This window comes from Hydra vulgaris, chromosome 13, assembly GCF_038396675.1.
Source record: "Hydra vulgaris chromosome 13, alternate assembly HydraT2T_AEP".
Taxonomy (NCBI): domain Eukaryota; kingdom Metazoa; phylum Cnidaria; class Hydrozoa; order Anthoathecata; family Hydridae; genus Hydra; species Hydra vulgaris.
The window spans coordinates 20,322,711-20,394,799 of record NC_088932.1 but is presented as its reverse complement, the minus strand read 5'-3'; the positions used below and the strand labels follow the sequence as shown (position 1 = coordinate 20,394,799).

General features: G+C 29.1%; 1 protein-coding gene and 1 long non-coding RNA gene across 2 annotated transcripts; both read left to right on the top strand.

Moving 5' to 3' along the window:
- The first annotated feature begins 23,246 nt into the window (after positions 1 to 23,246).
- On the top strand, positions 23,247 to 33,187 carry LOC136089425 (uncharacterized). Its single transcript, XR_010643044.1, has 3 exons — positions 23,247 to 23,414; positions 23,494 to 23,536; positions 33,102 to 33,187. It is a non-coding gene; the product is annotated as an uncharacterized LOC136089425 (long non-coding RNA).
- Positions 33,188 to 43,544: 10,357 nt separating this feature from the next.
- LOC101235722 (E3 ubiquitin-protein ligase MARCHF2) lies at positions 43,545 to 50,574 on the top strand. Its single transcript, XM_065816202.1, has 3 exons — positions 43,545 to 43,690; positions 49,317 to 49,577; positions 49,961 to 50,574. Exons 1-3 carry the CDS (start codon positions 43,685 to 43,687, stop codon positions 50,393 to 50,395), a joined length of 702 nt encoding a protein of 233 aa, XP_065672274.1. The 5' UTR covers positions 43,545 to 43,684; the 3' UTR covers positions 50,396 to 50,574.
- The last annotated feature ends 21,515 nt before the right edge of the window (positions 50,575 to 72,089 follow it).

Sequence of the window (72,089 nt, the reverse complement as noted above, 5' to 3'; positions counted from 1 at the left end):
AGAAACTCTTTTTAATAAAAACTTCAGTTGTTTTTCAACGGATTTGAATATTTAATCCGTTGAATTAACGAAATTTCGAAGAACCCGTTAATAGTTTATTTTACTCCGTTAATTTTGTGATTTTTGGTTACGAATTACTTCGTTAATTTAACGGAAAAAAGCAATCCGTTGCTTTTTCTAAGGATTGTTTTTAGAATGTACGTAGGGCAAGTATTATCTTTAGAATAAAAGTGCGATTTGCTTATTATACATATATTTCAGGATGCTCAATACAAATTACAATAATCCAAATATACAAGAGCCGATGGCAAAGAAAGAGCGTTAAAGTAAAAAGAGAAGAGAATTCAGCGCATGCCGCATTAGCTTAAATACTATAAATTCGCGGGCATGCGCAAGAAGCTAATCTGGGTGTAGCGTTACCAAACTAACGCAACACTGCGCCCGGCACAGTTAAACCATTTATCAATGCAATATTTCTCTCGTCTATAAATGTAATGTCAATTAATTGTTTTGAATGTTTATGATTTTCGTTTCTCGAATCTTGCTTTATCGTCATTTTCGAGTAATATGTCATTTGAATCAACGGACTCAAGGTGAACTTTTCTTCCGTATAATAAATGCTATGGAGTGAGCGGTTCGTCTCCTGGCACTTCGTAAGTGAACGTGATTGAACGATTATTAGTTATTAATTCTCTTTTCGCAAGTATTGTTAGCATTTCTTTGTATGTAAGTCTTAATGTGCCTAGGGTCTTCTTGAGAGTTCTTCTTTAGTAATTCGAATCAATTTTTCGAATATCAATCGCCACCAAAGAGCTGCAGGAATATTGAAACTCCAAAGAATTCGTTGCATACTTGCAAACTTTTAAGTTTCTTCCGCAGTAAAATTTGAACCATTGTCCTAATGACTTGATAAGGTGCGTCATAGCGACCAATAAATCTATGAAGGACACGAATGCAAGCTTCCACTGTACAATCGGAAACCAAACCTAAATAAAGTAAACGTGTACTACAACATGTAGCGACAAATATCCGTGCTTTATAAATTCCACAATTTTCATATATATTCTTTAACATAATTGGACCACTAAGATCTACTCCCACGTACTTAAAGGCATAATTATAATTATGCCTTTAAATACGTAGGAGTAGATCTATTAAATTAATTAATTTAATTAAATTAATTAAGAATTAAATTAATTAAGGTCAAAGTATTGGTAGTCAAAAGTTCGTAATCGAATTAAAAACATAATTAGGAACTGTTACATATGCAGAAAATACGATAGCGAACCTTTTACTTATCCTAATGCTCCGACTCTAGACTTGACAATATATCGTCAAGTCTAGAGTCGGAGCATTAGGATAAGTAAAAGGTTCGCTATCGTATTTTCTGCATATGTAACAGTTCCTAATTATGTTTTTAATTCGATTACGAACTTTAGACTACCAATACTTTGACCTTAATTAATTAAAAGTTTTCTTAACACAGCTACCCAGTAAAAAAAGCGCACATGGGATATGCGTGGATTTTTTCCATATGTAACCCATGTGGGGATTATCATTTTGTCCCATGTGGGTTTCATATGGTAAATCCCACATGGGTTTTATGTGGTAAATCCTACATGGGATATAGGTGGAAAATACTACATGTTATAGATCTTAAATGCCACATATTTTAATCCAAATGGTATAAAAGTAGTCAAATAAATACTAGACAAATAAAAGTCCGAATGCTTCTATGATAATTTTTAAAATTCTTTTAATTTAAAAATTACTTAAATAATAATTTTAAATTAATCATCGAAGCTTTCAGAGAGGTTTAACTCTATCTGGTGTTTGCTACTTTATCCCATTTGGTATTCAAAATGTGTAGCATTTTTGATCTTTTACATGTGATGTTTTCCACCAAAAACCTATGTGGGATTTACCTTAAACTATTATGACGAAATTTTATAAAAATAAAAAACGTGTTGCAAAAAAAATTTATTTTAAAATAAATGCTATTAATCAATACATCCAAAATGAATATTAAAAATATTATTTTTTCTTTTGCGATTTACACGCCGTTTTTTGTCGATTGAATTAATTATATCGCTTCGGCTTGCATAATACCAAGGTTTTTAGAACCTTCTAACTTTCTTCAATCATTTAAAAAATATATATATATATATAAATACAAATATATATAAATATAAATATAAATATATATATATATATATATAGAGAGAGAGAGAGAGAGAGAGAGAGAGAGAGAGAGAGAGAGAGAAGAGAGAGAGAGACAGAGAGAGAGAGAGGGAGAGAGAGAGAGAGAGAGAGGGAGAGAGAGAGAGCAATTTTAATAAGGAACCTTATTAGTCGAGCAATTTTAATTATTAGCCAGGTTGAAGTCATTAATGACTACAATATTTCACAAGTAATTATTTCCTAATTTATTACTTACAATGACTAACGTATTATGGGTAATTGAACACATATTATGCCTAATGAGCTTGAACCAATGAGGAGAACCCTGAAAAAAAGTGATCAATTAGGATAAGTAGTTAAACAAAAAAACAAAAACAAAAATGTAAAAACCTACTTTTTCAATGATGTAGACGTTGGGTGCAATAGCCGCTGGATGCAAAAGTATCTTTACTTTTTCGTCACACACACGGCCTTCTATTATAACAGGCCTTGACATCGCGCAAAATGCCGTAAAAACTGAAGGCCGATTAAACTTTCACTTTTACTTATATTGATATATTTTTATATTAGGTAGGGTGTAATGGCAGTCTATGTTTTCTAATAATAATCTCTAGTAAAGACGGAAATATAAAAAGAAAACCAAAAAATTGTTAAAAGATAATCATATTTTTCGTATTTCAAATTTCATTAAAAATATTTATGTAATATTAAATAGTATCAATAACAAGCAGAACCATAACAAAGCATATATCTATATATTAGAAAGATAACTGTATTTTTAATTTTTTTTGCTAAAAATATCTCAACAGGGTAAATATTTACAAATCCAAACATATTGAGAGACATATAGGCTAATGAGAAAATAAAAAACATAACAAGTAAATAGCATAATAAATTACAAAACTAATTTTCACATAAATTATGATAGCTTTAGTATTTTGGGAGTGGTAATTAGTGAGTAATTCTTTAGCAGAATATTAAAATATACTCTGCATTGTTTTTATGTGATTTTAAATTTATATTTAGCAGCAACTGAAACTAAGTAACACAAAATGTTCTGCATAAAGGGTCAGTAGCACCTTGAAAAAAAAGCAAAATATTGACCATTAGACAAGAGTATCAGAAGGAATTTCAGGTCCGCCTCAGTTTAGGCTATACAGATAACTTCCATATTTATAATAATACTTGGTAGAATCATCATAAATTTTTATTTCGCTTTTTTGCACATAGCCAGCTATGTAAACTATATCCACTAATGTAGATTTATTAACTGAGCTTTCAAGATCATGTATATTATCCAGAAGTTCTTTTTCATCAGTAGAAATATCTCTAAAACATATGTCACAAGTATGACCATCAATACCATCAACAGGAATGTCAAACTGTAATATCAATTTAGTATGTTGAATATTAATTTTTTCAATTACAGATTTAGCGTTTATAAAGTAAGTACCTCCAGATCCCTGTCGAAGCTTAGAAAAAGCTTTTTCAAGTGGATCTGTTGAAAACCAACCTAATAAGACATACTTTGCTCCATTTCTCAACAAAGTTTCTACGAGATCAATAAAGCAATAACATGAATGCGCTATTACATTGCTGGTATCTAGCGTAAGCTGTTTTACACGCTTACCTGTAGGTTTCATAAAACTTGACAGTTCAGCAATATCTCGTAGCAGTTGTAACTGTTGATCACCAACTCCGCATAATTCATTTCTAAACCGAATGCCAGCACCAGGTGCTTTGACATTAACAACATTCAAAAAAAAAAAATATTTTTTCAATAAATACAGCAGTACCTTCAAATGCTTTATTTTCAATCTCTGGATGCGTTCTTAATGCAGCTACTGTTTCTTCCCAAAAAACAGACAAACAAAACTTTACAAAATGTCTCTCTATTGGTTTTGGATAAACCGATTTAGCTGTAAGTTTAGAGAGTTTAAAAAGACTATTGCACTCAGTTTTATATAAAGTTTCTAAATCACTCCACTTAGCCAAAGCCAGTTCTTTATTGTTCAAAAATTGAAATTCGTCAGTCTTTTCTGTCAACCAATTGTTTCGTATAGATTTTAAGAGATGCACATAATCATACAATAAATATATACCTGATGTTGTTAACCATGGTTTACTATCAACTGTTTTAAATATTCCAAAAAATCTTTGATTTACAGGGTTACCATCAGTAATTATTACCAGTGTCTTACTATTTTCAATACTATTTATCGTATCAGCAATTTGTTGACATTGAGCAAACTGAAATTCAGAGGAAAGATTGGCAACAGGTTGAGCTCTACATATAAATTCTGGACCTCCAAAAAGACATTAAATCATAAATGATAAAATTGTTTTGGCTAACTTTTCAGGGTAATTTACTGCTTGATCAAACAAAGCACCTCTTTGGTAAAGTAATAAAGCTTTGACATAGACCTCATCAATTAGTAGTATGGAAGTTTTTTTCAATGGATTTAAGTTCATAAAAATACTATTTATGAAACTTAGGTCCTCCATTGAGCTTATTTTTGAAGTCAATCGTGTTAAAGTCCTTATACTTGGCAACTTGTAGTCAGTACACAAACAATCATATAAACTTTGTCGCATAGCAAAATACTCATATGCTCTACATATAATATCTGAAGTATATAAAACTTCACCAACATTACCTTTTCTCATAGCATTAAGGTGTTCAAATAGAATATTTGACAGAAGCGAACTTTCTTTATTTTTTAAAAATCTAACTGCTTCAAATAAAGCTGATTTTGTTTTTATTAACTTTAATTTGTTTACAGCTAAAGATGAAATATTACAAGTTGTGCCATTATGATTAGCTACAAATACATAATCATTGAAAATTACTAAAATAAATAATGGAACACCAAGTTTGTACATTTTTCATTGTATGTGTACACTTTTTTTATTAAGCTGTAAAACAATGACATCATTATTATCACTTAACAAAGATAGAATATTGTCAAATATAAGTTCATCCTCTTATAGAAAATCATTTAACTCATCTGGTAAAATGCTTCGAAAACCGCTTGAAGTTACAGTTTTACTAACTTTACTTGCTGGTGTGGCTAAACAACTAGGCGGAATATTTTTAAAAACAGATGTTGGGTTTAAAGGTCGATGCTTCCCATATTTGCTTTTAAAAGGTGCTTCATTTGGCCAATGAAGTTGACATACTGCTGTATAGTCTGTAACAATAAAACCAGTTCTTGGGATAGCTTCACTACATCTTTTTCTCTCCTCTAGATTCTTCGGGAATTTATAAATTGATATTTTTGTTGTAGTTGAGTATTGATATTTTTGTTGTAGTTGTAATTGATACTGTAGTTGTATAAATTGATATTTTTGTTGTAGTTGAGATAGTTCGACTTGCAATTTAAAGGCATTTTACTTATTAAAAAAACTTATCGTTAGTTTGTTGTAACACCTTGAACCTTACAATAGTAACCAGACTAGTCTATGGATAGATTTACAACACAGACATAGACAATTCTGTATGTTGTAATGGACACAACAAATGTTTAATTTTTTGTCCTTGTTGTGTCTATCAAATTTTTGATGGTGTCCTAAGATTGCTCAGTTAAAAAACAATTTTCACTTCATAAGTCTTCCAAGCATAATTTTTTGTCTATTTGGTGTCTATGATTTTGTCTAAATTTACTTGATTTCATAAAACCAGAAATATTGATTTTTGCCAATAAAATCTAAATTACCCAAAAAATCCCTTAGAAACAAAAAAGAAAATATACGATACATTATAATTGAATTTTATTTCATGGTAAAAATGACTTTTATGGTGACAAATTTAAAAATAAAAAAAACGGAATATGACAATAATGTTTACACAAATAGTTGATTTTCCAAAATTTAGATCCAATCATAGTCAGATTCATCAATAAAATGAAAGTAAAAAACATTTTTCTTTTTCACTATTGTTTTATTCACAAACCTAAATAAATTTTAACACCTATTGGAATCTTCTACTTACTAATCCACATTTTATAAAGGACAACTCCTTGATCACATATTTTTAAAATAATTTTATTGAAGGTGATAAAGATTTTAGTGACTAAGGAAAATTTTTTAAATGATAAACTTACCTTCAACTTTTTTGAAGTAATCCCAAACTGGAGAGGGCATTTTAAAAATAAATTTTCACGCACATTCACTGAGAATTGAAAAACAACTGAACTGAGTAATTAATGAACTTCAATTGAGCACAAAATAGTCCATTTTGAGGTTTTTAAATAGACATTAACTTTTTAATCAACAGCACACGCTGGACAAAAAATTAAAAAATGAACTTCTGTTAGAAAAATTGTATTTTTAATTTTGTGCTCGTTTTCAGTTTTTGAAACGATGCTGCAGTGAAAATTTAATTACTCGTTATAAGTCCAAATTATATATTAAATAGATCTTCTATACCTCATTAAAAAATCGAGATTGTTCATTTAGTGTCCGTTTTTAAAATGATTGTCTAGAAAGACAAACATTTTTTATAGACAATTCATTTTTGATAGTTGTAATTAAAATTGTTGCAATTAGTGCTTTGTCGAAGTCTATTTTTGTCCTTTTATAATAAGGCCATTAGAGATTGTCTGGTTGCTACCTTACAACGCTATCGTCTTGAAGTTGCGTTATCTAATTCATAAACCAATCAAATTTTGAAAATTTATTAAAAAAGCGTGAACACAAACTTTCGTCTAATGTTAAAAAATGAAAATGTAAACACAGTATTAGGAATTGGCCTTCAGTTTAACAACTTTGTTGCGCGATGTCAAGGCCTGTTATTATAGAAGGCCGTGGTCACACATAATATAATATTCTGAAACTAATAAACAAACATCTAAATTTCTATAAATAAATTTATTCTTTGATCATTGCCTTCATATCCTATCTTATTTTCATATCATAATCTATTATGGTATTATTTATATAACATATAACAACAATATTATTAAATTTGTGGTGTTCAAATATCATATGAACATTCTCTAATATGTTCATATGATATTTGAAAATAGCTCTTGAATATATTATCTGCAAACAATTGACTGATGCAAGTTCAAATGTTGTCAAAAACCAAGCATGCATGCATGGGACACTGCAGTGTCCCACAAAAAAATGCTGGTTTGAGTCAAATTTTTATTGAAAAAAAGTATTAAAATAGGGGGGAGATAAGGAGGTTTCTGTAACTTTTTTTAGGTTCAAAAACTTTTAACTTTATATATAATAAGGTTCATAAAACTTAATAAACTTACGAAGTACATTGAGGAACAAAAACAGGATATTTACAGAAACTTTTAAATTTTGAATCTGGAGTACCACAGTGTAATTGGGAATAAAGTCTCTGGGTCCAGTATTCAAAGTAATATGATCTAAAGTAACATATAAATTAAATAAAATGCTTTAAAATGCATGCAGTTATACATATAACTCCTGATAGTTAATATATGTATAACTAGTTATATATAAAATTTATTATATAAACTTATTTTTTAAGGTTATGCTTGAACAAATTAGTACCAATTAATTCAAATTCAAGATTTAGTTCAAGTTCAAGTTCTTATTTGTTCATTGTTTTTTCACTATTTTATATTTATTTGATCAAGTTTGTTAACTAGTACTAATTCTTACTACAGTAAGAATGTTTATCATTGTTAAACGTGATTTTATTAGTAACTTAATTTTATTTTCAACATATTTTGACAACACCCTTTATATTTTAAATGATGACAGCTTTACTTTTCTATTGATGTTAAATTTATTACGTTTCAATAACTCAGATTGAATCTTAACTGAATTATTGTAAGCTTTATAAGGGTTTGTTGTATATCAAATGGTGTTGTAAATAAATATTTAAATATATATATATATATATATATATATATATATATATATATATATATATATATATATATATATATATATATTTAAATATTTATTTACAACACCATTTGATATACAACAAACCCTTATAAAGCTTACAATAATTCAGTTAAGATTCAATCTGAGTTATTGAAACGTAATAAATTTAACATCAATAGAAAAGTAAAGCTGTCATCATTTAAAATATAAAGGGTGTTGTCAAAATATGTTGAAAATAAAATTAAGTTACTAATAAAATCACGTTTAACAATGATAAACATTCTTACTGTAGTAAGAATTAGTACTAGTTAACAAACTTGATCAAATAAATATAAAATAGTGAAAAAACAATGAACAAATAAGAACTTGAACTTGAACTAAATCTTGAATTTGAATTAATTGGTACTAATTTGTTCAAGCATAACCTTAAAAAATAAGTTTATATAATAAATTTTATATATAACTAGTTATACATATATTAACTATCAGGAGTTATATGTATAACTGCATGCATTTTAAAGCATTTTATTTAATTTATATGTTACTTTAGATCATATTACTTTGAATACTGGACCCAGAGACTTTATTCCCAATTACACTGTGGTACTCCAGATTCAAAATTTAAAAGTTTCTGTAAATATCCTGTTTTTGTTCCTCAATGTACTTCGTAAGTTTATTAAGTTTTATGAACCTTATTATATATAAAGTTAAAAGTTTTTGAACCTAAAAAAAGTTACAGAAACCTCCTTATCTCCCCCCTATTTTAATACTTTTTTTCAATAAAAATTTGACTCAAACCAGCATTTTTTTGTGGGACACTGCAGTGTCCCATGCATGCATGCTTGGTTTTTGACAACATTTGAACTTGCATCAGTCAATTGTTTGCAGATAATATATTCAAGAGCTATTTTCAAATATCATATGAACATATTAGAGAATGTTCATATGATATTTGAACACCACAAATTTAATAATATTGTTGTTATATGTTATATAAATAATACCATAATAGATTATGATATGAAAATAAGATAGGATATGAAGGCAATGATCAAAGAATAAATTTATTTATAGAAATTTAGATGTTTGTTTATTAGTTTCAGAATATTATATTATGTGTGACCACGGCCTTCTATAATAACAGGCCTTGACATCGCGCAACAAAGTTGTTAAACTGAAGGCCAATTCCTAATACTGTGTTTACATTTTCATTTTTTAACATTAGACGAAAGTTTGTGTTCACGCTTTTTTAATAAATTTTCAAAATTTGATTGGTTTATGAATTAGATAACGCAACTTCAAGACGATAGCGTTGTAAGGTAGCAACCAGACAATCTCTAATGGCCTTATTATAAAAGGACAAAAATAGACTTCGACAAAGCACTAATTGCAACAATTTTAATTACAACTATCAAAAATGAATTGTCTATAAAAAATGTTTGTCTTTCTAGACAATCATTTTAAAAACGGACACTAAATGAACAATCTCGATTTTTTAATGAGGTATAGAAGATCTATTTAATATATAATTTGGACTTATAACGAGTAATTAAATTTTCACTGCAGCATCGTTTCAAAAACTGAAAACGAGCACAAAATTAAAAATACAATTTTTCTAACAGAAGTTCATTTTTTAATTTTTTGTCCAGCGTGTGCTGTTGATTAAAAAGTTAATGTCTATTTAAAAACCTCAAAATGGACTATTTTGTGCTCAATTGAAGTTCATTAATTACTCAGTTCAGTTGTTTTTCAATTCTCAGTGAATGTGCGTGAAAATTTATTTTTAAAATGCCCTCTCCAGTTTGGGATTACTTCAAAAAAGTTGAAGGTAAGTTTATCATTTAAAAAATTTTCCTTAGTCACTAAAATCTTTATCACCTTCAATAAAATTATTTTAAAAATATGTGATCAAGGAGTTGTCCTTTATAAAATGTGGATTAGTAAGTAGAAGATTCCAATAGGTGTTAAAATTTATTTAGGTTTGTGAATAAAACAATAGTGAAAAAGAAAAATGTTTTTTACTTTCATTTTATTGATGAATCTGACTATGATTGGATCTAAATTTTGGAAAATCAACTATTTGTGTAAACATTATTGTCATATTCCGTTTTTTTTATTTTTAAATTTGTCACCATAAAAGTCATTTTTACCATGAAATAAAATTCAATTATAATGTATCGTATATTTTCTTTTTTGTTTCTAAGGGATTTTTTGGGTAATTTAGATTTTATTGGCAAAAATCAATATTTCTGGTTTTATGAAATCAAGTAAATTTAGACAAAATCATAGACACCAAATAGACAAAAAATTATGCTTGGAAGACTTATGAAGTGAAAATTGTTTTTTAACTGAGCAATCTTAGGACACCATCAAAAATTTGATAGACACAACAAGGACAAAAAATTAAACATTTGTTGTGTCCATTACAACATACAGAATTGTCTATGTCTGTGTTGTAAATCTATCCATAGACTAGTCTGGTTACTATTGTAAGGTTCAAGGTGTTACAACAAACTAACGATAAGTTTTTTTAATAAGTAAAATGCCTTTAAATTGCAAGTCGAACTATCTCAACTACAACAAAAATATCAATTTATACAACTACAGTATCAATTACAACTACAACAAAAATATCAATACTCAACTACAACAAAAATATCAATTTATAAATTCCCGAAGAATCTAGAGGAGAGAAAAAGATGTAGTGAAGCTATCCCAAGAACTGGTTTTATTGTTACAGACTATACAGCAGTATGTCAACTTCATTGGCCAAATGAAGCACCTTTTAAAAGCAAATATGGGAAGCATCGACCTTTAAACCCAACATCTGTTTTTAAAAATATTCCGCCTAGTTGTTTAGCCACACCAGCAAGTAAAGTTAGTAAAACTGTAACTTCAAGCGGTTTTCGAAGCATTTTACCAGATGAGTTAAATGATTTTCTATAAGAGGATGAACTTATATTTGACAATATTCTATCTTTGTTAAGTGATAATAATGATGTCATTGTTTTACAGCTTAATAAAAAAAGTGTACACATACAATGAAAAATGTACAAACTTGGTGTTCCATTATTTATTTTAGTAATTTTCAATGATTATGTATTTGTAGCTAATCATAATGGCACAACTTGTAATATTTCATCTTTAGCTGTAAACAAATTAAAGTTAATAAAAACAAAATCAGCTTTATTTGAAGCAGTTAGATTTTTAAAAAATAAAGAAAGTTCGCTTCTGTCAAATATTCTATTTGAACACCTTAATGCTATGAGAAAAGGTAATGTTGGTGAAGTTTTATATACTTCAGATATTATATGTAGAGCATATGAGTATTTTGCTATGCGACAAAGTTTATATGATTGTTTGTGTACTGACTACAAGTTGCCAAGTATAAGGACTTTAACACGATTGACTTCAAAAATAAGCTCAATGGAGGACCTAAGTTTCATAAATAGTATTTTTATGAACTTAAATCCATTGAAAAAAACTTCCATACTACTAATTGATGAGGTCTATGTCAAAGCTTTATTACTTTACCAAAGAGGTGCTTTGTTTGATCAAGCAGTAAATTACCCTGAAAAGTTAGCCAAAACAATTTTATCATTTATGATTTAATGTCTTTTTGGAGGTCCAGAATTTATATGTAGAGCTCAACCTGTTGCCAATCTTTCCTCTGAATTTCAGTTTGCTCAATGTCAACAAATTGCTGATACGATAAATAGTATTGAAAATAGTAAGACACTGGTAATAATTACTGATGGTAACCCTGTAAATCAAAGATTTTTTGGAATATTTAAAACAGTTGATAGTAAACCATGGTTAACAACATCAGGTATATATTTATTGTATGATTATGTGCATCTCTTAAAATCTATACGAAACAATTGGTTGACAGAAAAGACTGACGAATTTCAATTTTTGAACAATAAAGAACTGGCTTTGGCTAAGTGGAGTGATTTAGAAACTTTATATAAAACTGAGTGCAATAGTCTTTTTAAACTCTCTAAACTTACAGCTAAATCGGTTTATCCAAAACCAATAGAGAGACATTTTGTAAAGTTTTGTTTGTCTGTTTTTTGGGAAGAAACAGTAGCTGCATTAAGAACGCATCCAGAGATTGAAAATAAAGCATTTGAAGGTACTGCTGTATTTATTGAAAAAATATTTTTTTTTTTTGAATGTTGTTAATGTCAAAGCACCTGGTGCTGGCATTCGGTTTAGAAATGAATTATGCGGAGTTGGTGATCAACAGTTACAACTGCTACGAGATATTGCTGAACTGTCAAGTTTTATGAAACCTACAGGTAAGCGTGTAAAACAGCTTACGCTAGATACCAGCAATGTAATAGCGCATTCATGTTATTGCTTTATTGATCTCGTAGAAACTTTGTTGAGAAATGGAGCAAAGTATGTCTTATTAGGTTGGTTTTCAACAGATCCACTTGAAAAAGCTTTTTCTAAGCTTCGACAGGGATCTGGAGGTACTTACTTTATAAACGCTAAATCTGTAATTGAAAAAATTAATATTCAACATACTAAATTGATATTACAGTTTGACATTCCTGTTGATGGTATTGATGGTCATACTTGTGACATATGTTTTAGAGATATTTCTACTGATGAAAAAGAACTTCTGGATAATATACATGATCTTGAAAGCTCAGTTAATAAATCTACATTAGTGGATATAGTTTACATAGCTGGCTATGTGCAAAAAAGCGAAATAAAAATTTATGATGATTCTACCAAGTATTATTATAAATATGGAAGTTATCTGTATAGCCTAAACTGAGGCGGACCTGAAATTCCTTCTGATACTCTTGTCTAATGGTCAATATTTTGCTTTTTTTTCAAGGTGCTACTGACCCTTTATGCAGAACATTTTGTGTTACTTAGTTTCAGTTGCTGCTAAATATAAATTTAAAATCACATAAAAACAATGCAGAGTATATTTTAATATTCTGCTAAAGAATTACTCACTAATTACCACTCCCAAAATACTAAAGCTATCATAATTTATGTGAAAATTAGTTTTGTAATTTATTATGCTATTTACTTGTTATGTTTTTTATTTTCTCATTAGCCTATATGTCTCTCAATATGTTTGGATTTGTAAATATTTACCCTGTTGAGATATTTTTAGCAAAAAAAATTAAAAATACAGTTATCTTTCTAATATATAGATATATGCTTTGTTATGGTTCTGCTTGTTATTGATACTATTTAATATTACATAAATATTTTTAATGAAATTTGAAATACGAAAAATATGATTATCTTTTAACAATTTTTTGGTTTTCTTTTTATATTTCCGTCTTTACTAGAGATTATTATTAGAAAACATAGACTGCCATTACACCCTACCTAATATAAAAATATATCAATATAAGTAAAAGTGAAAGTTTAATCGGCCTTCAGTTTTTACGGCATTTTGCGCGATGTCAAGGCCTGTTATAATAGAAGGCCGTGTGTGTGACGAAAAAGTAAAGATACTTTTGCATCCAGCGGCTATTGCACCCAACGTCTACATCATTGAAAAAGTAGGTTTTTACATTTTTGTTTTTGTTTTTTTGTTTAACTACTTATCCTAATTGATCACTTTTTTTCAGGGTTCTCCTCATTGGTTCAAGCTCATTAGGCATAATATGTGTTCAATTACCCATAATACGTTAGTCATTGTAAGTAATAAATTAGGAAATAATTACTTGTGAAATATTGTAGTCATTAATGACTTCAACCTGGCTAATAATTAAAATTGCTCGACTAATAAGGTTCCTTATTAAAATTGCTCTCTCTCTCTCTCTCTCTCTCTCTCTCTCTCTCTCTCTCTCTCTCTCTCTCTCTCTCTCTCTCTCTCTCTCTCTCTCTCTCTCTCTCTCTCTCTCTCTCTCTCTCTCTCTATATATATATATATATATTTATATTTATATTTATATATATTTGTATTTATATATATATATATATTTTTTAAATGATTGAAGAAAGTTAGAAGGTTCTAAAAACCTTGGTATTATGCAAGCCGAAGCGATATAATTAATTCAATCGACAAAAAACGGCGTGTAAATCGCAAAAGAAAAAATAATATTTTTAATATTCATTTTGGATGTATTGATTAATAGCATTTATTTTAAAATAAATTTTTTTTGCAACACGTTTTTTATTTTTATAAAATTTCGTCATAATAGTTTAAGGTAAATCCCACATAGGTTTTTGGTGGAAAACATCACATGTAAAAGATCAAAAATGCTACACATTTTGAATACCAAATGGGATAAAGTAGTAAACACCAGATAGAGTTAAACCTCTCTGAAAGCTTCGATGATTAATTTAAAATTATTATTTAAGTAATTTTTAAATTAAAAGAATTTTAAAAATTATCATAGAAGCATTCGGACTTTTATTTGTCTAGTATTTATTTGACTACTTTTATACCATTTGGATTAAAATATGTGGCATTTAAGATCTATAACATGTAGTATTTTCCACCTATATCCCATGTAGGATTTACCACATAAAACCCATGTGGGATTTACCATATGAAACCCACATGGGACAAAATGATAATCCCCATATGGGTTACATATTGTAAAAACCCACGCGTATCCCATATGGGATTTACCATATGGAATCCATGTGGGATTTACCATATGAAACCCACATGGGACAAAATAATAATCCCCACATGAATTACATATGGAAAAAATCCACGCGTATCCCATGTGCGCTTTTTCACTGGGAAAGCGTAAAATAAAGGCTGTGACTGTTAGGAAAATTTAAATTTAAGCTAGAGTGATCTGAATTTAATAATATTCAGAAAAGCAATATCCTTGACTATTTAAATTAAAGGAAGGCCATAACTCTAACTAATTATACAAGAAACTCGGGCCTTTAAATCAAAGATCATTATTTTGAAAGGCATTAAGCTTACAACTACGAGATATTATATCTGCGGGATATTCTTCCACTTTTAATAGAGTTCCAAAATTTAACATCATATAAAGAACAAATTTTTTCGAAACGTTTTTAAATAAAGGTTACATATTTTTTATTTACATTGTTTACCCAATTTAGACAAATACTAGAATCAGAAAAAAAGTTTAACACAATAATTGTCTAAAACACATGACACTCCTTATATACAACTGAAAAAACATTTGCTAACAATAGCATTGCTCTTAGTTCTAGCCTAGGAATTGTATTTTTAACTAATGGTGAAACTCTTGATTTGGAAGAAATAAGACCTGAATTCGCAAACTCTTCAATGCTACTTCTTAAATAAACGCGTACGCTTTTAAACTTGCATTGCAAAAGCTATGTAATTCCAATTTAGTAAATTGAGTGTTGTCTTTGGATTTACTGTACCCTCTAGGTATACTATTATAGGAAGCCGAACTCAAGTCATTAATTATTTCTTCCCATTCATTTAAAATATCATTTTCTATAGGTGAACACTATCCTAATTTTTATTTGCAAACTGACTGGAATAAAATTTTACATCCTACAATAACAGGAGTCATTAATTCAAAGGGATCATAAAAGCTAGCAATAAATTTAAGAATGTTACGTTTCGTAGGTTTGTCTATTAAATATAATATTTCCAATAATAAAAAGGTAAAAGTATCTTCAATTTTATTCCACTTGATACCAAGAGCTTTAGCAATGTCGTTTGAAATAGATTTGCTTTCTTTAATTAAGCTGCATAGTTCCTGAGAATTGGATTCAAATTTTCGAAGCCTAAAGTTTCCTTCTTTTAAACATAATTTTGCTTTATTATAAAACTCTTTATTGCTTTATTATAAAAGTCTTTCAGACACTAAGTCAAAACTTACATTTAAATCATCAACATGAAGTATTTGAAGTAATTTCTTGCTAAAATTAAAATTATTATAAGCTTAACGTTCAGCGTGTTTAATTAATGTTGCTGATGACAAAAAAGGAGAAGAGGTTAGACAAAACAAAACCCTGCACAGCCGATAAACGCATAATTCAGCATTAATTAAATTATTATTATTTAAACTAAATAAATCTTTACAATACCATATAAATCTTACAAAATCACGATGTTTTTTAGAAATATTTCTGAAAAACATCGTGATTTTGCATTTATAATTATATATATATAAATAAATTGCATTTATAGCCTATATTAAAAAGGCATATGCCTTTTTAATATAGGCTATAAATGCAATTTGCTTTGCACAAAAACGTATAAGTATACTAAATAATGAAGTTGTAAGAGAAGGTTCATAAAATAAACATTCATAAAACGTAGGACTGAATGCGCATGAACATCAAAAACAATGCGTATTTTAGAAGTTAATTTATCTTCTCGAATTACCGGACGGTGAGGTAAATAACGAACGTCACCAATATTACTTTCAAAATTTGAAACATTTTCAATTATACCCTTAGATAACTGATCCTTAATTACACTGTAGTAAGGTGAAAATAAATCCCCATCATTTGCAAATTTTTTCTCTATAGCTAAAAATCTAGATTTACATAAATTATAGTTATCACATATTACTGGGTGATCTAACTTAAATGGTAACTCACTTCATACATAGTACCGTTAAGTTTAATATTTTTTCTAAAGTTGTCGTGAACTATTACGTCACTCTCAGTAATTTTAGAACCATCTCATAGCAAATTAAATTAATTTTTAATCATAGTTTTATCATGACTTAATTCTTAGGGTACTTTTAAAACATGAGATGATAAAACAGTTGAGTCATCTAATTGATTTCTATTTACTATTATAGATCCGCTTATTAAATAACCAACTTTTGATTTAATCGCATTAGGTCCGTTAACACCCCTAATAATTGAATTTACCATAAATTTCCAATAAAAATTAGCGCCAATTAAAATATCAACAGATAAATTTTCTTTAAAGAGGTATACCACCCATTGTTTTTAGCTTTCGCCCCAATTTCCACCCCTCATGTGTGCAACTTCTGTTAATGATTTACTGTTTAGAAGCCCCTTATAAATAATAAAAACACACACGAGGGGTGAGAGTAGATATTTCAATTTTGCTAAGTGTTATTTAAAATGGCTTTTAGCCGTTTTTTTTAAAAATTCTAACTTGGAATTGATAAAAGGCTAATCTATGAAATAAAGGGTTAATCTACGAAATAAAAAACACATTTTCAACTATATTTCAAAATAAAGACTTATAAATCGCTTGTTAAATTTTCTTTGCTCAGTTAAGCATTCATTTTATTTATTAAATATTATATTATCTAGTATTTTTAAGTATGTTTACATATTCTGCATAGTTTTTTTTAAATTAAAAAGTTCACAAAAAAAAATTTAGTTTAATTTGGAACGCTTTATGTAGATAGATTCGATTCATGTTACTTTAATCTCTCGTTCACACTAAATAATAAACGCAAGTAGAAATATGATGATTAGGGATATCCAAATCATGTTTCTGTGGGCATAAATCATCCACTTAATAAAGTTTCGATTTTATATTAAAAATACTTCAAAAATGCTGTCTTTTGCAATAGGTAGTGCATATAAACTTGTACATTTTACCTTCGCCGAAAGATATTTCATTCGGTAGTTGATGGACATTTAACTTATCTCGAATACCCTACTCAATGAAAAGATAAGGAGGAACATCATTAAAATTATTTGAAATCAAAAGTTGATGTGAGCAATAAGAACACCTTTTTTTAAGAAAAAAGTTCAAGACTACGTCTTCACCTACTTTTGAGAAGTAGAGATCATTAATAATTCTAGTTGAACTTCGCATGCAAAATTGATTATTGCAAACTACTTGTGCCTCAAAAGACTGAATTGGCTTAATGAAATTATTGAAATGCTCCATTTCAGTTTCGAATGTACAGATCGAGTGATTTCCATTTTCGTTTTGAGAAACACAAAACTTGCAAACGTCTAAGAGCCAAATACTTTTTGCTTTATTCCAATCATTGGAATCAATAAACCCTATTATAGAAGCAATTTTTTCTTTGATATCAGAGTTTTTTAAATTAATCAATATGTTTTTAGACAGCTTGCTTGAAGTCCAAAGCGCGAGTAAAAAATAATCAATTGTACATGTGTTCAATAATTTAACTGGCTTTTTAAAATTTGATTTAATAAGCTTTCCTCCCCATTTAGGAATATTACTAAAAAACCACGAGTTTTTACTTTGTTTTTTGTTAACTTTCAATTTCTTTGGACTGACTACATCCTGCTTATTAGACAGCGAACGCTTTTTATTCTTGATAGATTTATCTTCATCTATGCTTGAATGATCATCAAATGACTCAGAAGAAGAAACTAAATTAACTTTAGGCTCCTTTTTCAAAAACTTTTTTAATTTTTTTGACTCAAAAACTTCATCTTCCGAAGTTTCAATTTGTGTCAACATTGAAGTTTCTGGTTTAGGGTTAATAGTAAAAAAGAATGTTAGTAATCCAGCTGGATTCGGAAGCATCTCTAAGTACTTTCCACATGCTAAATAATAAATTACGCTAGCAATATGCGCACAGCAGCCTACAGTTCTCATGCCGGTCTTACAAATACAGTACCATCCTTCGATTCCAGTTTCATCAATTGTATTAGATAAATATTGCATGTACACTTTATACTTTGTAGACCCAGAATGACGAGATCTGATAATAAGAGAAAGAACTTTTGATTTCCCTATCGATTGAACAATTTCACATATTGCCAATTCATATTTTCATTTATTGAAATGTAGCTTAAGCATTGCCTAAAGTGATATGAGCCCAAAGTGATGTTGTTTTTTATTATTTCTTCAGGCAATTTAGGAAAACCAAGTACAAGTGTTGCTTCATTGTTTACAAACAAACTCTTTTTGTTTAGTTTTTCAGTTTTGACCAGCTTTTCCAAACTCTTTTCTAAATGAAGCTTTACTTTCATGTTATTAATAAATTTTTGTTTGTCATCCTGGTCTGAGTAAAGACGCTTGAAAAATCTATTAATAAGGGATGCTGCAATTCTGTAGTCGGTGAGTGTGTGAGGCAAACATTTATTGCGCACTTTATCTAAGGCTCTGAAAGATGTTTTTAGAAATAAGTTTGTGACTTCAATAACCCAACAACACTTGATTATCATTCTAAATTGATTAGCTTGTAATGTTGTCAATTGTTTTTGACCTTTTTCTACACATGCAGGCATTTTTGGCTCCAAATTATAAGTATCATTTAAGTTATCAAGACAAACCTCTATCAAGTAATATAATGTCACCAGGATAAAGCAATTTTCTAAGATTTTGGTCGCCTAGAAGTACATCATTCATGATTGAAGCATCATTTTTTGTTGCCTCGTGAAGTCCAAACACATCGACAATTTTTACATTTGATATAAAAAATAAAAAAGGTTTAACCAAATGCGTTTTTTTTTGTACGCTGAATGTTTTTCGTTAAAAATAGTTGTTGTTGCTCTTTTGACAATAACAGTAAGTTTCGTCGACAACTAATATCAACTGAGATTCTTTAGCATTAAATATTTCTTTGACCAATTTGATAACCATTCACTCCTTGTTAAGTGACTTAGACCTAAGTTATTAGGGATGAAATCTTTGACAAAAGTATCTCTTACTTCTTACAAATATCGAGGTACTTCAAAATGAGAGTAACCACGAGCGAGATCTCGTCTCGTTTTCGTTTCTCGTGAGAAATGGGACTTCTCGTGAGAAACGAGAAATAGAAAATTCTCGCGAGAAGTAGAACGAGACTTAAATAATATATTATTTTCCAAATTAAAAATTATTATAATTTACAAAATGCTTAATAATTTGTTTTTTTAATTATTTAATATTTTGACTCCGTGATTTTAATTAGATTTTTAATTAGATTTTTTAACTAGATTTAAAAAAAAATCTAATCAAAAACTTTTAATTAGATTTTAAATATTTTTAATTAGATTTTAAATACAAAAATTTTTTGTATAAAATAGTGCACTTTCGACTTAATTTCATTAGTTTACCAGTGGAATTCAACTTGACACATATTGTTCATATTGAAAAGAAATATTCTTGCCTCATTTCAACGATCAAAAATGTCACCAAGGAAAAACAAAATCTGGAGATATTTTCAAAAAACAAGTGACGGTGCTGAATGCAAGGCGTGCAAAAAGTCTTTGAAAACAAAAGATGGAAACACAAGCGGACTTCATCGTCACCTCAAAAAAAAACACAGCCAAGATTACGTTGAGTATTCTGAAAAAACTGACGACTCTCTTCTTCCTCATCCTAAGAAGAAACAACGAACCATGGTCGAAATGCTTGAAACAAAGTCCAAAAATGACAAAGACAATTCCATTCAAAAACAGTTTGACTCTGCAATGCTGGATTACTTTTGCACTGATCTGGCATCCTTTTCAGCAGTCGAAGGAAGAGGTTTCAAGAAATTGTTTGACATTGCAAACCCTAAACTGAGCCTTCATCACGAATGAAGAGCATAATAACGGAGATTACGGCAGATCTAAAAAGTGCTGCATTTACTTCTGACCTTTGGACTTCTAGAGCTCAGGGCAGCTACATCGCTTAGACTTTTCATGCTATTGACGAAAATTGGAGACTACATCACTGGACACCCCATGTCCAACAGTTTCAAGGCAGACACACAGGTATCTTAATTGAAGGAAAGCTGGATTCTTTCTTAGAAGAACTAAATTTGCCTGCTGATTTGCCAATGTACTGCGTGAACGACCAGGCAAGAAACATGAAACTTGCAGTCAAATTGTCAAAGCGCCTTGACCAATACTTGTGCAACAATCATATTTTGCAATGTGCAGTTCGAGACTCATTTGGAATGACTGCTGGAATGGATGATGCGTTGCAAACATGCAAAGATTTGGCTTCTTTAACTCACCAGTCAACAGTTGCAGCTGAGTTGCTTGAATCAGAATCAGACGCTCAAGGAATCAATTTTAGACAGTTACGCCAATCTGTTGACACAAGATGGAATAGTGAACTGGATTGCATGGCTTCTGTCCTACATCTAAAGAGTGCAATTATCAGCTTATGTGCAAATGAAGATATTTTTTCTTCAAAGACCATCAGTGCATCACAGTGGAAATCAATCGAGGGAGCAGTAGAAATTTTGGCATTACTTAAAGAAGCTACAGAAACGTGGTCGGCTGAGTCTATTCCAACAATTAACAATCAATTTTGTCATGGATTAACCGATTCTCTTTATTTAATCCATGACAAAATTGATCAATTTATTGAGACAGATGGAAAAAATGGCTACGGTGTCTTGTATGCAAAAAACTTGAAAAACTGCATAGAGAAAAGATTTCCTCTTTGTCACCCTGGAAACCTATTGAGTGCTGCAGCAAACTACTTAAATCCTGCTTTAAAGGGACTTCACTTGAAGCTCTTCAAAAAATTTCAAACAACAAAAGAATGGTTAGCCTCACAGATAAAAGATAATTTTGAGTGCCAACCTGTTGCCAGAGTCCTTTCAGCAGATTTGTCCCCTAATTCAAAACTGAAGCGCAAGTTAAACGTCAGACTTGAAACACAAGAGCCAACATCTGAACTGAATCCTACTTTGAGCGAAATGTGCCAGTATGAATATCTTCCTGATGCCAAAAAAGACTTTCCGATTCTTGATTCGTAGAAATTGCATTCAAATACATTGCCAGAACTCTCTTCATTAGCTAGACAAATTTTAGCTATTCCAGCAAGTTCAACTAAATCAGAGAGAATTTTTAGCTCAGGTGGAAATGTCGTCCGATCATCCAGACACAACTTACACCCAGAAAAAGTAGAACAAATCATCTTAATCAGAGAAAACATTGTCTTGTTGGAAAAGTTTGGCAAAAAAATTCTGAATTAATATTTGAAAAAGTTGTTTACATTTGACAAATGTCATTTGTGTCTATTTGTCAAAACCATGTTTACATTTTTTTTTTACTTGGATTTTAATAAATTTGTTTTCAAAATTTGTTAAATTTCTTGTCTCGTTCTCGGTCTCACGAGAAGTACTAACTTCTCGTCTCGGTCTCGTCTCGGTTTGAAAAAACCTAGTCTCGCTCATGGTTAAATGAGAGTCAAAATCAAAATAATCAGCGACAGCGTATTAATCAAGGCCAGTTTTTAGCCCAAACAGAAAGATGGCTAGAACTTGAGATTTAGATCTACTACTGGTGTTTCTGAGTGAAATCAAATCTGCACTTAGTTCTTCAAATTGTTGTCTATTGAATCCAGTAGTTCGCTTGCAAATAAAATCAGGTAGTTTTTAAATATCAGAATACTTTGAAAATAAACTACTATGCTGAGCGTAATATCGAAACATCTCTAGTAAAGATTTAACTTCTGATGCATTTAGTTTCACATTCTTTTTAACAACAATCAGCTGATTTAAAGCTTCATTGTTTAATAATCCAACTTCGTTTAAATGCTCTCCGCAGCATCTTGATCCAGTAAATATAAGAATTTTTTTTTGGACATAAGCGTCAATAATGCCTTACCCTGAAAAGAATTTGAAATTTTTTGAAGAGTTATGAATATGACATACGAAGCAATAGCGATAAGAAGCAGTTGTTCGAGGTAAGGCATTACCTCGAACACCAAAATTGATGTATTTTTTTCGCTCATTCCTTCGCTTTTTTTTAGCTCAACTAATTCTTAGGCTTAAGTGATATTTGTTCATTTTTTTCAATAATCGGTAGGCAAGCTGATATTTGATTTGTTTCAAGCGTTTCAGACAACTCAAGATTCGTTGTTTGACAATTAAACGACTGAGATTAAATGAAAAGATTAACAGTTTGAAATAAGAGAATATAGATGCGGATGTTGTTTCAAAAGATTGGATAAAAGTAGATTTATAGAGAAAATCTACTTTTATCCAATCTTTTGAAACAACATCCGCATCTATATTCTCTTATTTCAAACTGTTAATCTTTTCATTTTGGTACTTTTTAATTTTAAACAAAATACTTATATATGTCCGTTGGGAATTCTCTTCCGTTGGGAATACAATTTAATAGAATTAAGAGATTATTATAGTCAATTAAGTATTAGAAAATTGCGAGACTTTTTTTTAATTTTTCCTATTAAATAAGCGGTTAATTAATCGTAATAATTAATTAACTTCTATATATAATTAATCGTAATTAATCGTACGCTTTATAGTTGGAATAATAGTGTTTTAGTGATTTAAGAAATTAATTTAAACCAAAAATTAATTTAGATTAATTTAAACCAAAAAATTAATTTAAAGAAATTAATTTAAACCAAAAAGGGCAAAAACTTGATAGTTAGACGTCTAACCTCTTTAATACTATCGGCTAATTTTAAACCACTTCGGTGTTTATAATTATCACAAATTGAAATATGATGATAACGGTTACATTTAAAACACTTTAATTTAGAGGTACACTTGCTACTTATATGTCCACTACGAAGACAACGGAAACAAAATTTCTTATTAATTAAAATCTTTTTCCTTACAGCAATGTTTGTTACAATTTTGCACTGATGCAATTTATGATAAAGGTAAGAAAGAATTATTTTGCTTATAATCATTTATTTTCTTATGTTTATTAGAATTTTCACTGGAATGGAACGTTAGAAGAATTAACGCGTTCACGTGCTCTTAATTCACATTTTAATACATTAAATACATCTTTAATATCCCATGTTTCATCTTCGTTAAGTTTACGACTCATTATTAAATTATGTTCTTTGGGAAGTATTTCTAATAACATTGGAATAAGTAAAGAGCCATACATTGAAGAATCAATGCCAATATTTTCTAGACTAAGATAATGTTGAGATACAAATTCGTAAAGACTTCGCAACGAATTGATATTTTAATATTATTAACGCGTTCGAGATTTAAAAGTTTTTACATAAAAAAAGAAATTGTTAATTGTTTATTCGAAAATCTCTGTTTTTTAATGTTTAATGCTATAATATGTCGCAGAATAAGCTTGTCCATGTACCAAATTTCTTAGCTAAGTCATTTTTTGAATGCTACTTAAATCTTCATTCCTATTAATTGCACAATCGAAATTTTCCCAAAACGTTTGCCAATTTTCCTAATTGCCATAAAATGCCTCAATTTTTAATGTAGGAAGTTTAATTGTTTTATTAACTTTATGTGTAGTTATAGAACTAGTGTCATGATTAGATTTTAGACATTAGGAAAATTTACTTAAATAATTGTTAATCTCAGAAATTTCTCGCTTAAAAATTAGTGTAAAATCAATGGCTAAATCATTGTTAATTTTAAGCTCGTCTGCGTCGTCGATTAAAACTCAAATTTCATCAAGTTTTAATTCTTTTGAATCTATCGTTTGCAATCTCTCTTAAATTAATAAGTTTTAATAAATTTTCATTTTGATTGTCATCTTGAATCAAATCGTTAGCTTGATCAAATAATTTCTTTATTGAATTAAAAGTTCTTACTCTTCTTTTAGTTGTAAGGACAGACATTTCGCAAATCTAATTTCTTATTTTACGCGATTTCTTATTATCTTATTTATTTTTATTTGTTTCTTATTCTTTATTATTTTTTATTCTTTATTATTTTTTATTCTTTATTGTTTATTTCTTATTATACTTTATTTATTTTTCATTATCTTATTTATCTTATTTATTTATCGCGATTTCTTATTAAGTATCTTTTAAAACGGCAATTAGTTTTTGAATGTTTTATATAGTTTGTAATAAAATAAATAATTACTTGTAAAAGTAAATAAATAATCGATGAGTGCAACTTTGTAAAATGAAATTTCAAAATGGTAGCAAATTTTTAAGCAAATAATTTTTTTTTTTTCATATACCCAAGAAGTATCGTAATAGGTATCGCAAATTCTGTCTAATCTTAATTTAAAAATTTTAAACTTAATTCTTCCTAACTTAAGATCTCTTAATCTATAATATCTTAACTTAAATATCCTAACTTATAATATCTTAGCTTATAATATCTTAACTTATAATATCTTAACTTATTATTTAACATTAAACTCTTAAATGTGTACTGGGGATTTCCATTTCTGTGCGTGATTTTTTATTTTTCTTTGTTTTAGCAATTAAAAGCTGAGACTAAAAGCAATATGTATACTATTACGATTTTCTTTAAAAACATAACAAAAATATTTTTATCAAATTTTAGGCTACCTGAATAAATTAAATATATATATATTTAAGCATTTAATTTTTTTTGCGAAATAACGTTTTTGAAAATTGTTGTTTATTTTCAAACAGTAGCAATATATTGTTTGACAATAAACAACAATTTTCAAAACGCTATACTTTAGCTAGAAATAATTGATGACTATAAGGTGACCATATTTGAAAAATACAAGACGCGTACAAGGAACAAGTTTGGTATGTATAAATAGTAATGGTATTTAAAGCAGGCCCGTAGCCTGATTTGAATACCGTTTCTTTAAAGGAGCACTTTTTCTAAGAGGCGCCAAATAAAAATAAAGATAAATGCACCCAAGGGGAATTTTTTTTTCACCTATTTTTTGATAAGATTTTACATAAATTTAATAAAATTATTAATTTTATTTTTTATATTTTCATGACATTTTCGCCTTGCCCTTTTTTGTGTTGTACTACCAATTTTTGAATATTTGTTTAATTTCAATTTTTAGTGGCTAATCGGGACAAAGCCCAGGGGAGCACAAGTCCCCCTCGCTACCGCTCTGCCTACGGGCCTGGTTTAAATGGGTTTTACTGAAAACTCGTTTATTTATTTTAAAATTTTATGTGAAGAAACAAAATTTTGGAAAAAATAGTAAACAATATTTGCATTTTTAAATCACAAATATTTTTCATAAGAATGAATTGTTTTCAACAACATGTCATCTTTTTCAATTTTTTCTGCAAATTCTGAGCAGCTATATTTTCTTAAATTAAATTTAACAAACAAAATAGCGGCCAAAATTTTCATTGTAAGTTGGGATTTCCTTTCCGTCCAAATATCATTGGCAATCAAAAACAATAGCTCTACTTGGTAAACATAAAGCGGCTTCCACCAATTTTAACAAATTGTTTTAAGGAACGTGATTATTTTCGAAATGAGAAAAAATTTCAACCCATCGCTTGTCACATTCAATAGACTGTGAGTTCTAAGAAGAAAACTTTTCCTTTGTGCAATATAAATTAGATCTTCGAATTTCGTAGAACAATTCATTGTCATCGAATGTGATTTTTTCAAAAAAGTTATAGTTTCAATAATGCAGTGTTTATTGCGTTGATAAAATTTGAGCATTGTAACCGATGCCAATGATTAGCTGTTATAGTAATAACTTAAAATAGTAAAAACTTTTGAAGAAATATTTTTAACACAATGCATTTAAAGATAACTTCTGATAAAATATCTGATGTTAATCCATTTACGCAATCCATGTTAATCAGCTGAATTTGAAGCCCAAAATAAAATACATTTTAACGAACTTGTGGTAAAATGCATCAGAAAGAATTGACACATATGATGCTTTTAATAAAGCATTTTCTGAGTTAATTTCACAATATTTCTTTAACACGTTTACAATTATTGCTTCACATTTTGTGCGCGCACAAGCAATTCTTGGATTATAAAATTTCTTAATTAGCTTTGATGTACAAGCAGCATTTCTAAATCTATTTTTGTGTTTGATTGTGTAGAATGCAATTGTTCCATCTTGAATGGCTAATATTTTTTCATTTTGACCAAAGCTCTGACTCTTCATCAACTTTGTGATTTTGTTTGACGATATAGAAGTATCCAATGCCATTTTGTGTTTGATGGATTTGCAATGATTTTCAATTGCAAACCGTCCACGACTACTAATGTCAAATAGGCTTTGATAAATAGTACATTTGAGGAGCTCTGCGTTTGATCTGCGTTAAGAAAGGTAACATTTTCTTTAAATTGTCATTGTGCTTGACTTTCTCTTCTTACTATTCATTTTTTGAATTTGATGTATAAATAGTTATAAAAACTCAAACTACTTTTTTATGAACACGTATTTTTATGAACTTCTTATTAAAATAAATTGCAAAGCGTTATTTACAATATTTAGGGAAAACAGACATTACATAGCATTTGCGTAAAACGAGCGCATTTTCTTTGTTGCAGTTGAAAAATCTTTTGAAGTATCTTTTTTTCTTCTCTAATGGGAATTTTAAAAACTTTTTTTTTTAATGTTTACGGGAATTTAATTCATTTAGTTTCGTGTTTTATAGTTAAGTTTATTGGAATTTTATTCATTCTGTCTTTTAAATTTTAGAAAATTCATTAATTAAAAGTCTTTCAAATAATATATTTTAAAAGAATTTTATTTGCTTTTTGTTAATATATAAACGCGTACACAAACGCGTGCAAACCCCAAACGCGCAAAACTACCGCCAAACGCTTACTGTACGCGCCATACGCGTACGTATGGTCACCTTAAATAACTACCATTTCTCATTAAAAATATACTAAATATGAGTCGTAGAAGTATAATATTTCCCTTAAAATACTCACAAGATTTATTTTCTTAAAAATATCTGCATGAAATTAACTAATTCGCAACTTCCGCGCGTGACATCTTTTTTTTTAGGTTATTTTAGGTGCTCCCAGAAGTCTTTACGGTCTTATCACGGAGCACCGCGAGAGAGCATTTAAGTAGAAGTTCAGGCCTCCTTCCTGACCAATATCGCCTATTGGGTTAAAGCCGGCGTCGAACCTCGGACCTCTGGGTTCTGAGCCAGAACTCTAACCACAGCGCCACGGCTTCTCGCTTCCGTGCATGATCATTCTTGAACTGCATTCGATTGCTATGATTCTATGATACATAGTGCAATCCTGTAACTTTCTGAAAAGCTTTACTAATGTTTAAAATATCCTTTAAAATATATATATATATAACGCTGAAACTTATATTTTTTGAAGAATTAAAGTTTATTTATCTAGTAACTAAAATTTTAGTTTTTCTGTTCTGTGCATGATTCCGTTTCAAACTTAATTTATTCTTTATTAGCATTACTAATGTATACAATTTTTTGTCTACAAAGTATTTTTATAGGTTAGAATTAAATGAGAGCAAATTGAAGATCGCCAGTTTTATTATTATAAAAATAATAGACAAAACGTATACGAGTTTCCGTGCGTGATTTTTGGGAAATACCCTACTCTTAACAAATATCTCAAAAATAAATCAAAAACAAAAACACTCATAATCCTGATAATCCTGATAATCATTTGCAACGAACGAATTTTCCACGAAGACTTTCTTTTGTAATACTAAATCAAAAAATACATAAAATTTACTAATGAAATCTTTAATAAATAATAAATTAATATTCATTAATCGCAATAAATTTAATAAATATAGAAAAAACACTTAGCTGTTTAATCTTCCAATATCTTCTTAACCATGTGTCCATATGAAAAGACTATGGAGCAAGTATTATCTTTAAAATAAAGATGCGATTTGATTATTATACATATATTTCAGGATTCTCAATACAAATTACAATAATCCAAATATACAAGAGTTGAGTGCAAAGAAAGAGAAAAAGAGCGTAAAGAGAGTGCAAAAAAAGAACAAAGAGCGTAAAGCTGAGTGCAAAGAAAGAACAAAAGAACGTAACTGCAAAAAGAGGAAAGAATTTAGCGTATGGCGCATTAGTTTAAATACTATAAATTCGCGGGCATGCGTAAGAAGCTAATCTGGCTGTAGCGTTATCAAACTAACGCAACAAACATTTACCTGTATTTATTATTAACTTTTATAATTAAAACCTGCATTTATTTTAAACATTTACCTGTTTTTATAATTGACTTATTACTTGTATTAAAATTGGTAAAAACGCAGCCAATAGAAATAAGAGTTTATTCGTCTTTATATTGTATATTTCATGTATATACGTTCTGCTATGAGCTCTGCATAACTCGTGAAACGGAAAAAATATAAAATACATGACTCTGCACAAACTGAACAATAATCTTCTTGTACAAATTTCTAATTTACAATTAAATTTTCTTTAAATTAAAAGATTAAAAAAGAACTTAAAGTTAAAAAAAGAAGAAATTTAAGATAAAGTTAAAATAAAAAATAATCCTAATTTAATTACGCTTCTTTTGATACCCAGCTTTAATAAAAAATAATGAATAGAGCTAAAGTGCAAGGAAATGGTTGGTAAAAGACTTAAAAAGTTGTAGGTTGTATGATCAGGAAAACATGAAAATGGGAGAGAGTTCTAAAGAGTTGAAGAGTGTGGAAAAAAACTAGACGAATAAAAGTTTTTAGAGCGTGGAGGGACAGACTCAGTAAAAGGATTTTTTTATCAAAGTTATTATTTTTTTCCAAGTTTTAACTACTATTTCCCATAAATAAAAAACTATTCCTTTTACATTTCAAAAAAAGGGGCCAATTGACAACTAGGGTTTGTCCTTCCTTGCTCTTTAACTCTATCCTATATTCAGAGCGAATAGACATTATTCTAAATTGTATTGCTTTTCAAGCTAATTCACGCACATAATAAAATTTAATTTAATTATTATATTTTCTCTTTAACACCCGGCAATAAATTACAGCTAAAATAAATTATATTAAAATAGTCACTAATTAAATTAAAATCAGCTAAACGACACGGTTGTCGCAGTTGTTAGCATTAAATGCTAATAACTTGCCGGTGTGTTTTCCACAAATTATTGGATCAGACTTGTCGGAACATTCTCCATCAAAATTTTAAAAGACTCTTTTTTTTCAAATTCCACAATTGGAACATTTCTTTCAATATTTACTCCATATTGACTATAACTATAATTAATATTGACTTAAACTAATAGTGATTAAAACACCTTGGGAATATTAAAAGTTTATGAAATTTAAAAAAATAAAACATTCAAACTGATGAAAGAAAGCTGTATACGCAATAGTCACGCAAGACAACTTAAACCTCAAGGAAAAGTTCTATTTTTAATTGTTACGACGATTAAATTGAGAAATGTAAATTAAACTTAAATCCACATGGGAAATTATAAAGAAAAACAAAGCACCTTCAAAATAAAAACATTAAAACTGACTAAAACATTTGAGGGAAAAGAAGACAGTTTGTGAAATAATGCGAAATATTCAAAAAAATACAAACTCGCCAATCAAGTTAAATATATAAGTCGATTTAAAATATTTTCACACATAAGCGTCATATGATTTTTTTCACGAAGGCAGTCAGAGAGCTCTACAAACGTTTTATGATTTTTGATAGTTTTTCTAACTTTTTTAATCCTTAAGCGAAAGGTTACAATCAACCTTACACTCCCTGATGATTTTTTTTTAATATTACATTTTTAGTGAAAGGGATATGTTCTGCGATGTAAATAAAAAATTCAACGATAAAACATAAATTCTACTCAAAAAATTTGTGGAATGTTATCTGAAATCATAATTGAGACTGCTAGAGACGCATTGAGACTCATGATGCTCGCGGTGTATTATTAAAAAAATATACTGGGTACCCCCTCCCCCCTAACCACTACCAAAATAAAAGTAATAACAAACAAAGCTATTATTTCTAGTATTCACAAAATATTTTTAAAACTCTGTATTTAAGACATTTTACGAATAAAACAATTAAATGCAACAAAGAAAAAAAATTTTTTTTTTTGGTATTAAGTTTTTCTGACGTTATACCAAGACTTTATAAGCATTTCTAGCAGCAAAGTTGGAAAATGGAAGGATAAAACAGTCGTTAAGACAATCCTGTCCCATGGTAGCTCTTAGAAAGTTCTTGACGAGAGCTAACTTGCTGAAAGATCTCTTGTCTTCAGCCACAGGTACTAACAAAGTAAGAAAGATACGAATACAGATGCATATCTAGTGGAAATTTCCATCAGTTCCTTAAAGTACTATTCAGAAGATTCAGAAGAAGGGCTAATCATTTGTCAGTAGATAGTGTCGAACTGACGGAAAGTGACGGAACTCATTAATAAACTCGTCTTCACTAAGACCATTTGGATACAGAAGTACGAGATCTTTAACTTTAGATTCTTGACTGTTTGTTAAGTCCAAATTGATGTGAAGCGTAGATCAGATGAATGAAAATAATTTACATTGCTGTTTCAGGGCTTGAAATCTTTCTGTAATCTGATGGATGAAGGTAACAAAGTAAAAAATTTTTATTTCTTAATTAAATGCCTTAATTTTTTATATGACATACTGATAATTTTTTTGTCATCTGATGAAGCCCATAAACGTGATACCCGGGTCCCCCCGCCCTCTGGAGGCAGCATTGCACAACTTTCATGGGGCAAGTTAGGACGAGTTGAACGCTTAATAACAAACTTATCTTCAAATAAAATTAGACTAAAATGCACACGAAAAAAAAAATGTAAAAGATTTATAAACGAAGAAATATCAAAAACTGCAATAAAAAATGTTTTTGATAAAACAATGAAAATAAGAAGTGCTGCCGATGTATTTGGATTCTCTAAAAGTACGTTGGTCTACAGAATAAAAATGCTCAGAAATAATAGAATATCAAAAAACGATAACTTTTCTACCAAATATTCTGTAAATCAAATATTTACTAATGAAGAGAAAGCAATGTTAGAAAGTTATATGTTGAAATCATCAAAAATGAACTAGTGGTTAATTTATTAACAAGCAAGAGTTATACCATATGAGTATAGTGATGCTTTGAAAAAATGTTCTGAACAATGGAGCCAAAGTAAAATAGCAGGTATTGAATTTTATGGTTTATGATGAGACGCAAAATACTTTTAATTGTCAAGTTTTAACGTCAAAATGTGAATGAATTTCAAATTAACTTGGAAAGAGTACTTTGTAAGTCTAAATTTCTCCCAGAATGCATGCTTAATATAGACGAGTAAAAAGCAAAAGTAAAAGTTCTTACGTTTATACATGTTATCAAATTAGAAAATGTGGCTGTATTAAAAAATATGTGGCTTAAAAATGAGTATATGCATATTCATTACACCAGAATATCTAAGGACTATCATATTTCTCAACACAATAATAATTTTGGCAGTAATTCAATATGCTGCAAAGGAATTAAATTGTATAATAGTATGCCACCTTCAATAAAGAACTTTGATTAAAGGAAATTTGGAATGGAAGTTATAAAATAAGTGAAAAAGAAGTTGGTTTAATATCAACACAAACAACATAAGTATATAATATATATACGTATATAAAAGTGATATTTAATATAGTTATTAGTAATGTGGTAACGTAATTTATTTAACGTATATTTTATCATATATTTAACGACTTTAATTAGCCTTTAATTGCTAACCATATTTATGAAAAAAAAATAAAAAAGTGTTTTGACTGTTGTGTAGGCACCAAATGTCATGGCTCAGCGTGGTCAAAAGCAAGTTGGTCAAAATGTCTCAGCCAAACAAGCGCAATAGGTTTCAATCTCTTGATGTTTCAGTAATGGGTCCTCTTAAACAGAAACTTTCTGTATCTCAAAATGACTGGTTGTTTAATCACCTAGGAAAAACTATAACTATTCACAATTTAGCCATTAAAAATATGTTAACAATGTAACAATGTGTAATATTATAGCAGGGTTCAAAAAATATGGTATTTCTCCTTTTTCAATAAATGCATTTACACGTGAAGATTTTGGCTGTTTAGAGGTAACAAACAGCAGCCTAAATTGCATCTTTACAATCTAGTAATAATGACAATATTAAAAAAGCTGTCTAGATTTTAAAATTTCAAATGTTAGTGATCATTCTATAGTAAACACTTCTTTTGAAACTACTATGCTGAACAGTGAGTCACTTTAATTTATATAAGAACAAATGAAGGTAATTAACAAACGTAACAACCAAAGAAAACAAAACTTAATTACTACATGATTGTCTAGCTCTACAGGTTTGCCCAACAAAAGTAATTTTTGTTTGCAAAATAAAATATGCATAAATTTTAAAGACATAGAAAAATTAAAAAACAGAAGCATTAAATTCTGGCGATTTTTGTTTAGTCCAATGTGGATCATCAGTTAACAACGCAGCGTGAGCTTTTGTTTGCAGAATTGAAGAAATAAATGCAAATATTTTGGTTGTTAATTTGTTGAATAATGTAGATTTAATATTTTTTAGTATTCTGGTATACAAAATAAGTGGTCGTTGCCTATTGCAAAAGTCTTTACAAAACTGCCTAAAGCCAAACATTGCATGAAGCAATCGGAGAGGTATGATACTTATATTTTATTTTTCCACACTCAAACTTGGTTAAATGTTATGAACTTTATTGTTTCAGTTGTATTAAACAATACTGAAAGTTTTTGTTTAATACAACTGAAACAATAAAGTTCATAACATTTAATACTATACCTGATTTACATTCACACTCTTTGTTTATTTATTACTTTATGAGAGTGATAGAATATTGACTAGGATTTTCATTTTAGCTGTTTGAGTATTATATACAAGAAAATTGTTTAATGATTTTGAGGACTTTATAAAATCTTTTACTGCCAATGATTTTATTATTGTAAATAATTATTAAATTTTAAGAAACATTCCTTATATTTTTCTTATATTTCATAAACTGCCTCAACAATGCCCAAATCTACCCCCATTTGTGAGTTTTGGACAATCAGTAGCTTTGTTTTTCAGGTATAAAAGCAACTATAATTTATTTGAACTAGCTCAAGTTTGCTTTTTTTTTAAAGATGTAATAGCTAAATTACCTTTTTCAGCTAAACTTTTTCACCTAAACTTTTTCAAAGTTGTAATATCTTTTTTAAAAAGTGTCTAAATGCCCATCCCCCTCCCATAAATCTTTATTTAAATCATTGTTGAAAACAAACATACATCTTATGAAGTTATATAGGATAAAAATTACAAAAAAAATTTTTATTTTTTGTTATGGCAAAATATTTTTGAAACAAAATAAAAACAGCAAACGTTATTTCAATATTTAAAACTAATTTTAAAGTATAGCTAACGAGACGATGGTAACAACTATCAGGTAATATTCGTTTTAAAAAAAAAAAAACCAATCGAACAAGTAGTTTACAAAAAGTATAACTAACTTTTTGGTAGTAAAAATATACTAAGAGTTTCTTTTTGTTGTTGCTGTTCTTTTAACATTATTTTCTGGTAAAATGCTGTACATAATATATAAGAACGTGGAAACTCGAAGAGTTTTAGTGTTCTTATGTTATATATGTTATATTGTATTATATTATCTAAGATCCTGTCACCGAGAACTGTTCAGCAATACAATAATAATAAACCAATTATCATTATACCAAGGCCTCGTTCGACTACAGTCTTTTCAAGTAGAAAACCCGTGACGTCGTCGTTAGCCATTGAGTATTTGTGCGTCGACTTGTTATATGCACGGCTAACATGCATTATTTTACATTTCTTAATATTGAAATGCTTGAGTCAAACATGTGACCATTCCACTGCTTTGTCAATGTCAGCTTAGAGAGTGATGTACTATTCATTTTTAACTATGCCAATAATTTTACTTTGGTCAGTATACAGTTTAATATGGTGAGTGATGCTAGATCATTGATGAAGATTACGAAGAGCAGCTAATTGAGCAGGCCCAAGATCGAGCATTGAGACACGCCACTAGTAACCGCTTGCCATTCAGATGTGATTGTTTGATGAACACTCGTTGACTTCGTTTGTTTAACCAAGTTGAGATCCCGTCTACAAGTCTACAAGCTTGCGGTGTTCAAGTACCTTGAACACCGCAAGCTCTTAACTTATGAAGACGGCGTTTATGCGGCACTTCACAAAGTTTTTGTATAAGACGTCTACTGGGTGGCTGGAATGAATCGCTTTTGTCATGATGTCCCAAGTTTCTAACAGGTTTTAGATGCAACCCTTGCTTTGAGCAAAGTCATATTGCTTTGTATTAACTAAGCCATTAGCAACACAAAGTTAGTGTTCCATTTTGGTTGTTTAAAAAATACTTTTTATTGTTTTGCATGGAATAGATGTGAGCAAAATAGGCCGGTAGTTTGATGCATTTAGTTTACTCCTTGTCTTGAAAATAGGCGTTACATTTAGTTTTCTCCACAAGTCGGGAACTACACCAGTCGCGAATGAGCACCTGTTGATAAACGAAAGAGGTTTGACAAAGTTAGCTGCACATTTATTAAAAACCCATGGATGTAAACCGTCGTAGACGGGTTGACTTTCTTTTACATTGGTGGTTGAAGGACTTTTTCAGTATATTGATAGAAAAACTTGCTACGTCGACGTCACAAAATCCTTCGGTACAACTTTCAAAGGCTGGCATTGGACCTTCGGGCTCCAAAACACAAACAGATTGAAAATAGTTATTTAACATGTTATTATTAGCTGTTTCTAACAATATAACAATGCTCCTTACGCTCTATCTGCTTTGTACATGTAAATGAAAGTGTTTGGGTTGCTTTTGGACTCTCTGGCGAGTTTTTCTTTGTAGTTGTGCCAGGCAGATTTTACCATTTTAATAACGTTTTTGCATGCGGTGCATTGTGGTTCTGTAAGTAATTTGTGTATATTGCGACCTGCATTAATGTACTTGGCCCGAGAGACACGTTTAGCCTTGACTGCCTTAATAAGATATGGTGTTACCCAATGCTCCTGTTTCTCAATGAAGGTAATAATTGTTGCTGGGATCTGTAGTTTGATGGCTTCATTATACACGTTTATTAAGAGTTGATAGTTATTGTTTGCATTTAGACCAGTGCATTCTTATTCCCAATCAACAGCTGAGATGTGCGTGGGTATAGCTGCAAAGTTTGCTCGGCTCCAAATAAATCGAGATTGTAGCGCCAAAAGAGTCACCTTGTTTGATGAAGATAGCACAGTCTGGGTCATTTATTATGATCAGACCAAGTGTGCTAGTGGGCTCGACATGTCGACTACTACGGTACGTTGGGAATGTAACAAGCTGAGTTAGGTGACATTCACCAAGACACTTTTTGAACTTGACACCGTCCTGACGCTCATCTCTCACGGTAGCAACAGTTGTAACGCCACCGTTAACTTCGATAGACTCATAGTTTTTATTTTTAATTTTTTTTTTTTACAACTTCAATAAATTTACACATTGTTACGTTATAGCTACATGACATAATATAATGCAACGTAAAAAATAAAAAAAATATATATAACATAATATTACCACGTATAACATATCATAATAAAAGGTAGTTAAACAAGTATAACTAAGTATAACGTAAACTAATAGTGTTTCTTATTATAAAAACTATCAGTATTTTAAAAAATAAAAGAATAAAAATAAGAAGAAAAAAAAAAAAAAAGAGAAGAAATTTTTTTGTTACTTCTGATATATACATGTTGTTGTAAAGGAAAACTCGTAGAAGTCTAAGAAGACTTATCATCGAGTACCTCTTTAAATGGTTAAATAAAGTCTATTTCATATTTATAAATAGTCAAAAGTGGTTAAACAGTATACAGTCAGTGATACACATAAATATTTTAGTATAAATTCTGTTGTTAAGTTTAATACATTCAATATAATTGTTGATATTAAATATGATGTGTTTTAATTTATTTTTTAAGTTGGCAGGATTATTTAATACTATAAGTTCTGTATTTTTTGATATTATTTAGTTATATAGGTACGGACCCAAGTAGGAAATAGAAAACCGTGAGAACTTTGTTGTTCTTTTAGGCAATGTGCAGTTGCCTGTTACTGTTGCAGTTGGTGTTTATTGTACTTATATGGGCTCTCCAAGATATATTTTCGTCAGTAAAGATCCCAATAAATTTAGTTGTTTCTGTTCTTTCAATGCTTACCTTATCTATTCTTAGTGAGGGAAGGATAGTCGGTATACTATTTTTTTTTTTTTTGAATAAAGCAGTATGTATTTTGCTTTTTCTGTACTTAGTGATTACTTATTTAGTTTCAACCATATATTTAATCTTTTAAGCTTTTTGTTCATCGATGTAAGTATGTTTGTGTCATCGGCAAACATACTTACATCAAGTTTATCCGAGGCATTTGTAAGGTCGTTAATATATAGAAGAAACAGAAAAGGTCCAAGAATGGAATCTTGGGGGACACCGCACTCAACTTGTAGTAGTTTTGAGTGTTTATAATTATCTGAAAAAACACATCGTTGCTTGTTGCTTAAATAGTTTTTGAACCAGTCCAGGGTTATGTTTTTTATCCCATAGCTTTCCATTTTTTTAAGTAAGATATTATGATTTACAGTATCAAACGCTTTTGACAGGTCTAGAAAGATGCCTAGAACAAACTGTTTTTTATCAAATAATCACATTAACTAGATCTAGGATTGCGTGTTCAGTTGAATATTGCATTTGGAAATCGAATTGCTTTTTATTTAGAACTTTATTTTGGATTAAATGCTCATACAATCTGTTATAGATTACTCTTTCGAGAAGCTTAGAAAAGGTAGGGAGTACCAAGATAGGTCTATAATTATTAACTAAGTATGTTTCATCTGTTTTAAATATTAGTACTACTTTAGCTACTTTAATATGTATGACTAAAATTAAAATCGCTATACTAGCATCTGCCGAGCGGCCGTGATCGATGCAATAAACTGAGTAAGAACCTGATCACTAAAGTGTAAGAGCAGCCGTGGCGCAGTGGTTAAAGTTCTGGCTCAAAACCCAGAGGTCCGAGGTTCGACGCTGGCTCTGGCCCAATAAGCGACATTGGTGAAGAAAGTGGCGTGAACGTCTAGTTAAATGCTCTCTCGCGGTGCTACGTGATAAGACCGTAAGGACTTCTGGGAGCACCTAAATAACCTAAAAAAAAAAAAAAAAAGTCGTCAGGACGATTTCATATAATCTATTAAGAAAATAACTTTTTCCAGTTTATTTTCGAAAGTAGAAAATTCCAACCTTGGGAAAAACTAAAATTTTTTAAAACTATTTGGTTCCACAGAAAAGCTCCGCGATTTGATATAAGAGATCTTCCAAAATTTGTATGCGAATATTTTTTAAGTTACTAAAAGTTTTTTAATAATAAATATAATTATCATTTCATAGATCATGTTTGTTTTTTATTTCATGGCTTTATTAAATATATATTTTGATATATAGGATATAGGAGTTAAGTTTATTTTACATTTGAATATAAAGCTCTTAGCTTTATATTCAAATGTAAAATTTACATTTGAATTTTTTATATTCATTTAAAACATTTAGTTGGTTTATTAAGAATATTTATTTCGAATAAAAGAGGTTTCACATAAGTATAACGACCTTTAAAGTTTATTAGACGTGCTAGATGCTTCTGTTGTCGATAAAGAGGATCTAATTGATTCTTTTTAGCACTACCCTATGTGATATTTGCACAATTTACACGGTATTTTTTATTACTTGCAGATAAATGAGTTGAAAGTTGAAGTTAAACAACTAATTTTTTTAATGCAAGAGACGACGAAATTCTTTTAAATAAAATAAAGACTTCAGTGTTTTAAATTAGCTAAAAAAATAAATAATCGAAAGCAGTTTATATATAAAGACTGTTTAAAACGCTTTCTTTAAGAGTCTTTAAAGACTCTTTAAAACCAACTCTTTAAAAGAGTTTGTTTTTCAAAACGCGGAATAAGCCATTTTCTTTTAATCTAAAATGATTCTTATTTAAAATGTTCTAACTTGATTAAAAAACTTTAAGTAACTTAAAAAACTACAAGTAACAAATAGTAACAAATAATTATACAAAAAAACAACTTTAAGTAGATTTATAGGTTATAAATTATAATATACTATTATAAATAAACTGCATCAATAAAGTGCACTTTCACGTGCAAATTATTTTTTCAAGTTTAAAAATATTTAAAGCGTCTCATAAATACAAAGATCTTACTGCCGTTTTAAAACAAAATCTTCATAAGTTGATTTACATAATTTGCAAAAATACGTTAGAGTTCCTCAAGGATCAAAACACCGCCTCGACTTTAATAACGATAGAGTTTGCAGATATACCAACATACTTTTATCTCATAATTACATTGCATATTTCAGTATATGTATGTATATATATATATATATATATATATATATATATATATATATATATATATATATATATATATATATATATATATATATATATATATATATCATATCATATCATATATATATATATATATATATATATATATATATATATATATATATATATATATATATATATGAGATATATATTAAAAACGTCTAACTAGGGGTTGTTCACAAAGTACGCACTCTTATAGGGGAGAGAGATTTGCAAATAGCGTGCAAAATGGAGAAGCGGTGGGGAGGGGTTCAATACAAGAGTACGTACGCACAAATAAAAAAATACTCCTAGTTAATATTTGTTTTTCTAATTTATCACGAATATTAAGTAGATACTACTAACTAGTTTTACTTAGAACGATTAAAAAATTTACGTAAAAAAAATACTGGTGAAACAAAAATCATATTAATTAGGTATAAAATGACAATTTAAAAACAAATACTGGCTATAAAAATAACATTGAAGAAAATGGAAGTGTGTATAAGTTCTGTTACTTTGCCTTTAAACATTTATATCTAAAGCACCAAAAAAAACATTTTTAAATTGTTTTCCTCGATATTTACAGATAGGTATGTCGTTAATTTATATTGTAAAAATAAAATAATAAAAGTTAAAAAATAGCTTTTAATACTTTATTTCAAACAAAAACAAATATTTAAAAAAGGCTAAAAACTATTTAAAAAATTATAATATTTAAAAAAGGCTAAAGACTAAAAAATATTTAAAAAAGGCTAAAAAAAAAAAAGAGAAGAAATTTTTTTGTTACTTCTGATATATACATGTTGTTGTAAAGGAAAACTCGTAGAAGTCTAAGAAGACTTATCATCGAGTACCTCTTTAAATGGTTAAATAAAGTCTATTTCATATTTATAAATAGTCAAAAGTGGTTAAACAGTATACAGTCAGTGATACACATAAATATTTTAGTATAAATTCTGTTGTTAAGTTTAATACATTCAATATAATTGTTGATATTAAATATGATGTGTTTTAATTTATTTTTTAAGTTGGCAGGATTATTTAATACTATAAGTTCTGTATTTTTTGATATTATTTAGTTATATAGGTACGGACCCAAGTAGGAAATAGAAAACCGTGAGAACTTTGTTGTTCTTTTAGGCAATGTGCAGTTGCCTGTTACTGTTGCAGTTGGTGTTTATTGTACTTATATGGGCTCTCCAAGATATATTTTCGTCAGTAAAGATCCCAATAAATTTAGTTGTTTCTGTTCTTTCAATGCTTACCTTATCTATTCTTAGTGAGGGAAGGATAGTCGGTATACTATTTTTTTTTTTTTTGAATAAAGCAGTATGTATTTTGCTTTTTCTGTACTTAGTGATTACTTATTTAGTTTCAACCATATATTTAATCTTTTAAGCTTTTTGTTCATCGATGTAAGTATGTTTGTGTCATCGGCAAACATACTTACATCAAGTTTATCCGAGGCATTTGTAAGGTCGTTAATATATAGAAGAAACAGAAAAGGTCCAAGAATGGAATCTTGGGGGACACCGCACTCAACTTGTAGTAGTTTTGAGTGTTTATAATTATCTGAAAAAACACATCGTTGCTTGTTGCTTAAATAGTTTTTGAACCAGTCCAGGGTTATGTTTTTTATCCCATAGCTTTCCATTTTTTTAAGTAAGATATTATGATTTACAGTATCAAACGCTTTTGACAGGTCTAGAAAGATGCCTAGAACAAACTGTTTTTTATCAAATAATCACATTAACTAGATCTAGGATTGCGTGTTCAGTTGAATATTGCATTTGGAAATCGAATTGCTTTTTATTTAGAACTTTATTTTGGATTAAATGCTCATACAATCTGTTATAGATTACTCTTTCGAGAAGCTTAGAAAAGGTAGGGAGTACCAAGATAGGTCTATAATTATTAACTAAGTATGTTTCATCTGTTTTAAATATTAGTACTACTTTAGCTACTTTAATATGTATGACTAAAATTAAAATCGCTATACTAGCATCTGCCGAGCGGCCGTGATCGATGCAATAAACTGAGTAAGAACCTGATCACTAAAGTGTAAGAGCAGCCGTGGCGCAGTGGTTAAAGTTCTGGCTCAAAACCCAGAGGTCCGAGGTTCGACGCTGGCTCTGGCCCAATAAGCGACATTGGTGAAGAAAGTGGCGTGAACGTCTAGTTAAATGCTCTCTCGCGGTGCTACGTGATAAGACCGTAAGGACTTCTGGGAGCACCTAAATAACCTAAAAAAAAAAAAAAAAAGTCGTCAGGACGATTTCATATAATCTATTAAGAAAATAACTTTTTCCAGTTTATTTTCGAAAGTAGAAAATTCCAACCTTGGGAAAAACTAAAATTTTTTAAAACTATTTGGTTCCACAGAAAAGCTCCGCGATTTGATATAAGAGATCTTCCAAAATTTGTATGCGAATATTTTTTAAGTTACTAAAAGTTTTTTAATAATAAATATAATTATCATTTCATAGATCATGTTTGTTTTTTATTTCATGGCTTTATTAAATATATATTTTGATATATAGGATATAGGAGTTAAGTTTATTTTACATTTGAATATAAAGCTCTTAGCTTTATATTCAAATGTAAAATTTACATTTGAATTTTTTATATTCATTTAAAACATTTAGTTGGTTTATTAAGAATATTTATTTCGAATAAAAGAGGTTTCACATAAGTATAACGACCTTTAAAGTTTATTAGACGTGCTAGATGCTTCTGTTGTCGATAAAGAGGATCTAATTGATTCTTTTTAGCACTACCCTATGTGATATTTGCACAATTTACACGGTATTTTTTATTACTTGCAGATAAATGAGTTGAAAGTTGAAGTTAAACAACTAATTTTTTTAATGCAAGAGACGACGAAATTCTTTTAAATAAAATAAAGACTTCAGTGTTTTAAATTAGCTAAAAAAATAAATAATCGAAAGCAGTTTATATATAAAGACTGTTTAAAACGCTTTCTTTAAGAGTCTTTAAAGACTCTTTAAAACCAACTCTTTAAAAGAGTTTGTTTTTCAAAACGCGGAATAAGCCATTTTCTTTTAATCTAAAATGATTCTTATTTAAAATGTTCTAACTTGATTAAAAAACTTTAAGTAACTTAAAAAACTACAAGTAACAAATAGTAACAAATAATTATACAAAAAAACAACTTTAAGTAGATTTATAGGTTATAAATTATAATATACTATTATAAATAAACTGCATCAATAAAGTGCACTTTCACGTGCAAATTATTTTTTCAAGTTTAAAAATATTTAAAGCGTCTCATAAATACAAAGATCTTACTGCCGTTTTAAAACAAAATCTTCATAAGTTGATTTACATAATTTGCAAAAATACGTTAGAGTTCCTCAAGGATCAAAACACCGCCTCGACTTTAATAACGATAGAGTTTGCAGATATACCAACATACTTTTATCTCATAATTACATTGCATATTTCAGTATATGTATGTATATATATATATATATATATATATATATATATATATATATATATATATATATATATATATATATATATATCATATCATATCATATATATATATATATATATATATATATATATATATATATATATATATATATATATATATATGAGATATATATTAAAAACGTCTAACTAGGGGTTGTTCACAAAGTACGCACTCTTATAGGGGAGAGAGATTTGCAAATAGCGTGCAAAATGGAGAAGCGGTGGGGAGGGGTTCAATACAAGAGTACGTACGCACAAATAAAAAAATACTCCTAGTTAATATTTGTTTTTCTAATTTATCACGAATATTAAGTAGATACTACTAACTAGTTTTACTTAGAACGATTAAAAAATTTACGTAAAAAAAATACTGGTGAAACAAAAATCATATTAATTAGGTATAAAATGACAATTTAAAAACAAATACTGGCTATAAAAATAACATTGAAGAAAATGGAAGTGTGTATAAGTTCTGTTACTTTGCCTTTAAACATTTATATCTAAAGCACCAAAAAAAACATTTTTAAATTGTTTTCCTCGATATTTACAGATAGGTATGTCGTTAATTTATATTGTAAAAATAAAATAATAAAAGTTAAAAAATAGCTTTTAATACTTTATTTCAAACAAAAACAAATATTTAAAAAAGGCTAAAAACCATCTGTACCATAGCATAAGTTTGGTCATTTTATTTAATTGATTTAAAAAAACGTTTTAAAAGATAAAAAAAAAGGTTATTTATTACATGTTATTTTTAAAAACGTTATTATAAATAAATTATTAGTCAAAAAAAATCAAAAAGTTTTACTTGTTATAACATTTTTTTTTCCAAAAAATATTATTAATAGCAGGTAACTCTTTTATTGTTACCTGTTGTTAATAACATTAATCTCCTGCTAGTTGCCGCTTTTGTAGTTTAGTAAAGACGGCTATAGAAATTACCAATAATTCATTGGTGACCAAAGTTAAAGTATCGCACTAATTTTCTCAACATTATTATACGAGAAAACATCGGTTTTTGATGAATTCTCAAGTATCTAAAACATCAACTAAAAAACTTCCCTTTAGTAACCACTTTAGTAAGTAACTATGGATTTAGATTAAACAACTGCAAGGTTATCATTTTTAACTTATGCTTTTTTAAACTGCTGCATTCAAAAATAACATAAATATATATAAATACATAAGACAAACTATGAAGGTAATAAATGATTTTATTAAATGGATATTATTTTTTAAATTAAATTAAAAGTATTACCACATTAATGCTTTTATACGTTATAATGTTTTCAAAGAATAGAATTAAGTAAATTTTAAGATGATAGAAAATTTATTACGTTTTTCTATCAATCAATCAATCAATCAATCAATATATTCTGAATTACATGATTTTACAATTCAAGGATGTTTACAAATAGTATAATTACTAATGATACGTAAACACCTAATAATAATGAATATAATAATAAAGAACATAAGAATAAAATAATATTAACTCTAAAAATCATAACGTTAACAATAATAATAACATTAATGATAACTATAATAATAAAAATGGTATTAATAACAATAAAAATAATGGTATTAATAAAAATAATAATATTAATAAAAATAAAGTTAATAGTTAAATAATAATAATAACAATAAGTTAAATAATAATAATAACAATGGTATATTTAAATATGTCTATACTTATCTACATACGCACATACATAAATATACATACACATTCACACACATATTAACACACAACACACATACATGCACATATACACACATTTGCACACATACATATACCCACACACGCATACATATACCCACACAGGCATACGCACATACACATTCAATCATTGTACAAGGACGACAAAAAAGCTGTACATAAATGTAAAGATTCTAAAAAAAAAAAAAAAAAAAAGATAAAATAAATAAAATATACAAGAGAGAGTATTTTTAATAAGACTATTAACAGTGATATATTGCTTTTATTGATGTTGTTATTCTAGTAGCTATCCAAATAGTGTTTTTTTAATTTATTGAGAAAATTATATCGAGAAATTGAGTTTTCAGTTTTAAAAGAATGAGGGAGATTGTTCCAAGTATTGGTGCACTGATGTTTAATTGATTCACTGCCAAATTTTACTGTTCTAGTATGTTCTACAAAGATATTGTTGCATGAAGAGGATCTTAGGAAGTGAGAATGTTTGTTACATATTTGAAGGAAAAAGTTCTTGAAGGAAATTGGAAGTTTATCATGAAGATAATCCCATACAAATAAACAATTTAAATAAGTAATATTGTCGTTAAGCCGAAGAATTTTAGACAATTTATACAGTAGAGAAACATTGTCAAATAGGAAATTTTGAAAGTGAATAATTTTAAGGGCTTTGTTTTGAAGTGAAACTAGCTGGTTTAACGGACCTTTTTTTTACCCCAAATCTGACACGCATACCTAAGGTGCGATCCAAATATGGCATGATAAATACTCATAAGTGTTTCAAAATTTACGAAATGTCTGATCTTGGCTAACATTCCAACTGATCGGCTTAGCTTAGTCTGTAAGTAAGTTTGATGGTACTTAAAAGAAAGACTCTCATCCAGCTAAACTCCAAGGTACTTCACAGTTTTTGACAAAGTTAATATTTTTCCATTAATGTTAAAAGTGCATTGTTCCTTGTTTTTTTGGGTTTTGGTTTTAAAGATAACTATTTTAGTTTTTGTAGCGTTTAGTGAAATTTTATTTGCTCTGAGCCAATTAATAACAGAAAATATGGCCTCATTAGTTTTTAACTTCATTTTTTCAAGCGAATCTTCAACAATTAACAGGTTAATGTCATCGGCGAAATGGTATGTTAAAACATTATTAATGCAGGTGTTTAGTTCGTTGATGTATACAAGGAAAAGCAGAGGCCCCAATATTGACCCTTGTGGAACTCCCGAAATTATAGCTTTGGTTATTGAGGATGTTTCCTTAACTGTAACGCATTGAAGTCTGTTATTTAAGTAGGATTTAAACCATTTAAGTGGAATTCCACGTACACCATAGTATTGTAATTTAGCAAGAAGAACATCGTGATTTACTGTGTCGAATGCTTTTTGCAGGTCAAGGAAAACACCACAAACAAACTTATTTTTATCAAGGGCGTTTCTTAAAGTTTCTGTAAAATCAATTAGCGCATGTGTAGTAGAATGATTACGTCTAAATCCGTATTGTAATTTATGAAAGCAATTAAAGGTATCAAAAAAACTGTACAGTCTCTTGTACATAGTTTTTTCAAATATTTTTCCGATGTTGGATAACAAAGAAATAGGTCTGTAATTAGATGGTTCAAGCTTTGACCTATTTTTGTGAATTGGAATAATTATAGCAATCTTAAAAACGTCAGGAAAAATTCCTTTTTTAAATGAGTTATTAACCATTTTAGAGATTGGTTCAGATATAATTTTTGAAGATAGTTTAAGAATTGAAGTGGGAAGACTATTAGGGCCAATACTTTTCCTATCATTCATCACGGAAATAATTGCTTCAATTTCTTCTTTTGTAACAGGTGAAAGGAAAAATGAGTTAAAATTTGGGATTTTAAGAAAATCGTTAAATTTATTAATTGAAGGTTCAATTTTTTCAGAAATATTCACTGATATATTTAAAAAATAATCATTAAATGAATTAGCAATAGTTTTATTATCGATAATTAAGTTGTTGTTGATCATAAGATTAATAGACTGTTTTTTTGTGAAACTGTTGTTAATATTAATTATTTCTCTAATTCCTTTCCATGTAATTTTCATATTGTGTAAATTGTTTTGAAAGAAATTTGAATAAAAGTTTTTTTTACTTATTTTTAATAAATTACTGATTTTATTTCTGTATGCTTTAAATAAATTAAATGTTCTTTCCTTTATTATAGTTGACGAATGATTGAGAAATTTTCTGTACAGTTTATCTTTTATTTTAATTGACTTCAAAATGCCTTGAGTTATCCACGGCTTACTTTTAGATTTAATTTGTCTTTTTGTAAGAGGTTTTAATGGCGCATGTATATTAAGAATATTTTCAAAATTTTGCATGAATAATTTAACAGATTGATTTGGGTCGTCTTCTTCTTTTATTAATTGGGACCAAGGAATACTCTTAACACCTTTTGTATATCTTTTCTGTTGTATATTTGGAGTGAAAACTTGGGATTTGAACAAATTGTGCTAAATGATCTGAGATTATTAGGTTACCTGATATAATGTTGTTAGAGTGAAAATTAATGAAAATATTATCAATTAGAGTTTTTGAATTTACATTGACTCTCGTTGGCAATGAAATGTAAGGAAAAAAAGCATTTGAACACATATTATTAATGAAAAATGATATTTCAGGCGAGTTTTCATAATTAAGAAGATTAATGTTGAAGTCACCCATAAGCATAACATTTTTATTTTCTTTTGTAAGTTTTTCCAATAAATTAAGAAGAAAATTTTTATTAAAATCATGAATTGACATGCAAGGGTGACTGATTCAAGTTCATGTGCTTTGTACAATAAAAGGTCATCTCTCTTATTATATATAGAAGTAGAACTAATGTAAAGTAGGGCACCGCCACAACTGGACTCAGTTGGTGTATGTTCTATCACATAATTTTCAATTTCTACATTACTTATGGGTGATACATGTTGTTTCAGCCTTGTCTCAGACACAGCAATAACACAGGGAGGAAATTTAAAGGAACTAATTAAAGATTTTAACTCATCTATATGAAAAGAAAGTGAGGAAATATTTAAGTGTAAGAAATTTAATGGGTTTAGGTTAAGATCTAAGGCATTAAAATCATCAACATTGTAGTACTTACAATCTAAGACACAATTGTTTACTTTGTTTAGACATTTAAACAAATAATTGAGATTAGGGGAATTAGTTGAAACATTTAAATTAAGTGTTTTAATTGAACTAGGTTGAGGATCACAAATAATACAGAACCAGGTCTGTGGATCAGAAATTAAATCAGAATACTGTTTGCTACTAATGTTATTGCATTTGATGTGTACCCAGCAATTACATTTGTCACACTGAATAGATTTGTGATTTTTAGCAACATTTTTGTGGCATACAATGGAAGGAAAACTTTCCATAATAGAGTTTATTGAATGAGTAAAGTGTTAAAGTTAATGTATTATTATGTATAAGATTTAAACGTAACTATATAAAAGAATCAAATACTAAACTAATTATAATATAAAGTATTTAAAATAAATTAATAAATATTAAGCTAAACAATTAAGATAATAAGACAAAGTCAATAAAATATAAATAAATAAATATTGCTATTATATTTACGTAATTTTGGTTAATCAATTTAAATATATGTTTTAATAAGAAAAAAACTAAAGTTAATGTTATAATAATTTAATAAAGTTATATACTTAGCGATAATTTATTAATAATAAATATTAAAATACTTAGTATAACAACAAATAGGTAAATAACATATAACAACATTCAACTAACTAACATAGATTATATTTATATATATACATATAACAACGATTAAATAATATAGTAGTTAATAATATAACAGTAGATTATCTTTCAATGAATAAACAATAATTTATAATATTGTTTAATTAGAAAGACAGAATGATAAAATACTAATATTTAAACTAAAATAATATAAATCAATATTAAATAATATTTATTATGATATTATCCTAAAAAGTCTATACAGTAACAAATAAAACTATATAATAATAATAAAATATATATATAATAAAAAATATGTAGTATAAATATGTTAATTATAAAAATATATAGTAATAAATATTTAATAATAATAACAAAAAATATATTATTAGTAATAAATTTTAAATAAAGTGAATACAATTAGCTATGAATAAATAAGATAATGAGAAAAATAAATAGTAATAAAATTAGTATGAATTAAAATATACAGACAAACAAATGATTACAATTTAAATCGTAAAAAAAAAGGTCTAAAATTATAAAAACAACCGATCTAGCTGTTCTTTTATTTTTTCTTCTTTTATTTCTTCTTAACTTGCGAATTTTTTTTTTTCCTTTTAAGTCTTTCTTATTTATTTACTTTATTATTTTGTTTACTCTTTCTTTTTCTTTTTTAAGTGTTCTTTTTTTTTTAAATTCGAGTTTTTTTTTTGTTTTTTTTTAATTCTTTCTCGTTAACTTTTTCTGACACTTCTTTCTTTATTTCTTTATTTTTTACTCTCCTTTTTTTTTTTGATTTTTTTTGTATGTTCTTTAAATTAGTTTATTTATGTACATAAAATAAATAATTATTTACTTGTTATCATAATTTTATCTTTAATATTTTTTCTTGTTTATGAAAAAAAACTCGTATAATTTTTTTCGAAATCATTAATTAATATATAATTAAAAAAATATATATATAGTGAACTTTTCAGGGACATGTTTTATACGTACGTATGTATGTATGTATGTATGTATGTATGTATGTATGTATGTATGTATGTATGTATGTATGTATGTATGTATGTATGTATGTATGTATGTATGTATGTATGTATGTATGTATGTATGTATGTATGTATGTATGTATGTTTGTATGTATGTATGTATGTATGTTTGTATGTATGTATGTATGTATGTATGTATGTACGTATTTATGTATGTATGTATGTATGTATGTATGTATGTATGATGTATGTATGTATGTATGTATGTATGTATGTATGTATGTATGTATGTATGTATGTATGTGTGTGTATGTATGTATGTATGTATGTATACATATGTATATTTTGATATTAAGATTATATTAGTTAAATAAATATACTTAAAATATTTCTAGTCTAACTCATCAAAAGAAAACGTTTCTATAAAAACACACAGCAAAATATCTCTATCAACTCGCAATAGTGGAATATACTGTAGAATATGTCAAGACAATAAAGCAACTGAGCCCCTTTTATCTCCATGCTTATGTACAGGAACAATCGGTTTTTTACATTCCGCATGTTTGGAAAAATGGTTAAGTCAGGCAGCAAGAAAAAAGTGCGAGCTTTGCAATTATGAATTTTGCACCGTTATGACATCAAAAGGAATACGGGAGGTTAAAAGGATTTTTAAATAATTATAAATGTTAACTAAAATGATGTTTGAATAAGCAACGATATTTTTTTTTAAATTACAAGAACTTAGAATGATTTGGCAAAATTATTATTTTCCGATGTAATACTGTAATCACTTGATCTTTAAAAAGTATAACTTCAAATTGAATTTAAAATGTTTTACTTTAAAACAAATATTAAAGGAAAATTTTTTAGAGAGTTTCGATTTCTTTTTATTTTAGAAAGTTTTTAACTCTTTCCTTCTTATTTGTCTAACAACTTAAAATTTACGGGATTTTTTATAAAGTTCAAATGTTATCTGTATAGTAAACATAATAAATACGTTAAAAAAAGCATTTGTAATTTTTAATTTTTTTTGTTCTAGTGGATACTTTCACGAAATCTCTCTAGTGACCGACGTTATATTTTTATTGATGTCGCATGCTTTTTCATTTTAACGCCGTTGGGTTTGGTTAGTTCATGGCTTTGCATACAAGGTGCTCAGCAATACTATACCCACGATGAATTTTGGACCGGCTTTGGGCTTATTTTACTCACCGGTTTTTTAGCAATGCTTTACCTGTTCTGGATTGTAATTACAATTAGGTACCATTATTTATCTTTTAAAAATTGGCAACGTAACAACACTGAAGTACGTGTTGTGTTTTCGAAGGAACGGTGTAATGAAGTAGCTAGAAAAGCCAGTTCAATCACTTTAAACGTTCACTCCATGGAAAACGGCGAAGTTGAAGTTGTTCAGCATAAAACATTAGATACAAAGGAAACTGTCGCTAATGACTGCATGGTTACAGATGTCTGATAGATTGGAATCAAAAAAATAAAATTGAAAAAAACTTTTTTTTGCTCCTTATGTCTTTTTACAATTCTCTTTTTTATGAGATAGAATTTTTATATTTTTTATAAATGGTAGTGCATATTTAACAACTGCAATAGTATTAAATGTATACTAAATTATAATAATGTACTTTATTTAATTTAGGTAATATTGTCTTTTACTCAAAAAATGCAGTCAGCATAGCTCTCGCTCGTTCTTTTTTGCTTTTAGAAAAAAAGAGAATAAAAAATGTTGAGGAACTAAATAAAAATGCCTGAAAAGAGACTGAAAATATACTATTTTCTGGGAGCCAGAAGCATGTCTAGAATCTCTTTGTGTTCGATATTAATTGGGAAAAGAGTGAAAAAAGAAAAAACAACTTCTCTATTTCTTGCACCAACCAGGTTTTTTACTATCATAAGTTTTTTGTTGTTGTTGTTATTGAGATCCTTTTAGTAGTCCTTAAGGTGTTGCAACACCGCAAAAGAGTATAAAACTATGAGGATCGCTTCCTTCCCTACCAATGTCGTTTATTAAAACCAGCGTCGAACCCCTGACCTTTGTTTCCGACGCAGAACTCTAACCACTGTGCCAAAAATGCAAGTTCAACCTTTTTATTGTAGTATTAACAAAGGGCAAATAAATTAAAAAGATAAAAAGCTTTGTAAAAAGAACAATCTAATATTTTTCCAAAACGACATGGGCAAAGTGGACGCGCCATAATATAGTTGAAAAAGGATCTAAATTTTTTTTTAAACTGTATATATGTAATCTGAAATGAAAATTTTTTGTAACTAACTTAATACTTTTTTACTATGTATTAGGGCTTGACAAAAACTGGAAAATTTCAAAAAACCGGGTTTTTTTAACCGGTTTTTTTATTATAAAATCGAATTTTTATTACTACCATATAAATCAAATGTAGCAAACAGGATTGATATACTGGAATTAGATTTGTAAACTAAAAGAAAGTAAACTAAATTAAAGGAAAGATTTTCATACTTAAAAAAGTTTTATCAATGTAAAATAAAATTTACATCTTTTTTATTCATTATTGGTTTATTTCGAATCTAATGAACTTGGTCCCTTGTCTCTTTGTTTTTCTAATCCTTCTATTTTGTGGCAACTCAATATCCCTTCTTTTTTTTTTTTGGTTATGCTATTCATAACTGAATATGCTTCTTTTAACTAAAAATTATGTATGTGATCTGTTTACAAAAGTGCAACCAGCGGGCTTTTGTTTTTAAAAGTTACGTTCTAAATGTAATTTAAATTAAATAAATAAAACGATAAATAATATTTAAAGTAATACAAAAAAATAATGTCAAAAAAAAAAAAAAAATTTGTTGACGAAAAATTTGTTTTTGTTGTATAATTATTTTTTTCAGTTTGCAATGATAGTCGTGATACATAATAACATAAAAGTCATAATAACATAAAAGGTTTCGGATCGAAAGTTAAACATATTTATTTGTAATATATAGATATATTGCAGATTTAACATAATGCAAAGATACAACATACAAATATTTTAATATATGATATGCAGAAGATTTATAAAACACATTTTACATACGTTTTTAGTAAAATTTTAGAATGCTGTCCAAAGAGAAAATATTTTAGATTTAGTTTTAAAAACAGAAAGAGTAAAAGAAAGATCGAAATTTGGTAATACTATTTTATTTCAAAAATGGGATGCAAGATTTTGAGATTTAACAATTTCAAATAAAAATAAATAAACAACAATAACAAAAAATGAAACAACAAACAAAATGAAACAACAAACGAAAATATCAAAATAATGACAAAATACTTTAGGTTGTGTTTCTTGACTTTCCTGGATTGTTTTGATTATTTTAAGAATTTTAAAATTTAAATATTATTGATTTTGTAAGTATGTAAGTTATTAATAATTGTTAAAAAAATTATAATGAAATAAATAAAACTAAATGCAATATCAAAGTGCTTTTTTTAAATGATGTGTATTTTCACGATGTTTGTGCGTTTACGATATTCACGATGTAACACTACTTGTAAGGTTTTCAAAACAAGAAATCTTTAAACTATTTAGGGAAAGTAGGGGCATAACCACGTTACGTTTGAATTGATATTGTATGAAAATACTTAAAAAACTTAGCTTTATATTTTAATCAAAAACTCATTTATAAAACTTAAATAAAAAAACACGAAATAAAAACAAACTTATTTCTATTCAAGTTTTTACATTAACGCATTCAAGTGTGACGATTGTAGCGGAGACCGGGGCTATTTGGCCGCAGGGGTAAGTTGACGAACTGCGTTTATCTTTAGAGCCTTTCATCAGAAAAGGACAAAAATTACTCAGAAACTTCCTTATTGACCAATTCATCATTCACTGTAGTATTGTCAGGATTCGCGCGTGTGCATGGGAGATATTAAAATTTATGTGTTTTTTGGACAAAAACGTAACTTTTAGAACATCGCTTCCTTTTTACTTTACAAAGAAAATATTTAGTCGTGTGAAAAAATTATTGTAAAAGTTCCAGTCACAATTGGTTTACTATATCCAGTCAGAATTTTTTTTCAAAGCTGCCGTTTTTCAGGATCTATAGATTGTTTATTAAAAAAAAGCTTTTGGGGTAAGTTGACAAATTTTTCACGGGGTAAGTTGGCTCATAGCATTTACTATGGAAAAAAATATTTATTTTTATAAAATTATTATTATTTTTTTTTTAATTTTTAACAATATTTAAAATATTTATTCTTACAAAAAAATTAAAAAAAATTTTGTTTAGTTTTTTTTTCCACAGATAAAAGGTGGGCTACTGTTTGGCTTTTATACGGACTAATATTTGGTTGTTCGCCGTAAACGAAAATTTCGCATTTTTATCTTCCGTATTTCAAGTTGCTATTGCGGAAGTTGTTCTTTCGCAAATTCACCTTCCGTAATGCGTTATACGAAAAAAATAAATAATAATTATTCCGTAATAGCTCTTTACGAAAAGAAACTTGCGAACCAAATCATTTCGAAAGAATACTTGCGAAACAGTTCCTTACGGAAGGAGCGTTTCGGAATGTGCGTTTACGGAATAGACTCGAAAGCATTCATTAAACTGTTGTACAAAATAATATTATGTATTATTTAAATAAAATAATGTTGTTAAATGATTCTTTAACAGTTTTTACATATATATCTATATCTATCTATCTATCTATCTATCTATCTATCTATCTATCTATATATATATATATATATATATATATATATATATATATATATATATATATACAAATATATATATATATATATGTATATACAAATATATATGTAAATATATATGTATATATTTATATATACACATTCATATATATATATATATATATACATATATATATATATATATATATATATATATATATATATATATATATATATATATATATATATGTGTGTGTATATATATATAAGTATGTGTATATATAAATATATACATATATATATGTACAAATATATGTGTATATATATATACATATATATATACAGTGTAGTTCCAAAATTTTTAACTTCTTGTTTAAATAAAGGTTACAAACTCTTGATGATAGTTATATGGTTTGCATTTATTAACAATCTTCCATCTGACTAAAGGTGTAAAGTTTTTTTCTTTTAATTTCCATACTTCTTTTGATAGCTCTGTATCATTCTTGTACCTAACTGCATTAAAAGATTTTATGTGGTTTGCATACCGAACTTTAAAAAGTCCAAAATACGCTTTTTCTTTATATTCCGGATTATTTGAATAGATAGTGGCCTGATGAACAATGTGGAAAGACAATGGCTGTTCATAGGACATTTGGTTTTGTCAATGCAGTTGCATTTCATTTCATTAATTTTTGCCTCCTTATGTAAAATGCTTTTATTGTGAGATTTGATAATGGATTTTATGTTTGGCATGCAGTAATAACTTATTTTGATTGTTTTTTTATTAAATATTTTACGAAGTCTGTGGTTAACTGGAAAGTGGAGGTCGAAAAGGTTCAAAAAACATATACCTATTTTTGAAACAACATTTGCAGTGAAAGGAGGATTATACCAAATTTTCTTGCGTTTATGGTTGCCGTTTGTTGATTTTATACTTGGATAGTATGCAAGTTCGATTTTTTTAATGCTTTTTGACAAGGAGGAATACTATCTTTAAAAATTGATTCACTTGACGATGTTGCTGATAATCTTAAGTCTTAAGAATACTTTTTATTATTATATATATATATATACATATATATATATATATATATATATATATATATATATATATATATATATATATATATATATATATATATATATATATACGTATATATATATATATATATATATATATATATATATATATATATATATATATATATATATATATATATATATATATATATATATATATATATATACAGTATTGGACAAAACATTTGCAACCAACATCAAACAATGCTAAAAAGTGTTCCTAATTTTACATGTCTTAAAAACGAAACGAGCTATACTACCACAGCAAACAGTTCAGGAGTCTGGAGTCATAGCATGTCATGACATAAGCAATCAGCTGACAGGTGACAGCACACAGGCAGAGTTTCGTTGACAAGTGCCATTTTGCAGCGGACAAAACAAGTGCAACTTTTTTGGTTTGTTTCATTTTCTTAAGTCTGGTCCGTGTCAACGTCACGGAAGTTTTTTAATAATTAAAGGATGTATCCAGAAGTTTCCAGAAGCATGCAGAAGCTTCCAGAAGTTTCCAGAAGAAGCTTCCAGAAGTTTCCAGAAGAAGCATCTGGAAGCATCCAGTAGCATCCAGAAGTATCCAGAAACATTTAGAAGCATCCAGACGCATCCAGAAGTTTCCAGACGCGTCGAAAAGAAGCATCTAGAATCTTCCGACACAGTTTCACACAGGTTCATTTTACTATATAAGAGACATGTAAATCGACATGTAATTCAGTCAGTATATGGAAGTCAATCAGTCAGTATTATCAAGACAGTTTATCAAAATGAGTTTTATCAAAGTGTTTTATCGAAGAACATCAATACAAGAAGTGAAATACAACAAGTGTTTCATTACATCAATACAACCCACATCCAACCAAGACGTTTTGTTCCACAGAGCATTATTGTATCATCACAAGGTAAATGTAACACGGTAAGCCTTGAGAAGCGTGATTATTTATTTTTATTATTTTTATGACTTCAAGTGCAAAAATGACTCCCGACAGTCTTGGATTGGAACTAAGAAAAAAAATTATTGGCGATTACGTAAGTGGAATGTCACAAAAACAGTATTTGTAATAAATATCGCGTGAAAAAATGGACCGTATCAAGACTATGTTCCAAATATCGTTCTACGGGGAAGTTGGCAGCAGATAACAAAGGCGGGAGACCGCGTTCCACCACTTCTAGATAGGATTCTAGGGTCTTCAAATCCATCAAGAAGGATCCCTGGATATTATCAGTCGAGATTCAAAAGCAATTAGAGCTGCCTGTATCGGACCGAACAATCAGACGACGTGCTGTTGAAGCCGGATTGTTTTCTCGACACCCTGCAAAGAAACCGCTGATTTCACTAAAAAACCAGAAGAAAAGACTCCTGTTTGCTACATCTCATATTGACTAGATTGTGCAGAAATGGCAAACTGTCCTGTTCAGTGATGAATCGAAGTTCAACATCATTGGGAGCAATGGCATTTGCCGTGTACGTCGACCGGCCGGAAAACGCCTCGATTTACGTTACTGCCATAAGACCGTGAAGCATGGTGGAGGCAATGTAATGGTCTGGGGGTGTTTTCCTGCTAACGGTCTAGGTCCATTACATCGAAACAATGGAATAATGGACCGTTTAATGTATAAAAATATCCCGAAAGATGTTATGTTACCTCATGCTGAATGGAATATGCCAATAAAATGGGTTTTTCAGCAAGACAACGATCCGAAACACACTGCAAAAGTAGTCAAGCAGTGGTTTCAAGACAACCACCTATCGGTGATGGATTGGCCGCCTCAATCTCAATTCACAAAGTTTCATTGATCACCTGATCGAATCTATGCCTCGAAGATGCAAGGCTGTGATCGACAACAAAGGATTCGCCACGAAACATTGATAGCGAAATACAGCTTCGTCAACATTTTGTCGAGTTGCACTTGTTTTGTCCAGAAGGAAATCAACTTTTTTTAATACTTTTGATTAATTTATTAATTTTCGTGTACAAATAATGAACTTTGTGATGAATAAAACTTGAAGAACTTTGTCTCTAAACAGTTACATAGTTATTTCTTTAAGTTGAAAAAATGCAGCACTTTTATATAAAGAAACTAAATTAGCATTATTTGGTTGCACTCGTTTTGTCCGATACTGTATGTATATATATATATATATATATATATATATATATATATATATATATATATATATATATATATATATATATATATATATATATATATATATATATATATATATATATTATATATATATATATATATATATATATATATATATATATATACATATATATTTATATATATATATATATATATATATATATTAGGGTGATTCAAAATTTGTAGGTTCAAAACTTTAGTTGTCCTCAAGCTTGCCCTTGTTCTATATGACAATAGTAGTTATTGGGCAAAATTTGAATCAAATCGGATGATATTTAGGGGTTGCCATGTTATGTCACATTTTGGTATAAGGTTACAAAAAGTAAAAAAAATATTTTTTATTTTTACATTTTTTATATTATATTACTGAATTATTTATTATCAATTTCTTATTGATAATAAATACTAAATACTATTACTAGGCAATAATAAATCAATCATCTTCATCATTCAACAGTCATCTTCATCAGGGTAGACTTTGATGCAACTGGAAATTCCTTCCGGTGAAGATCAACCAATCTAAGAAGAAACTGCTTTTGGTTTTCATCTTTCGTAACGCTTGAGTTAAAGGATGTTATAAGTGCTATGCCTCGTTCCGCGCAATCGTTGACGACTTTCATTTGACGAACCTTGTGCTTCATTTCAAGATATGTTGAATCCATATCCCACTCTGAAGATTCTTTCATTAAAAATGATTCAGCTTTTTCCTTTCCATTTTTCAAAATTAGATCGAAAAGTTCTGTGGTGCGTTGTGTGACGAAGGAAGACAATGGGCTGTGACAATCGAATGTGGCAGCATCAAGTCTTTTGAGAGATTTCTGCCTTGGCTGTTGTTTCAGGTTGTTTGCCATGTCTATCTTGGTGTTGTTGTCGACACGGGAATCGAAGAAAGCCAATTTTATTAGATGTTCAGAAAAATACCAGAGGTGGCGATGCAAAACTTTTGCTGCATTAATTGCAATTGTACGATTTGGATATTCTTGAATCCGTTGAAGAAGCTTGGCATCATTGAATGGTGCTCGTTCAGCTAACGGAGCTTCATTCCAAAACTGTCCGTATACAAATGCCACAAAAAGACTTATATCTGTTATTCCTTTCTTTTCCTTTGCAGTAATAACAAATTGATCCTGAAACAAATATATCTTTATACAATATATAGCTTTTGCCATCCAACGTGCATTGTGTGTTGCACCTGGAGCCCGAAACTTCACTTTGAACTCCGATGTTGTAGTTGATCCTCCAAGGAAAATAAGGCACAAATTCAAGAGTTCTAAGTAATCATCCCTGGGTTGTTGACCTTTAATTGCTTCACTATAATATACTACCATTTCTTCACGGAGTTTGAGAAAAAAATCGCAGTTGTAAAATTCTTTATTCCCTATAGTGAACACCTCCTTGTTGATTGCTGGCCATTGTTTCTGGAAACGGTTAAAAATTCCAACTTCAGGTCCTCCACTGGTTCCAAATGCAGTCGTGAAAATGGTGGAAAGCATGACTTCAAACATATGGTGCCTGCATGCTATCCATATAAGATTACGGTCAAGATTCTGCTCCATTATTGTGCAGGCACCATTGTTCAACCCAGTGTTAGATGAAGTAGTGTCAAAAACCAGTCCCCGAACAAATTCTTTCAATTTCCAGTCTTTAAGAGCCTTCATGCAAGCATCAGCCTGTTGCTCACCTGTACCTCGATCAATCTTTGGAACGCCCAGCAATTTTTCCACCCCACCACCAGTCACAAGGATGGCAATTCTATCCAATTTTTTTTGACCACCAGTGATATCAGGTAAGAGCTTTCCATCCCAATGCAGAAGAAGTGGATCATCAGGAGAGAAATCAACCTTGTCAGCTGTAGTCACCGCTTCACGAACAGATCGCCTTTTTCTGCGGATTGTGCTGTACGGCAATGATAAATCTTTTACCGAGTGACCAAGAGCCTGAGACACTGTTCCAACCACGAAGAGTGCACGGCGATCAGAAATATTAACACGATCAAGAGATGATACAACATTATTTGTTAGAACTTTCATCTTCTTTTTCGTTGAACCACTTGTGCTCAGTGTGCTGGAAGCGGAAGGAGTCTGATATTCATCATCATCCGAGGAACTAGAGCTACTTTCACTCACAATGTCAACTGCTGATGAAGAAGAAATGAGTTCTGTTTTTTCCATCAGTTCCGCTTGACTTCTTTGACGCCTCAATTCCATTTTAGTTTCTCGGACTCGTTTCCGTGCCTCCCTAGCTGTTAAATTCCGATCAATTCCTGCCATACTACAACTTAATGGATCTTCTTGCTGCTGACGTAAAAATGCTTTATCTTCATCGTTTTTCATAACTTCTGATGCATTCTTGGTTGAAATATCAAAAAGTTCTTCAAGGTCAGCGTGGAAAATTCCTTCTTTCATTTGACAGCTGTCCAATTTTGATCCTCGGTGTTTTTTCAGCAGCAGATATTCGTCATAAAGTTTTTTTAACTTTCTTTCCGCATTGTCAATTCTTTGAGTTGGAATTTTTCCTCTCTCCCATATAACAAGAACTGCTTCAATTGTTGCCCGAATACTTTTTTTCACTTCTTGTTTCTCTTCTATATGATGGAAGAGCAACCTCCGAAGAACATCCCCTCTTGAAGGAAGTCTGGCAGTCGACAGAGTTTGTGTAGGTTTACCAACAAGCCACACCTCAGCAGAAGATCTAGTGGTTGCCATATTATCAATTTCTAAATTATAAATAAATAAACAATGAAAAAACAAATTTGCGAAATTTGAGAAAATCACAAAATTTTACCAATGGTTAATTCATCTTATAAAACATGGCAACCCCTAAAATTGCTTCTTTTAGTCTAATTTTTGGTACACATGATCTTAGGTGATAAAGGAACACAGGCAACCTTGAGGAGAATGTTTTTTGTGACATTTTTTTTTTCTATTACAATCTGAATCACACTAATATATATATATATATATATACATATATATGTACATGTATATATATATATATATATATATATATATATATATATATATATATATATATATATATATATATATACATATATATGTACATTTATATATATATATATATATATATATATATATATATATATATATATATATATATATATATAAGTTAGTAAAAAACACTTATCTAACTATTTTCTTCTACTTGAAGTTTCACCATTGCTGGATCATCAGGAAGAGTTTTGACTCTTCCTGATGATCCAGCAATGGTGAAGGAAGAGTTCTGACTCTTCCTTCACCATTCTTCGAGGAAGAGTTCTGACTCTTCCGGATGATCCAGCAATGGTGAAACTTCAAGTAGAAGAAAAAGTTAGATAAGTGTTTTTTACTAATTTATTATTGCTCTATTCTTTAAGAGCATTGAGCACTCTATTTGTAAAATACACTAACATGTATATATACAGTGACCTAGAATGGTTAAGAAAGTTACGCAGCTAAAGTTTAAATAGAAAAAACTGATACTTTAAGTTAGTTTTGAGGGAAAGGACAACGCTCCCTCCGCAACATGTCCCTATACCAGTGTTTATATGCATGAACATTTATCAAGTAAAGACTTTGGTTCACTTCTGACTTTCGGTTGCTTTTTGTCTTTGGCTTTGCAGAAATGGAGGTTTACTATTTATATTCTCATATATAAAAACTTAGTAAAATATTTGGTTCCATTACTTTTTTTATTAATTTATCACTAATTTTCAGACTAGCTACAGCTGTGAAACTTTTAGCGCTTGTATAGTCTGGTGAGCTTCTATGTTTAAATTGTTTCCAGGGGCGAAGACCCGGGAAAGGGTTGTATTGTACGTACCCGCATTTTTGTCGCAAAATCTTGCAACTAAATTTTTACTGCTCTCCAAAATAGCTTGAGCTTTGAAACTTTCAGCGGTTGTATAGTCCCAATAACGTTGGGATGTTGAAAATTGCGGGGGAGGGGAGGATCAAATTTAGCGCGTACGTACTTTATGGAGTAGTTATTTTTTAGGATTGATTACTTAAAATTTCTTTTTTTGATTTCAACAAAAGCATTGTTTCCTAATCACGCATTTTTATTCGTATAAAACCGTCTCTTTTTTTTCATTAACTTACTGACTCAGGGACTAATTAGCTGCTCTCTCACAACTTCGGGTAAGTAATGAATATAAAGAAAGGAACAGAAGAAAAACTGCCTTTGAGTTAAACTAACGACAAGTTTACAATAAAAATTAGTCCGATAATGACCTTTTTCTTTTTAACCGACTCATTCAAAACAACTCAATTTTTGCAATAAAAAAGTCTTTCATTAAAATTTAAGATTTGGCTATTTAATGTTAACATGTTAGTAAAAGTTTAATTTTTTTTTTTAATTATTATTAAGACAATTATTACGTTATTAAGATAATTATTTTGTTATTAAGATAATTATTTGACAAATATAATAAAAAGTGTTGCTAAAATCAATGTATAAAAATTGTTTATATTATTAATAGTTAATTGAAAGTTGAAATTAATATTTCTGCATAATATTAAACTTTATAAAATTAAGCATACTCAACAGCATGGGATGTAACCGGTTTCTTTGTTCATCTTGTATAATTCCTGCCACACTAAATAAACTTTCGGATGCAACTGAAGTTGCACTTAAGCACAAAATCATTTTACAAGCTAGCGTTATAAGTTTATAGGTTTCACCTTCTGTTTGATAAAAAGCCATACACCCATTTTCTTCTATAGCTAATTTGTTTCTCTCATTAACTATCATTAAATGTCCATTATCTTTTCGAATTCCAAGTTTATTTGATGAATTTGATCCACAAGCAGATTTGTACATGGTTTTATGAAAAATTTATTCGTTAATTGTGAAATAAAAGTAATATTTTTATGTCTTGGTTTATTCAATAAACTGTAAACTGGAAATAGCTGGAAACAGCTGGAAATAATAAAGAAACTGTAGGATAATTTCGACCACTTAAGCTTATTGTCAAATCTTTTAGTGATTCAAACAAATTGCAAAAATCGTTTATTTTTATAAACTCGTCATCTGAAGGCACATATTGAAATATGCATTCAGCACCATTTTCATATTTCATAGATATTAAAGCATTTTTATTTGAAAAAATTGAATCGAGCATATCATATGTTCTATCTTGTTTTAATTCCATCTTGTTTTAAATTTTAATTCCATCTTGTTTTAAATTCCATCTTGTTTTAATATCTTGCACTAATTTTATTTTTACGTCATATTGTAACCATGAGCGAGACTAGGTTTTTTCAAACCGAGACGAGACCGAGACGAGAAGTTAGTACTTCTCGCAAGACCGAGAACGAGACGAGAAATTTAACAATTTTTGAAAACAAATTTATTAAAATTCAAGTAAAAAAAAAATTGTAAACATGGTTTTGACAAATAGACACAAATGACATTTATCAAATGTAAACAACTTTTTCAAATATTAATTCAGAATTTTTTTTGCCAAACTTTTCCAACAAGACAATGTTTTCTCTGATTAAGATGATTTGTTCTACTTTTTCTGGGTGTAAGTTGTGTCTGGATGATCGGGCGACATTTCCACCTGATCTAAAAACTCTCTCTGATTTAGTTGAACTTGCTGGAATAGCTAAAATTTATCTAGCTAATGAAGAGAGTTCTGGCAATGTATTTGAATGCAATTTCCACGAATCAAGAATCGGAAAGTCTTTTTTGGCATCAGGGAGATATTCATACTGGCACATTTCGCTCAAAATAGGATTCAGTTCAGATGTTGGCTCTTGTGTTTCAAGTCTGACGTTTAACTTACGCTTCAGTTTTGAATTAGGGGACAAATCTGCTGAAAGGACTCTGGCAACAGGTTGGCACTCAACATTATCCTTAACCTGTGAGGCAAAAAATTTCAAACAACAAAATTCTTTTGTTGTTTGAAATTTTTTGAAGAGCTTCAAGTGAAGTCCCTTTAAAGCAAGATTTAAGTAGTTTGCTGCAGCACTCAATAAGTTTCCAGTGTGACAAAGAGGAAATCTTTTCTCTATGCAGTTTTTCAAGTTTTTTGCATACAAGACACCGTAGCCATTTTTTCCATCTGTCTCAATAAATTGATCAATTTTGTCATGGATTAAATAAAGAGAATTGGCGTGTTAATTGTTGGAATAGATTCAGCCGACCACGTTTCTGTAGCTTCTTTAAGTGGTGCCAAAATTTCTACTGCTCCCTCGACTGATTTCCACTGTGATGCACTGATGGTCTTTGAAGAAAAAATATCTTCATTTGCACATAAGATGATAATTGCACTCTTTAGATGTAGGACAGAAGCCATGCAATCCAGTTCACTATTCCATCTTGTGTCAACAGATTGGCGTAACTGTCTAAAATTGATTCCTTGAGCGTCTGATTCTGATTCAAGCAACTCAGCTGCAACTGTTGACTGGTGAGTTAAAGAAGCCAAATCTTTGCATGTTTGCAACGCATCATTTATTCCAGCAGTCATTCCAAATGAGTCTCGAACTGCACATTGCAAAATATAATTGCTGCACAAAGTATTTGTCAAGGCGCTTTGACAATTTGACTGCAAGTTTCATGTTTCAAAAGTCCAAGAGATGTAGCTGTCCTGAGCTCAAGAAGTACAAAAGCCAGAAGTAAATGCAGCACTTTTTAGATTTGACGTAATCTCCGTTATTATGCCCTTCATTCCAGCTTGAACTTCTCTTGACCAAATTGAAAGCTTTCTTGAATATGTTGTTCTATGATGAAGGCTCAGTTTAGGGTTTGCAATGTCAAACAATTTTCTGAAACCTCTTCCTTCGACTGCTGAAAAGGATGCCAGATCAGTGCAAAAGTAATCGAGCATTGCAGAGTCAAACTGTTTTTGAATGGAATTATCTTTGTCATATTTGGACTTTGTTTCAAGCATTTCGACCATGGTTTGTTGTTTCTTCTTAGGATGAGGAAGAAGAGAGTTGTCAGTTTTTTCAGAATACTCAACGTAATCTTGGCTGTGTTTTTTTTCGAGGTGACGATGAAGTCTGCTTGTGTTTCCATCTTTTGTTTTCAAAGACTTTTTGCACGCCTTGCATTCAGCACCGTCACTTGTTTTTTAAAAATATTTCCAGATTTTGTTTTTTCTTGGTGACATTTTTGATCGATGAAATGACGCAAGAATATTTCTTTTCAATATGAACAATATGTGTCAAGTTGAATTCCACTGGTAAATGAAATTAAGTCGAAAGTGCACCATTTTATACAAAAAGTTTTTGTATTTAAAATCTAATTAAAAATATTTAAAATCTAATTAAAATTTTTAATTAGATTTTTTTTAAAAATCTAATTAGAAATCTAATTAAAAATTTAATTTGTTTTTGTCAAAAACAAATTAAATTTTTAATTAGATTTATTAAAATCACGGAGTCAAAATATTAAATAATTAAAAAAACAAATTATTAAGCATTTTGTAAACATAATAATTTTTAATTTGGAAAGTTATATAATATTTAAGTCTCGTTCTACTTCTCGCGAGAGCTTTCTATTTCTCGTTTTTCACGAGAAGTCCCATTTCTCACGAGAAACGAAAACGAGACGAGATCTCGCTCATGGTTACCATATATATATATATATATATATATATATATATATATATATATATATATATATATATATATATATATATATATATATATATATATATATATATATATATATATATATATATATATATATATATATATATATATATTTATATATATATATATATATATATATATATATATATATATATATATATATATATATATTAAAAGGTGATTTTGAAAACATTAAAAACTATCGTCCGATTTCAGTACTTTCAGTATTCTCTAAAGTTTTAGAAAGAATTTTGAACAACTCAATTTATCATCTAACTATTAACAATTTATTATACAGTAATCAATAGTAGTAATAGTAATAGTAGTAGGAAGAATTGCACTGAAGTCACTACTAAACGTTTCTAAACATAGTAAAAATTATATACATCCCCTATTTTGTATTGAAGATATATCTATAATTATGCAACAAAATAAGATAAACTTATTTATTCGCCTGTTGAAAAATAAAATGACATTTGATATTCTTAAGTCGCAGTTGAACAACGAATCAGGTCCACGACCTTTTGTAGATAGCGTCAAGGCTCTGTGCAATAGTCATAAATTAAATATAGAGAAACTTATGCAACACAAAGAAAAAATAAAAATTACTGGTTTAAAAAATATAATTCCTGAAACGGATCTTAAAATCTTAAAATGTGCAGTACTGGAACTCAAAAGAACAAAGAACAATCTTCAAGGATGTTCTTGAAAATAAAATTCCTACTTGTAATATATAGTGGGTGTTTAACAAATATATAAATAAATAAATATGGATTCCGAAAAAATAATTCTACTGAACATGCAGTTCTTCAATTTACCAGAAATATCTGTGATTCATTTGAAAAAAATCAATTTACGTTGGGCATTTTTATTGATTTGGCTAAAGCATTTGATACTATTGATCGCGAAATTCTTTTGAAAAAGTTAGAATGGTACGGAATTACTGGAAATATTCTAATTTGTCTAAAAAGCTACTTAAGTAATAGAAAACTATTTATGCAGACAAGAATATATCATTTAATTTGTTAAGTGTGGAATGTGGGATTCCTCAAGGATCCATTTTAGGACCTTTCTTTTTTTTTATTATATCTTAATGATCTATCTAAAGCTTCTAACCAAGCAACAATTATGTTTGCTGATGATTCCAACTTATTTCTTTCTCATAATAACATTATAACACTTTTTACCATCACGAACACTGAACTAGTAAAAGTTTCTGAATGGATTAAATTTAACAAAATGTCATTAAATATTGATAAAATTAAATGGATTCTTTTCCATCCAAGCGGTAGAAAACACCTGCTGCCTAGTAACTTACTTTTTTTTTATACGGATAATACAATAATTGAAAGAGTTTTAGTGACAAAATTTTTAGGTGTCTATATCGACAAAAATTTAATATGAAAAAACCACATTGCTAACTTGTGCGGTAAAATATCAAAGAGTATAGGCATTTTATACAAAACAAGATGTTCTTAACAAACGTTCTTAACAAACGTACCTTAATTCAATCATACTACTCTATAATTCATTGTCATATTAACTATGCAAACAAAAAACAGTTCTTAACAAACGTACCTTAATTCAATCATACTACACTTTAATTCATTGTCATATTAACTATGCAAACAAAAAACAGTTCGTAACAAACGTACCTTAATTCAATCATACTACACTTTAATTCATTGTCATATTAACTATGCAAACAAAAAACAGTTCTTAACAAACGTACCTTAATTCAATCATACTACACTTTAATTCATTGTCATATTAACTATGCAAACAAAAAACAGTTCTTAACAAACGTACCTTAATTCAATCATACTACACTTTAATTCATTATTAATTCATATTAACTATGCAAACAATTGCATAACAATATGAATAACAAATACATGGGGTAGTACAAATAAAGGTAAACTTGAACCTCTCTATCGGAAAGAGAAGCATGTTGCATGCCTAATAAACTTCAAGGACCGTTTTGCTCATGCAAAGCCTCTTTTATATGAAATGAAAGCTCTCAATATATACAAGCTAAATGTTTTTAATATTCTTTGTTTTATGTATAAATGGAAAAACAACTTATCGCCCGTTTCTTTCCGCGACTTGTATTTGCAAAGAAATATAAATAAATATATTTTAAGGAATGAAAATTTAATTAGACAACCAATTTCTCTAACCAATTTTGGAAGTTTTTTTATTTCATTTTGCGGACAATTTTTATGGAAGTTTTAGTTTTAAATACTATAAAAGACATTTCTCAAGAACCTAAATTTGGTTCTTTTTAAAAAAATCTTAAAAAACTTATTTTTTCCACTGAAAATAAACTTACATACTTTTAAAACTTTGACGAATCTCAATTTTTGTGTGTATGTGTATGCGTATATTTTTATTTTTTTACGGGAAGCTTATTGTAACGTGTTACATATAAATATGTAAATACGTGTTTACATAAATATCTTGCAATATGAATTTCATTGTTTTTAAATTATATTTATAAATTGATGTTATTTTACTTGCATGTACTCTAACGAAATGCATTTACTTTTGTACGGTAACGTACAAAAGTAAATACATTACCTTACAGTACATGCAAGTAAATACATTACGCTTTTGTTTTTTTTAGCGGTTCTTGGTGACAAGACCTATTGGTCTTCTTCGAGTGTCCGCGTTCTTTGTTGTTTTTTTTAATGAATATTGTTAAAGTTTTATTCTGTTTAACTAATTTTTTACCTGTAATTTCTTGTATATATTTGAATAAAAATTGTAATAATGAACAAAAAAAAAAAAACTAAACTAGACTAACTAGAGGAACCAACAGATGATATTGATGAAAAGTTCTTAGCAAACAATACAGCTTTGCCTTTAGGTGAGGTGACAAAACCTGAACCATACAAAAGAGGTGGAACAGCAGATTTGATCTTATTATAGATACTGTTAAAGATTCTTTAGAAGTCACGAGAGCCTAATTTTTGAGATAAAATACGAGATTTCTTGACATGAAAATAGCGGGCTTTAGCGTTAGAAAAAACTTTTTTACAATAGTTTCTAGCAATAGTAAACAGACATCTGTTTTCTGGAGAATTGTTTTGTTGATAGATATGGAAGTAATGGTTTCCATTGGAAATTGTACCAGCACAATGCGAGGAAAATCATGGAGAAGACTGAGGCTTGACTTGAAATTGTCGAAAGGGAATCAAAGATTCCACGCCAGCTTGAATCCTAAAAGTTATGTAAGAAGCACATTAGTCAGCAGGAAGACTAAAGATTTCTACCCAAGGATCATCACGAAGAAAATCACGGAAAGGGTTCCAGTCAGCTTTACGGTAGTTGTTAGAGGTACAATGATAGGTGGATTCTGATGATGAAGAAGAATGAGATAATAGTTTTCGAGAGATCAAACTGTTATCAGAAGCTCCTAAAGGGGAATGTGGCGAAACTGAGCACTAACTAGGATTAGAAATTAGACATAAGTTGAGTAGAGAAGGTAAATGATTTGAGTTATCTGGAAAGCAAGTCGGAAAGTTGACTATTTGAGTTAGAGATTGAGAAAGGCAAAAGTTGTGGGTCTTATCCTCTGAAAAATCACTGACACTAGTGCTAAGCCATTTATTATGATGAGCATTAAAGTCACGAACAACAACAATATTGGCTAATGCATAAAAAGAGAGGGCTCGGTCAATTTGATCAGAAATAATATCGAAAAGTTTGCATCCTTGAGATGAAGGAGAGTGATATAAAACAAAGAGAAAGGCAACAGATTGAAGTGGTGCTAAATGAAAGCACATAAAATAAGAGTCTGTGAATTTAAACCTAGTTTCCTGACAAATGGGTGAACTCTTACGAATTTAAATGCCCAAGCCAAGCATGTGGCTGTTGGAGTCTTTACAAAATAAAGAAAGATAACCATCAACACTAAAATTACAAGGTGAGACAGCCGACCTCAAATTAGTCTTACAAAGTGTAAGTAGGTCTAATGAGCTTTGCAAGAGATAAGACTCAACAGAAAAAAAGTTACTTCGAAGCCCACAAGTATTAGTGAATGATAGGTTTAGAGAACTTGGTGGTGATGATAGTTTATTGTGTTTTACAGTTACTGGAAATTTAGTCATTTTTAAATTTGTTAAAGAATTTGACTCAAAGCACAAACAATAATGGCTGGTCAATAGATAGAATCTGTTTATTCTAGAAAAGCAGCAGGACACAAAGCAGGTTGTACTGGGTTGAATGTTACCAGTAGAAGGTAACCTGACATAACAAAAATACAAATGCTGATAATGACTTATCTGGAAGTTGCAATCTTATTACTTTACAAAAGTTAGCGCTCACTAAAATACTCTTTCATCATCTGTAGATGTGGGCCAAATTGTAACTAATTCATCTTTAACCATCTCAAATTGTACTTTCCAAAAGACACTACTGCTGATTCACTTTTTTTGACATATGGATATGGATTATAAGGCATGGAAAAAGTTATAGTTTTTAATTTTTGTTTGAAAAAATAAAAACTGTTTTATTATAACTGTTAAACAGTATTCGGTAACCTTAATTTAGTGTCAAGTGGTGTTACTGCTTTAGAGCTAGGTTGTGTTGTCTAGCTTTATCCTAGAGATCATCATAAACAAGAGATTTTCTCAAAAAAAAACATGTTCAACAGAAGAGAAAAGTTGTAGTTTTAAGCATTTGTCAAATTATTAACAAATTTATTATTAAAAAAAAATTAAAATGATTGTCAAAATTTTGTGAGTTGAGACCAATTTATGTTCGATGTGTATTATCAATTCCTCATAACGTTTGTATTTGCATGTTACATGAAAGTATGAATTATGCTATTGAATCATTTTGGTAGAGTTCAGAAGGATTGAAAAATTCAAATGTATGAAACGCAAGCAGCTCATTTTGGTCAAAATCAAACTTTTTTTTTTTACTCGTGCATTTTGGTTCCGTCAAATTTAATCGTTTCTGATTCAAACAATCATACAAAATATTCTACAAACATAAATAAAAGTTTCATGCTTCTTTAATAGTATATTTTAACACCGATGAAAATTTTGGAAGAAAAACATACAAATAAAACGCACTAGCATTATTTTGCTGCAATGCATGAAAAAAGGGTTGTGAAAAGAATTGAAGCCACTGTAAAATGTCTTGCCAGAAACAAACCATAATTGGAAAAATTCAAAATTTCTTCCGGTAACGATATGGTAATAGCTACGAATAACTTAAAAATTACGGTTATGTTGCAGCCTGAAAAAGAAATGTTAGAAATAAACAACTTTTTGTGCTTAACTGTAACTGGTTAGATGCTTTTTAAAAAAACGGTTTACTGACATGTAATAATTATATATTAAGATTTTTCTAAATAAAATTTGCACAAAATAATTGTTATTAAAAAAATAAAAATAAAATATTTTTTGAAAATATACATAATAATTTTTGAGAAAAGTTTCTTCAAAGTTAAATTTAAAAAAAAAAAATGCCTTTTTACGTGTTGCGTAGATGACCACACTCTTTTTTAATTCTACTTTTTGCAAACTTTCTTGTTATTTCCTTTTTTCTTCGAATAATAGAAACTAATCGTGTTAACGAGAAAAAAAAGAATTATTTTATTTGTCATTTTTAAAACATGTTGCGCGCGTTGTGCAGCTGACTCGAAGAACTCTACATAAGTTTTGTTTTAGGTGCGCTTTAATCGTTGCACCACGACTTCTTAATGCTTAAATGCTCTTCCGCGGTGTTCTGTGAAAATAATATATATATATATATATATATATATATATATATATATATATATATATATATATATATATATATATATATATATATATAAATAAAGTAGAAAATCACTTAACAAATTTTTCATTTTACACTGTGTTTCATTAACAAAGATTCATCAGAAAAGAAGTTTCTGATGAATCTTTGATGAAAACAAAGATTCATCAGAAAAGAAGTTTCTTTTCTGATGAATCTTTGTTGATGAAACAGAGTGTAAAATGAAAAAAAATTATGTATATGTATACATGTATATATATATCTATATATATATATATATATAAAACAAAAGACATTAATAGTTTTTTTAGGAGTTTTAGAAAAGAGTTCATTTTTAAATTGTTTTTATGGTTGGTAACTTATAGTAGTAGTATAATTGGGGCTAGACTACTACTACACTACTACACACACACACACGCACGCTAGCGCTTTAATTTCACACTGTCGCGTTTACTGTCGCACTCGCTGTAATGCGCACTTTTGGATTTTTTTGACACGACTCTGCCATTTAACTCTCGGGAAAATTTTTGACAGCTTAAAAAAAATTCTTAAGTGGTAGCTATAGGCAGACTTTACCACTAGACGATTTCACTTCTGTGGCAGTCAGCTTTTACGTTGCCTATTTCGATACCTTTTCAGAAAACTTTTCCCTTCCACGGTTTAGTACTATCAAGCGGCCATTCCATGAAGAGAAGGTTATCGGCTAATATGTTAGCAACGTGTTGATAGTATTTATTGATTGTATTTGTTGATTATATTAGTTAATTTTTAATATGCAACACTAATTGCTCAAACTGAGTGACAGCATCCATGAAAAAAAATACAACAACGTCTACTGAACCAGTACCAGCTGTTCGTAAAATATTTATTTAGATACCATCTCCTGTGTTTTCTAATTTTTGACCCTTCCTGATATTTTTGACTTTCAGATCTGATTGCAGATCTGAAATCAAGAGCTAGAAATTGTTAGTACCTGCATAAAATCCATTAGGTATCACAGCTTGAAAACTATCTTCACTTTTTAACATATTGGTCTCATTACTTGGTTACGGGAAGAACCAGCAAGACATCGGAATAGTTTTTCGAAAAAAGGTAACATTTCATTAGAATAGAGACGGTTAGGCTATCCATTTATTAGGATATCTACTTTTGTAATATTCATTACAGGGTTGGACTTTTCAGGCTGTTTTGCAAAATTAATTGATTGAGGGCAGTATATGAGAACGTACTTAAGACTTTCACATGAAATGTTTATATCGAAAAGCTACGAGGTTTAAGTTGCGTCACGCTGAACACGGTGGTGACGTATTATTTGCTCAAAAGCAACCCCGTAGCGGCTTGCGGTACCGTATGATACTTCATTAGCTAGCTGTAGGTTAATATTGTAGGTTTCATATTGCAAAGTGATGTTATTGAGTGAATAATTTGTAGGTGCTGAAATGTCTGCAGAAATAATAACTTGCATACAATCACTAAAAATAATTTCATATTCTTGTTGATCTCCAAAACCTTTTGCGTTGAAAAGTTCAAAGTCAAGGGAAGTGCTGTGCTTAGATCCATCCGGAGCTGGTCCTCGTCCAAAAGCGAGCACAATTGCAGCGTTGACCTCGTTAGTGGCACATGACGTAGATCCTGATTTTAGGAGTGTTAAATTACCAGGTTCAGCTTGATCATCAATGCCTTGCATTAACCTGTCTGGTAAAGCTCACTGAGTTGATGAGAGGAACAGATCTCGAACACTCCAGTAATCTCCATAGTCTATTAATGATTGAATTTCTGGACCTTTCATTCTTACTGTTAATTTTTGAATTATGGCACGCCCTAAATTTGCTACAAGCCTTGCAGTTAAGTCCGTACCTCGGGTTTAAATAACGTCGTTTAGTAAACGAACAGTTCCAGGCACAACAAC

What these genes read in the sequence shown, in the direction of transcription:
- LOC101235722 (XM_065816202.1), top strand. An exon ending in CATCAAAAGGAATACGGGAG is followed by an intron (nt 49,578 to 49,960) that starts GTTAAAAGGATT and finishes TTTTTGTTCTAG; the next exon opens with TGGATACTTTCACGAAATCT.